Here is a 72,089-nt window from a genome sequence, read left to right as displayed (position 1 = left end):
TGCTGCATAGAGGTGACCGGAGCTGCAGAAGACACCGCCGCTCCGGTCACTTCCACGCAGCAAATGAGGTGAGTAGCGCGATCAGCTGAGCTGTCACTGAGGTTACCCGCCGTCACTGGATCCAGTGACAGCGGGTAACCTCAGTGACAGCTCAGCTGATCGCACGGCTGTCTTCATTAGCTGCGTGGAGGTGACCGGAGCGGCGGTGTCTTCTGCAGCTCCTGTCACTTCCATGCAGCAGAGCTGGACGCGACGCCGGAGTCCGTGGAGTACGCCGGACATGGAGGGTTTGTCGGGGTTAATAAATTGGTAATGAGGGACTTTGTTAGTGTTTTTTATTTCTAATAAAGGATTTTTCGGGTGTGTGTGTTTTTTAACTGTAATTTACAGATTAATCATGGAAGGAATCTCGGGGAGACGCCTGACATGATTAATCTAGGATTTAGTGGCAGCTATGGGCTGCCATTAACTCCTTATTACCCCGATTTGCCAACGCACCAGGGTAAATCGGGAAGAGCCGGGTACAGTCCCAGAACTGTCGCATATAATGTATGCGGCAATTCTGGGCAGCTGTTGGCTGATATTGTTAGGGTGGGGGGCTCCCCATAACGTGGAGCTCCCCATCCTGAGAATACCAGCCTTCAGCCGTATGGCTTTATCTGGCTGGTTTTAAAAATGGGGGGAACCGCACGCCGTTTTTTTTAATTATTTAATAAATAATTAAAATTAATAATTAAAATTAATAAATAATTAAAAAAAACGGCGTGCGGTTCCCCCCATTTTTAAAACCAGCCAGATAAAGCCATACGGCTGAAGGCTGGTATTCTCAGGATGGGGAGCTCCACGTTATGGGGAGCCCCCCACCCTAACAATATCAGCCAACAGCCGCCCAGAATTGCCGCATACATTATATGCGACAGTTCTGGGACTGTACCCGGCTCTTCCCGATTTGCCCTGGTGCGTTGGCAAATCGGGGTAATAAGGAGTTATTGGCAGCCCATAGCTGCCAATAAGTCCTAGATTAATCATGTCAGGCGTCTATGAGACACCCTCCATGATTAATCTGTAAGTTACAGTAAATAAACACACACACCAGAAAAAATCCTTTATTAGAAATAAAAACACACACATATACCCTGGTTCACCACTTTAATCAGCCCGAAAAAGCCCTCCATGTCCGGCGTAATCCAGGATGATCCAGCGTCGCATCCAGCGCTGCTGCATGGAGGTGACCGGAGCCGCAGCACACACAGCCGCTCCGGTCACCTCCACACAGCAAATGAACACAGCCGCGCGATAAGCTGCTGTCACTGAGGTTACCCGCGGCCACCGGTGGATGCAGCGGTGACAGCGGGTAACCTCAGTGACAGCAGCTGATCGCGCGGCTGTGTTCATTTGCTGTGTGGAGGTGACCGGAGCGGCGGTGTCTGCTGCGGCTCCGGTCACCTCCATGCAGCAGCGCTGGATGCGACGCTGGATCATCCTGGATTACGCCGGACAAGGAGGGCTTTTTCGGGCTGATTAAAGTGGTGAACCAGGGTATATGTGTGTGTTTTTTATTTCTAATAAAGGATTTTTTCTGGTGTGTGTGTTTATTTACTGTAACTTACAGATTAATCATGGAGGGTGTCTCATAGACGCATGACATGATTAATCTAGGACTTATTGGCAGCTATGGGCTTCCAATAACTCCTTATTACCCCGATTTGCCAACGCACCAGGGTAAATCGGGAAGAGCCGGGTACAGCCCCAGAATTGTCGCATATAATGTATGCGGCAATTCTGGCCAGCTGCTGACTGATATTGTTAGGGTGGGGGGCTCCCCATAACGTGGGGCTCCCCATCCTGAGAATACCAGCCTTCAGCTGTATGGCTTTATCTGGCTGGTATTAAAATTGGGGGGAACCGCACGCCGTTTTTTTAATTATTTATTTATTTATTTTACTGCACAGTATAGACACGCCCACCGGCTGCTGTGATTGGGTGCAGTGTGACACCTGTCACTCAGCGTGGGGGCGTGTCTCACTGCAACCAATCATAGGCGCCTGTGGGCGTGGAAAGCAGGGAATATGAGATGGCTGTGTACAGAGCACAGCGCGCCGGCCGGTATAAAGGCTCGGTCACGCTGTGCAGGCCGGCCAATCACTGCAATTCCACAACTAACAGGGCTGTGGCATTGCAGTGGTCTGCCAGCCAATCCCTGCATGAGGGCTGGCTCTCAAAAGAGCGCCAACATGCAGGGATGAAGACCACGAGTAAAGCACGAGTATTGCAAAATTACTCGGTACCCGCCGAGCAGCCCGAGTACAGTGATACTCGTGCGAGTACCGAGTAGTTACAAGCATGCTCGCTCATCACTAATAATTATATTTTACTCTGTAGCAGATGGACTAATAGTTCAATGACTGGCACTAAATGGAGATATCAATGTATCAGTTGGACAGAAATATGACCCTGGCAACTGAATTCATGGTTAATTGGAAAGGATGTAGTTTAGTAAGAGGGGCCCAGTTAGTAGAGTATTCCAGTAGTCCAGATGAGAATGAATCAGAACAACAGTAAGTTAGACAATTTTAAATGTAAGAAAAGGTTGGATTCTTGAGATGTTTGGAAGTTTGACAGTGAGTGATTGGATATAGGGAGTGAAGGAGAGATCTGAGTTAAAGGAAATTCCAAAACAGCAGGCATGCTAATTGGGGGTTATTGTTACACCACCCAGAGAAAGGGTAATTATGGTATTATGGTTAATAGAAGGAGCAGAGTGACGATAATTTAGTTTCAAATGAAGCAGAAATATATAAGAAATACAAAGAGAATAGTGACCATTAGATGGACAGTTTTTCTGGAATTTAAAGAGTGGAAAACAGATTGTAAAGCATCAAGAAGATAGTTATCTGAAAGATATTGCATTAGGTGAGAGTAGACCAAGTATCCCAGGAGTTTGGAGATGAAGGGAAGATAAGAGACAAGTCTATAGTTAGCAGAGCACTTCTAGTCGAAAGTATGACTTTTAATAGAGCGGTTATGACATTTGGAGGAGGTCATCTTCCAACAAGACAACGACCCAAAGCACACAGCCAAGAAAACCAAGGCCTGGTTCAAGAGGTAAAAAATCAAGGTGTTGCAGTGGCCTAGTCAGTCTCCTGACCTTAACCCAATTGAAAACTTGTGGAAGTAGCTCAAGATTAAAGTCCACATGAGACACCCAAAGAACCTAGATAACTTGGAGAAGATCTGCATGGAGGAGAGGGCCAAGATAATTCCAGAGACCTGTGCCGGCCTGATCAGGTCTTATAAAAGATGATTATTAGCTGTAATTGCAAACAAGGGTTTATTTCTCAAAATATTAAACCTAGGGGTTAAATAATAATTGACCCACACTTTTATGATGAAAATTTATTAAAATTTAACTGAGCAACTTAACTTGTTGGTTTGTAAGATTTATGCATCTGTTAATAAATCCAGCTCTTGTTTGAAGTTTGCAGGCTCTAACTTATTTGCATCTTATCAAACCTGCTAAATCTGCAGGGGGCTGAATACTACTTGTAGGCACTGTATAAGTAAAGAAAGTTAGGATAGATCTATCTGTGGCCAAACATTTTTGTAACCCAGACCACAGCATCATGGATATGAAATTGCTGGTATTGAAAGGGAATTTTAAGTCCCAGAGAGAGAATGGTTTGGGAATACAAACTTATAATGACCTTTGACACATTCAGATCAGGAATTAATGTGTCACATTTAATGTGTCTTTTTACATCAATTAAGAAATGTGCTCCTTAGAGCATAGAGCATCTGGGGGAATCACAACTCTGGACCAGACCTCAATCAGAGGACAATAAAACTTTCACACTGCTTATCTATGAACTGCTGCAATATTTATGGCCACAACAGTTTGTCCCCTTCCCATACTGATAGTTGTGCTTCACATAACTTGTCTTAATTACTGCCCCATTCTATGTCCTGTTGTGTATAAATATGTGAGTCTTCAGATTTTGTGTTATACAAAGCCTGATGAAGAGACCTGAGTAGTCTTGAAAGCTTGCTATATATTACCATCTTTTCAGTTAGCCATTAAAAGGTATTAACCACTGAGGACTTCAATTCTTTTAAACAATTTTTTTATCTCCACTGGCTAACACGGTACAAAGATATATTTTACTTGTATCAAGTGACAAAGAGAAATTTTGGTTGGTTGGGTAGTGAGATGATGAGGGTGGTGAAATACTCTCAAAAACTAATGACAAACAAAAAAAAAATACTACATTCCCACCATGGTTCCCACTGTACACTGAGCTGGTGTTGTACAGAATTATGTTTCGCACAAGATGTGCAATATGGTGACATCATTCACTGAGACTCGCTGCTCAGACACACAAGCAGAATGATGGCAATGTGAGCTAATGGCTCCATGTTTCATCATTTCCTTCACCCTAAGGATGCAGATAGCCATATAATCACAATGCACATCAGAAGGAGGGATTGTGCTACTCGGCACTAGGCTCCTTCCCAGCTCATGGATCCCATAGCTGCCACTATAGGCGGTACACCTCTGATTAAAATACATAATGGAACAACAAGCATCACATTTCTTAGGTTTGAAAACAAGTCAATAACATATATTTAGCATTCCTGTAGTTTGTGATCAATCACTGAAAAAAAACATTTTTTTTTCATTGATTTAGACACATAGACATTTGCGAATAAGAGTGTCTGCGACAACTTATCCAATGTCACTGAGGAGTTTGGAAATACAGTATTGATGGAGCAGGTGAGTCAAGCTTAAAGGATAGATCTTTAAGGTCATTGCTGGTTACTAAGCAACGCCGTTAACGTACAAGAGTGAAATGTGAATTTCAGTAACCTTCTCACACAGCTTTTGCATGACTTGCCTTGGCTGCATAGGAAAGCTATATTATGGGATGTAAAAAATATGCAGCTCTTTGAAAAGATAGCAAAGTTTGGTACTGTACCTTCAAAGAACAGGGTTAAAGATAGGAAATGTAGTAAAAAAATATTCAATATAAAGGAAAATTACAACTGGATATCCATAATGTTAATTTACATAAAAAAAAAAGTTTTGTTGACACGGAGCAGAATTACTCTAGGTCTTATGCCTCTATCACATGCACAAAGCTATGCCGTGGCACATGTGGCTCCTTACTACGTCCACTTGGCGGTGCTGTATTACAGGGTTATTCTCTCTAAAAACATTCATGCTTCACATTTTTTGTTATCAATTCATCTGGTGTAATATATTTTTCAACATACTGCGAAATAGATTTACACTTGCCGAAATGAGTGTCTCTAAAACATTTCTATTTTCCCTCTGATATGCCAAGTCTACAGAATCTAGAACAAGTCTGACAGTTTGGTCAGGTAGCATTAAGCAAAGTGTCGCCATATTGCTGCTGTTAAAGAGCTCTGGCAAGAATTTCCATTATCTTGGGCCATAATCATTTTACCAGTTGCTATAAGCCAACAGTTACGTTTAGAAAATGTGCTATTCTAAAGAAGAATGATATTACAGTTGCTAATGTAACCTCCATAACTGTTACTTAAGTTAAAGGAACATTACAAAATGTTATTTTAACGTAAACCAATTTATATTCTCCTCCAATATTATACCATGCTCCAACTCAGTTACTACAAGTATTTTATTATTTATCACTTATATTGCAGAGAAAACCACGTTGACTAAGTAAATTAAATTAAAAAAGAATCAACAATAGGTCTCAAAGGCAATAAAAAAATAATACACAAATAAATACTTCCATAGGGAAATGTTCTGCAGATCTCCTGCAGACAAGAGACACCACGGTTTGGAAGAGGCTTTTGGGGTGTGAGGCAGTGACAGGTGTCATGTATGAAGGTCACTATGTTTCCCCCAGAGTGTGTTTGGAGACCTTGTGAGACTAGCTGGAGTGTGTTGGAGTCACAGTCACTGTTGTGAGTGCAACACAAAATAATAGAGTGTGAACTTGGTTATGATATTTGGCAAAGTATTTTGTTTACATAAACCAAGAAGGGCTTTTATTTTTGGAGAGATCTGTAGGTTTTGGCAGTGGGACGGGTCTCTCCCTTCAGTCCGGGTCTTGCAACAGTCTAATGTCCGAAGAATTGCTTTTTTTTTTTTTAAACATATTTTATTTGATGTCAGCAAGCACATATCATCAACAAGAGAACATGTTATATTCCATAAAATGTCTCCGGATCGTACAATGCTTCTGTTACATCATTTTCTTTTTCATTGTCACAACAATTTCATCTCCATAGAATTATCTTAACAATAATTTACTTTAACTTAACAAACTAACATATTTGTTCCCTTCAGTTGGTCCTTTGGATGCTCCCCACCTTCAGTGTCCCTAGTGTCCCTGCAATGTCTTCCACACAATACCAAGACGTGTGTTCAAATGCTTTAATTAACTGGGTGATTTCCGTCTGTGTAAAGCTTTGCTCAATAAATGTTCTCCACTTTTTGAAGAATCTTTTAGTGGACTTCGCCTTATGTTTTTCCGAATCCAGTTTGTCGTACTTCATTATTGTTGTTAGGGTATCAACTATTTCTGTATTTCTCGGAGTCTGTCTTATCAGCCAATTCCTAAGTAAGCATTTCTTGACTACAAGCAATACTACGTGTATTACATCTGGAATGTGAGCTCTTGCTCTGTCAGTTTCTGTAGGGGCTTCTATACAGTGAAACAAACAGGCCTGAGGGGTGACGGGTATAACTACTTTCCAAATCCTCAATATGTACGCCGCCGCTTCCTCCCATACCCCCCCTCACCTGTGGGCATTCCCATATGCAGTGAAACAGTTTTGCTTTATGGAGTCCACATTTAGGGTAATGGTCCAAGAAATGCACTGGTGAGCTGCTATGTGATATATTAAAGGCGTATGTTGCGTTGTGTACTAGCTTAAATTGCATCTCCCTCCATTGTTCGTTTATCATTACTTTCTTAACAGATTCCAACCCCCTTAGAATTTTATCATAGATGTCCGGATCGCCCAGAGCAGTCTCCCAGGTTTTAAATATTTGCTCTTTCCAGGGGCCCTGTACTTGATCTCTCAATCGTTGGTATATGATCGAAAGGGATTCATGTCCAGCTTCCTGACCAATCAATACATCAAAACTCCCCTTCTTCTCAGCCTTCCCGACCTCTTTTACCACTGATGTGTAATGTGTTGTTATTTGTAAATATTGTAGGTAATGGTGATTTTCCATGTTAAATTTTTCCGATACCTCCGCCCAGCTCAGAACTCTCCCCTCCTCTGTTTTCAGTAAATCACCCAACCTCTGTATCCCCCTCTGCTTCCATCCTTGAAATAATTTGTTTTGGGACCCTTGAATAAAATTTGGATCCTCCCACAACAGGGTAAATTTTGAAAGACAATAAGGGAGTCTATACAGTTTTCTCAGTGCTCTCCAGGCCCCCACCGTGTCCTTTATTAAACAGCTCTGTTTCACGTACGTTGGTATTTTATCTAGCTTCATATGTAATACCGCTACCAAGTTAAAAGGGCTTGTTAGCTCCCTCTCCAGCTGAACGTTAGAAAAGAAGGTTGTCCCATTGATCCAGTCTTTTATATGTCTGGCAAGTGCCACTAAGTTGTACAATCTAATCATGGGCATTTGTACCCCTCCATCTTTTTTCTGTAGACACAGCTTTGAGTAGGATACTCTTGGTCTCTTTCCCTGCCATAAAAATTTTACAAACGCTTTTTGCAACTTGTTGATATCGGTGTGTTTCAGCAGTAAGGGAATAGTTTGTAGAGGATAGAGCAAGCAGGAGAAGCTGATCATCTTTATCAGATGTGCTCTGCCAAACAGGGACAGGGAAAGATTTTTCCACCTGTCTAGCTCTTTAGTTATTTTTTCAATTAGGTGTGGATAGTTAAGTCTATATAATGACATTGAGTCTCTGCCTATTTTAATTCCTAAATAAGTGATGTAGTGGGGGGCTATGGCTACTTCTATTCCCTCACCTTGCCTATTTCCCAGGGGTGTCAAATATAGAATCTGACTTTTACTGATATTTTTCCTGTAGCCTGAAAAGGAGCCAAAGTACGCCAGTTTGTCTATTACGTTCTTCAGATGGTTGTCTGGGTCTGACATAAATAAAAGCATATCGTGTGCAAAGCAGGTTAGTTTTATCTCACTATTCCCCACCTTGATTCCTGAGAAATCTTCTGATTTTATTAAGTATTGGGCTAGTGGTTCAAGGGCCAAGTCAAACAGAAGAGGGGACAGGGGGCACCCCTGCCTAGTCCCCTTCTGTAGCTGAAAAGATTTTGACAGAAAGCCCATTGTGGAAATTCTAGCTTCAGGCGTAGCGTAAAGTGCCTCCATATAGTTGCGAAAAGTTCCCATTATGCCAAATTTATCTAATACTAGCCCTAACCAATGCCAATTTACATTGTCAAAGGCCTTTTTCACGTCTAAGTCCAATAATGCAGGGTTCCCTTTTATCAGGCCCGGTCTTTTTGTTCCATCTAGTACCGCCAACACTGTGCGAATGTTGAATACTGCTGACCTATTTCTAACGAACCCCACTTGATGTGGTCCTACTATCGATGGGAGGATCAATGCTAGCCGGTCTGCCAGGATTTTAGAGATTATTTTAATGCCTTGATTTATCAGCGATATGGGCCTGTATGATGAAGGGTCCGAGTGGTCTTTTCCTTGTTTGTGTATTACCTTTATATACGCCATATGGCGAGACTGTAGTAGAATTTTATTTTGGAGAGTGTAGTTGAAAACTTTTACTAAAGGGGGCATAACATCTTCCTGTAGTATTTTATAAAATGTCCCCGTCATTCCATCGGGGCCTGGGGCCTTGTTATTTTTAAGGTTTTTCACAACTGTTCTCACTTCCTCCTCTTTTATTGGGGCATTTAACATTTCCCTGTCCGATTCCGTAATTGTGGGTAATGACAGATTGTTTAGGAAGATGCCTCCTTATGTGTCATTTGCTGGCCCTTGTTCATACAATTTTTTGTAGAATTCTCCAAATATGTCATTGACTTTCTTTGGGTCATTGTGGCTAGCCCCAGATGGGTCCCTCAAATGAGTTATGGATGTTAAAGGAGTTATTCCCTTTGCCATTCGTGCCAGAAGTGAACTTGCCTTGTTCCTGAATCTAAACTAATGTGATGCAATTCTCTGGCCCCTCATCCTCCCTGCCCTGTCTACCCACAAGTCAAATTCTGCTTTCTCTTTTATCCACTTGTTCCTATTACCAATAGATGGCTTATTAATGTAGTTTGTGTATGCTTCTCTGGTCCTTCTGCTGGCTTCAGTGTATGCTTTAGTTGTTTTGTTTCGCAATGCTTTCACATATCCCATTATTCTTCCCCTTAGTACTGCCTTAGCTGCGTCCCAGTATAAATGGGAGTTTTCCTCATGCGCCTTATTATCCCATGTATATTCCTGCCACCACATTTTCACCAGTTTTTGGAAGTTCTCGTCCTGGGCTAAGTGTGAAGGGAATCTCCACAGTATGTCTGTTCCCTTGGGGTAGGTTTCTTCTAGGTCTAGGAGTAATGGGGCGTGATCTGATATCACCAGATCTTGTATGTCGATCCTCCTCATTTTGTTGAGTAGACCCTGTGTTAGTAGAAAATAATCTATCCTGGACCATGTGCTATGGACGTGGAAGAAATGAGTGTACTCTCGGTCTGCCGGGTGTGAGTATCGCCAAGCATCTATTACGCTAGTATGTTCTGTGAATAGATTCAGCACCCTGTCATGTGTCCTGGCTACCATGCGTTTGTGTCCTGTGCCCGACCTATCTTCTCTGACGTTCATTACCGTATTAAGATCCCCTCCTATTATTATGTTCCTCTCAGGGTCCTCCAAAACCTGCCTCTCCAACTCCTCGAAGAAAATCTTATTACTCTCATTTGTAGCATATACATTTTAGATTTTGAGTCGTCCACATGGGGTATCAAACAAAGCTTTTTGTATTCTCCCATCTCTGTCATTTTCCTGTGTTATTACCTTACAATTTGCCTGCTTATGAAGTAGTATTAACACACCTGCTTTACTATTTTGGGCTGAGGATCCCATCACTTCTCCCACCCACATTTTGCACATTCTGGTGAAATCCTGATTTTTCAAATGGGTCTCCTGAAGTAGGGCAATGTCTACTTTAGAAATGGGGGGGAGAGCCAGCACTGCTTATGAGTGGCATGCAGCAATGAAAAAGTAAAAAGTGTAATATTCACAAATTCATTCCTACTGTAACAATTCAATGAGATTTTTGGCAAATAATTGATCAATGATTTGAGCCCCCCTGCCCCGTCACGGCAAATCTCTATAAGGGGGGTCCCTACACTACAGTTATAATATACAAATGTACCATAAGGTCTCGTATAATGCGCAGGACCATATAGGAACATCACCTACCTGAGAAGTGTCAGAACCGCTCCCATGCTGCAAGGGCTGACAACTGCGAGTAGATGGGCAGTCCAGGTGCCAGCGTGTGCGGCAGAACCACACACACCAGCACAATGTCAGGACTGGCCCCCACAGTGTCAGACCAGCAGGCATGGATGAAGGGCGGAACAGCCCCAGGCAGGTGGTGCTTAAATAATAATGCCTATGGAAAAGGAGGCGGTGGCTGTATGTGAACAGGCACCAACATAAATTTTGATGGTAACAGAAGGAATTTGCAAACCACACTGGGCGTGCACGGCATAGTGGCGGTCAACCACCTGACCAGTAAACACTACACTTTTTACTTTTTCATTGCTGCATGCCACTCATAAGCAGTGCTGGCTCTCCCCCCCCCATTTCTCGTTTACTGGTCAGGTGGTTGACTGCCACCGTGCCGTGCACACCCAGTGTGGTTTGCAAATTCCCTCTGTTGCCATCAAAATTTATGTTGGTGCCTGTTCACATACAGCCACCGCCTCCTGTCCCATAGGCATTATTACTTAAGCACCACCTGCCTGGGGCTGTTCCGCCCTTCATCCATGTCTGCTGGTCTGACACTGTGGGGGTTAGTTCTGACATTGTGCTGGTGTGTGTGGTTCTGCCGCACACGCTGGCACCTGGACTGCCCATCTACTCGCAGTTGTCAGCCCTTGCAGCATGGGAGCGGTTCTGACACTTCTCAGGTAGGTGATGTTCCTATATGGTCCTGCGCATTATACGAGACCTTATGGTACGTTTGTATATTATAACTGTAGTGTAGGGACCCCCCTTATAGAGATTTGCCGTGACGGGGCAGGGGGGCTCAAATCATTGATCAATTATTTGCCAAAAATCTCATTGAATTGTTACAGTAGGAATGAATTTGTGAATATTACACATTTTACTTTTTCATTGCTGCATGCCACTCATAAGCAGTGCTGGCTCTCCCCCCCCATTTCTCGTTTACTGGTCAGGTGGTTGACTGCCACCGTGCCGTGCACGCCCAGTGTGGTTTGCAAATTCCTTCTGTTGCCATCAAAATTTATGTTGGTGCCTGTTCACATACAGCCACCGCCTCCTGTTCCATAGGCATTATTACTTAAGCACCACCTGCCTGGGGCTGTTCCGCCCTTCATCCATGCCTGCTGGTCTGACACTGTGGGGGCTAGTTCTGACATTGTGCTGGTGTGTGTGGTTCTGCCGCGCACGCTGGCACCTGGACTGCCCTTCTACTCGCAGTTGTCAGCCCTTGCAGCATGGGAGCGGTTCTGACACTTCTCAGGTAGGTGATGTTCCTATATGGTCCTGCGCATTATACGAGACCTTATGGTACATTTGTATATTATAACTGTAGTGTAGGGACCCCCCTTATAGAGATTTGCCGTGACGGGGCAGGGGGGCTCAAATCATTGATCAATTATTTGCCAAAAATCTCATTGAATTGTTACAGTAGGAATGAATTTGTGAATATTACACTTTTTACTTTTTCATTGCTGCATGCCACTCATAAGCAGTGCTGGCTCTCCCCCCCCCCCCATTTAATGTCTACTTTAAGCTTCTTTATGTGCCTCAATATCATTTGTCTTTTGTGTGGCGACTGCAGGCCTTTAACGCTCCATGACACAATTCGCATCCTTATATATTACTTGAAATCTTACTTCTTATCCTATCTTAACTAAAACCTTCTTAAAACCTGTCCATCGCGTCTCTCTCTGGTGGTGCAAAAAAAAAAAAGAAAAGTCAATTAAACCAAGAAAATAACACCGCTATCCTATATCCTTTGTAGGAAAACACAGTTGCGGACTTCACTTTTTTCCCGCATGTATGTAGGGACTCCTACTGATCCCTCTTTCGCTCCTCAAAATATTTTCGCTTTCTTGAGCTTCCACACTTCACTTAAAGGCGTGCTAAACATAGCTTTAGAAATATATACAAGTATCCCCAAGCCCTGAGGAATGAAAGTAGGTTGAACCTCGACCCAATATATAGAGGCTCATTCCCAGGAGAGATGAAGGAAAAGAAAAGAAAGAAAAAGGAAACAAGAAGAAGAAAGGAGGGAAGAATGGAGGAGGGGTCCAGAGGATGGTTATGGGAAGGAAAATGGTTGTGAATGGGGGAGGTGTTAATGGGATGGGGGAGTTGATTGGGACAGATTGGGTGGGAAGTAGTTTGTGGGTAGGAGAAAGTGTGTAGTCGGGGGGGGGGCAGGAGAGGGTTTTTTTGTGGGTGGCAAAAGGGGGTGGAAAGTAGTTTGTGGGTGGGGGAGTGTAGTTGGAGGGAGTGGAAGGGGAGTGTGGCTATGGGGGTAGAGGGAGGCAGTTATGTGTGGGAGGGGGGTGTGTTTGGGTGATGGGATAATAAAGAGGTTGGGCAAGACAGGGAAAGAAGAAGGAAAGAGGAAGAAAAAATAAGAAGAAGAAAAAAAAAGGGAGAAGCGGGGGTATGGAGAGGGACTGGGGGTGTCTGGGTTATGGTAGAGTTAACGCTTTCAGGCCCACATCATGAACTCCAGACCCCCATACAAATCCCCCTCCCCCCATTGCTCCTTTACAAACAGCATCAATACTCCACATTGAACATTAGCAATTTTGCCCCTGTATGGGCTATTTTATGTCCTCACCCCCTCTGGGAGTAGCATCCCGACTCTTTGCCAGGGGTGACGATTTTGCAAAAGTCTTGTCCACATAGCGTCTTGCCTGATCAGGGGCTGTGAATGTCTCTGTACCTCCTCCTGGGGCAAAGATTTTAAGGATGGCCGGGAATTGCAAAGCACATTTTATCTTCTTTCTGAAAAGCTCTGTGCAGACATCGCTGAAGGCTCTTCTTTTCTTTGTGACCTCCGCCGAATAGTCACTGAATATCAGAATCTTATGTTCCCTTACCACCGTGGGGGATGTCTTCTTCCGAAATGCTTGTAAGATGTTAGTTTTATCCACAAAATTCAAATATCTGACAATCAGTGGCCTGGGTCTTGGAGGTGTGTTTGCACTTGCGTGCTGGGCTGGGGGTCCCACTCTGTGTGCCCTTTCAGCCTTGAGTGTATCAGCAATCCCCAGAGCGTGAGGTATGTTCTCCATGCATATCCCCATTAGCTGGTGAGGGGTGATAGTTTCTGGGAGCCCAATGATTCTTAAGTTGTTTCGTCTGGAGCGATTCTCGAGATCATCAATTTTATCTGCAAGTTGCTGGTTCAGCCTGGTGACTTTTTGCAGCTCGGCCTGCACCTCTCCCAACTCATCCTCTGCAGTGCTGAGTCTATTCTCCACTGTAGCCAGTCTTTCTGATTGCTGTGAGATGGCTTCCTGCATTTGCTTCAGGGCATCAGACACTGTCTGCTCCAGCATTTCCTGAAGCTTGGGGGTTAACATCTTTACCACCTCATCTGCTAGGGACTTGTAAGGGGTACTTCACACACAGTGAGATCGCTACCGAGATCGCTGCTGAGTCACGTTTTTTGTGACCTCATTAGCGATCTCGCTGTGTGTGACACTGAGCAGCGATCTGGCCCCTGCTGTGAGATCGCTGCTCGTTACACACAGCCCTGGTTCGTTTTTGTATTGTTGCTCCCCCGCTGATAAGCACACATTGCTGTGTGTGACAGCGAGAGAGCAACAATCCTGAATGTCCAGGGAGCAGGAGCCGGCGTCTGACAGCCTGCGGTAAGCTGTAACCAAGGTAAACATCGGGTAACCAAGGTGGTTACCCGATATTTACCTTCGTTACCAGCCTCCGCAGCTCTCACGCTGCCAGTGCCGGCTCCTGCTCCCTGCACACGCTAAGCGAAGCGGTGTGCGCTGGTAACTAAGGTAAACATCGGGTAACCATACCTGATGTTTACCTTAGTTACCAGTGTCCGCAGCTTCCAGACGCCGGCTCCGTGCAAGCGCAGCGTCGCTTGCACGTCGCTGCTGGCTGGGGGCTGGTCACTGGTTGCTGGTGAGATCTGCCTGTTTGACAGCTCACCAGCGACCATGTAGCGACGCAGCAGCGATCCTGACCAGGTCAGATCGCTGGTGGGATCGCTGCTGCATCACTAAAGTGTGACGGTACCCTAAGAAATGCTGAGACCTGCAGTGCTTATCTCCTGCTCACCCCCTCCCTCTTGCTGGGTAAGCTGATTACCAGGTTTATTGCTTTTCCTGGGCTTGGTCACCTCCGGAGCCATTTTAGCACAGCTATTCCTCTGGGTTAGGCTGCTTTCACACCTCCGTTTTCTGCAATGCGGCACACTCCGGCACTTTGCAGGAAAATCGCAACCGTTTTTTTTTGCTGCCGGTTGCGATTTTCCTGCATAGACTTTAATTAGTGCCGCATTGTGCCGCATGGCCTTGCGTTACATCCGGTTTTTGCCGCATGCGGCAGATTTAGCCGATGCGGCGGCCGGATGGTATGTTGCCTGGCACGTTTTTTCGTGCGGCAAAAAAAAACCGCATCGCGCCACATTCGGCCGATGCGGCGCATTTTTCAATGCATGCCTATGGCGGCCGGATGCGGCGCGATGCGGCAATAACCGCATCCGGCCGCCGCATGCGGTTTTTGCCACTGCGCATGCTCAGTAGCATGCCGCAAGCGGCAAAAACCGGACTGGCCGCAAAGGAAAAACTTATGCAAAGGATGCGGTGTTTTCACCGCATCCGTTGCATAGCTTGCACAGCCGGATTGAGCCGCAGAGCTCAAGCCGGATGTGTGAAAGCAGCCTAAAGGTCCAGTCACACTAAGCAACTTACCAGCGATCCCAACAACGATAGGGATCGCTGGTAAGTTGCTAGGAGGTTGCTGGTGAGATGTCACACTGCGACGCTCCAGCGATCCCACCAGCAACCTGACCTGGCAGGGATCGCTGGAGCGTCGCTACACAAGTTGCTGGTGAGCTCACCAGTAACCAGTGACCAGCCCCCAGCGCCGCGTGGAAGATGCTGCGCTTGGTAACTAAGGTAAATATCGGGTAACCAACCCGATATTTACCTTGGTTACCAGCGCACAGAGCTACACGTGCAGAGAGCAGGGAGCAGCGCACACCGCTTAGCGCTGGCTCCTTGCTCTCCTAGTTACAGCACACATCGGGTTAATTACCCGATGTGTACTGCAGCTAAATGTGCACAGAGCAGGGAGCAGCGCACAATGCTTAGCGCTGGCTCCCTGCTCTCCTAGCTACAGCACACATCGGGTTAATTAACCCGATGTGTCCTGCAGCTACATGTGCACAGAGCAGGGAGCAGCGCACACTGCTTAGCGCTGGCTCCCTGCTCTCCTAGCTACAGCACACATCGGGTTAATTAACCCGATGTGTCCTGCAGCTACATGTGCACAGAGCAGGAGCCGGCACTGACAGTGAGAGCGGCGGAGGCTGGTAACAAAGGTAAATATCGGGTAACCAAGGACACGGCTTCTTGGTTACCCGATGTTTACATTGGTTACCAGCCTCCGCAGAAGCCGGCTCCTGCTGCCTGCACATTTAGTTGTTGCTGTCTCGCTGTCACACACAGCGATCTGTGCTGCACAGCGGGACAACAACAACTAAAAAATGGCCCAGGACATTCAGCAACAACCAACGACCTCACAGCAGGGGCCAGGTTGTTGCTGGATGTCACACACACCAACATCGCTAGCAACGTCACAAAAGTTGTTCGTTAGTAGCGATGTTGCTTAGTGTGACGGGGCCTTTAGGGGGCTCTGTCTTGCAGTCCAGTTCTTGTGTACATCCCTCTCCATTATGTCTGAGGGGCATGCACACTATCTTATCTCCTCTTTCAGACCTCTTATCAGCTGGTTTGTGTGCTAGGACTGCAGGGGTCTTGATAAAGAAGCAGGAGCTCTCTTCACATGCTACCTGCCATGTGAGTGCAGGACCTGGAAGTCCAGGAATTGCTTTTAATCCTACAGGATGTGTCTCAGATGGGATCTAAGCTGCTGTACCAGGAGGTGCTGTGTGAGCTGGCTGTGTGGAGTAACACAGGCCCAAACTGAGAGACCTGGACAATGTATGCAAACCCCTGCACTCGAGATTCCTATAGCGGTGCAGGTGTGATGCCCTGGACTAGCCAGGTAGTCACAGATAGCGCCTCACACAACACCAGTCCCACACAAGGTAACAGCAGCCAAACCACATAAACCCTAGTCACCTCCCTCAGAGTTTAATGGACATAAAAGGGGGCGGAGCCAGGTGGTTGGCCACGCCCACCGAGGAGTTCAGAGGGCTTGAGGCAGGAAGTGCAGTCAGTTCTAGTTCAAGTTGGAGTTCAAGTGGAGTGAAGAGTAGAGGAGATTGACAGGTGCAAGGGTCGTAGCCCGCACACCTTGGCTAGGAGGCAGATGGTGGCCTAGCCTGCAGGAGCCGGGAAGATGGCTCGGTGGAACTGTGGTGGACCAGGACAGGGTAGTGGACCGCCGGTACCGACCCGGGAATCCGACTGGAAACCGGAGCACACGGGGGGGTACTCAGACCCTGAAACGAGGTCCAGAATCCACTGGACTTAGTTAATTTACTGATTGCGGTCTGGACTATAGGTCCTTTCCCACCCAAGTCCTGACTGAAGACAACAGCCCACCAAGGGGGATAGAAAGCCACCGCACAAGCAGAGAGATCCCATGGGCCAGCGTCTGCGGGCAAACGGGCTTTCCCGACATACATACAGCCGGGGAGTGGACTCCCGTTGCTGAAGCGCAGGCAGTCTACACATACACTACACGGTGCAGGAGAAAGGCAAAGACCACCGAACCAGGTGGGGGACCAGATGCAGCTGGCTGCGGGCACTGATCACCATCAACTTTGTTTACCTCAGACTTGAGTGTGTCAATAACAGTGAGTACCACAGTGCCATCCGGCCGCGCATTGCCATGCACCGCCCAGCTCTCCCCAACGGACCCCGGGGCCATCATTCCTTCCCACGGAGGGGTTAACATCTTGCTGCATAGCCATCTCCCCCGGGTGCCCCGTAACTGCAGCGGTGGTGTCTTCACCTTCACCACATCCTGTGGGTGGCGTCACAAACTCAAACACGGCTCCGGCCGTACACCTACCTACCACTCCCCTACGTAGTGCCAGCAATCTTTCAGAGCTAAGTGACCCCGGGTCCGGAGGCGCTCGAGCCACCCACCAACGATCCGAGCAAGCGCCGGGCGGTACACAGGAGGCAAGCCTGGGGACATTTGTAGGACAGCATTTATGTGAACCAGCTACGTTTCGGGTTTCCAGGTCTGTAACACTTGTTTGGTGTGAATAAAAGACTGTTGTTGTGAACAAGATCCTGGGTCACTGCCTCACTTGACTGGCTCTACGAAGCCACTGCCTCACAGGGGGCATAATTCATCCATTTTGGAAGAAGCAGAGATATAAATACAGTCCTTTGAGAATTTTCTTCAGAGCCAGGTACCCTTGATAATTTTTTTTTATGGTACGTAGTCTGCATGGTGGGAGATGTTCAAAGAAAGGGTGATGAAATTTGCATTATTTCGAACCTTTGGAGTCAGGACAGGTATTGCCTGTATGGGAATCTTAGGTGAAATTTAAATATCTTGTCTTCAATGGATGTAGCCGCAATGATATCTCCAAATTGAAATTTTTGTGTAAGAAGTGTTACTTTAGTTTTTGAGAAGGAGGTACAACTTGCACCCTCAGGCACTCTGCAGAAGTTAAATATTAGGTCTGCTTATTTTGACAATAGTGTTAAATATCTTGCAATGAGAATTTATTTGCCAACATCAACTAGAAGGTTCTGACCAAAGATAATGTTTAATCAATCAGTGTAATGTGCACCGCAGTTCAGCTCCAGGCTACAGTATGCTTGTTACTGTGTTTGGTGTCTCTGAAGCAGTAGAGTAAAGTAGAATGGGTCACTGGAATGGATTTGTGCAGTCTATAGACCTGATGAGTAGGGTTGATTGAACCCGAACTGTAAAGTTTGGAGTCCATGCCGGACACTTTCTGGACGTGCACAGATCCCGAACAAGGACTTTGCAGGAATGTCCGTGTTACTGTTCAGTTTCAGCCAATCGGATAATTATAGAATTTTTTTTAAAAAAGGAAAACTAAAGAAAATAAGGAATAAAGCAGGACAGTTATAGTTACAGACTTTCCCCATGGCTGTCACACTGTTTCTTTTGCAGCCCACTAGCTGTTACTACTACCATTTTATAACACATAAGTTCGGGTTTGGAGTCACATCCGGGGTTAAGTCCGGGGTCAAGTCCAGGCACCAAGCTGCATTTTATTTTAGTTTGTGCTGGTTCAGTGAACCCAAATATGCACTACTGATGAGTGCTTTTGATTAGTTTGACCATACTTGTGGTTTGTCCTTCTAAGGCACCGCCTGCCTTGAAGGTTTGTTGATTGTTTAAAAACTTCTACACAGGGGCAGAGTGTTTTCACCCTGTATATGGTTTTAGTTGTTGGTGTGGTGTCAGATAAGAGTTATCCCATGAGCTCACCATTTGTACGTATTTGTGATTAATGTCTTCTTTAAAAGGGTAGAGGGTGGATTGTTGGTTTGTGTCAAGATAGTCAGCTAACACAGAAAGCCACTCTGAAGGCCCCTTTACACACTGCAACATCTGTAGCGATATCGCTGTAACGTCACCGGTTTTGTGACGTAATAGCGACCTCCCCAGCGATATTGCAGTGTGTGACACGCATTAGCGACCTGGCCCCCGCTGTGAGGTCGCTGATCGCTACACATCTTTTAGGAACATTTTTTGGTCCTTTGTTTCCCGCTGCGCAGCAAGCATCGTTGTGTTTGACACCGTTACAATGACTTCGTTAGCGACTTCCCTTTCAAATAGCTGCTTTGACACGTCCTCAACGACCAGCTAGGTCGTTCTGCAGGTCCATATTGCTGCTGCGTCGTTGGCCAGGTTTGCTTGTTTGACAGCTCACCAGAGACTTTCCAGCGATCCCGGCCAGGTCGGGATCGCTGATGGGATCACTAGAAAGTCTCAGTGTGTAAAGGGGCTTTGAGAGTAGTAGCACAGCCATCATCTTTGTCTTGTGGTGAGAGACTGATTAGGTAGGTTATCGGTTGATTGTTTAAAAATGGTATTTGGATCCAAAGTCAACTAGGATAGATGTGAAAGTCTCTGACAGGGATAAGTGTTACGAGGGGGACCCGGGGAAGCGTGCCAAGATGGGAAATGGACTGCTTCCGCCGGTCAAGGTCCACTGTGCGGTGTAAGGGACCGCCGCTATGGTGGGTGAAGAGTGAGCGGGTTGCTGCTAGCGATCGTCTGGAATGTCACAGACGATCTATGTACACCGATCTGCCCTAACCCGTGAGGGTTGTATGGCACAGATCTCACGGCTCGGTGTACCTGTTGCACGGGGAAGGACAGAGGTGCCCACGCACGTGTGCCAGTGGAAGTCACAAGAATATGGCACGAGGGTAGCACAGAGGTGCCCACGCACGTGTGCTTTCAATAACCAGGTGAGTCCAATGGAGACTTGAGGAGCTCACCTGGGACAGGAACACGGCCGTTGACGGGGGTACTGCCGGAGCAGCAAGGCAGGAACACGGCCTGCAAACGAGGTACTGCCGGAGCAGCAAGGGCCAAGCCCACAAGAGACAGTAATGCCTGAGCAGTGGCGTGGCAGCACGCTGCCAGACATCCAAACATACAAGGACGGTCGCGCGCCGCCATGATGGCAGGGGGGAGCTTTTAAGGAGGTGCAGCTCCACCCGAGGGCGGGCGCGAGGCGGAGATGACGGACTTGACCCAATCAGGGTCCACGACGTCCCAGCCTGGCCAGTCAGGATTCACCACGTCACCAGCCTTGTCATCAAGCCGTGTGACGTCAGTGAGCGAATCAGGACCCACCACGCATTGCACATGCTCACCCTCCTGCCTCTGGGAAATAGAGGCGGGATCCTCGGTCTCACAATGTGGAGAGATAACGGGAATCTCACTGCTTCCCTGAGCAGTAAACCTCTGCACATTGCGCAGCCTCGCAGACCTTCGGGGCCGCTGAGCAGGAGAGTCTGCGGCAGGCCAGGAATGGGAGACCGCTTCAATCCTTGTAACAGGAGAACCACTAGGTGTCACCCTTCTGCTGCCTCTCTGAGAAGGTATCTCCTGCACACTGCGCAGTCTGGCAGACCTTTGGCGCTGCTGAGCAGGAGTGCTCGTGGCAGGCAAGGAATGGGAGACTGCCTCAGTCCTTGCCTCAGGAGAGCCACGAGATGTAACAGATAAGGAAATCCTGTTTTTGGTTTTCTGAACTAACAAAGCCTTTAGACTTTGCAAAAAAAAAAAAATTGAAATCAAATGTAGCCTGGAGGACAACCTATTGCAAATTGGGAAAGCACTCTTAGGGGTACTTTGCACACTACAACATCGCAGCTGCTATGTCGGTGGGATCAAATCAAAAGTGACGCACATCCGGCGTCGTTGTCGACATCGGAGTATGTGAATCGTTTTTATTACGATTAACGAGCGCAAAAGTGTTGAAATTATATAATCGGTGTAGTGTCGGCCATTTCCAGCCAATCCTGGATCCGTGAAAGGTCAAGTCCGGTGTGTGTGTCAGCCTCTGAGCTCTCCTTTTTTGCACTAAGTATCGGACCCCCGTGGTGGCGTGAAGCACTTGAAGGTTCCGGTGTCAGCAAAGTATGTCCTGTTCTGTATGCTGATAGCGTGGTTCTATTATGGGGCCAGTCCTCAACCCCGGATCATATGACTCATTGGACGGGTCTGGTGACTTTCGGTAGCCATTCCCCATGACCCTTCCAGAGTTGGCAGACAACTTGGAGTATGCCTGTCCTAGGAATCTGTATCCCGACAGTGCCAGTCCTGTGGAAGCAACTGCCCTGCTTCTCCCCAGCGACTGAGTGGTGAATGCCTTGGCACACAGAGTTGCACGCGGCACGTCCGCTCTGCTCTGTGTATGAAGCTGAACTCCCCTGTTCTGGTGTGTTGTGTGTTCTGAGCTGTTGCCCCCAGTCGCTGCCACCGACTGGTTCACTACTCTCACTAGGTCAACCTGCTCTTCCCACTGTGCTCCTACGTCCTCCTGGTGGTTGCTTCTTCCTGACCCTGAGTCCCCAGTCCAGTGGATCTGGGGAGCCCCTGGTGCGGTGGCGTCCTGTAAACTCACCGCTGTAGTGGCCCCTTACTGGGATCTGACCATGGCCCAGTCCCCATTGGGGAGGGTAACCCTTTGACTGTATGTTTGTGCATGTGGAAACCGACCTCAACCTTCCTCGGACCTAGGATAAGTACTACACCCTAATGGGGGTGCAGTACCCTGTGGCGCCTGAAGCTGCAGGGGCGCTACACTTCCATGTGAATCTCCTCAGTGCATTACAAAATTATTCACTCCCCTAGGTGTTTTTTATGTTTTGCTACCTCACAATCTGGAATTTCACAAGTTTTTTTTGAGGATTTGCATCAGTTCATCTAAAGAACATGCCTACAACCATGAACATTTGGTTTCCTTTTTATTGTGAACAATGATAGCAAATTTCAGAATAGCAGCTCTCTTTGTGCACAAAAAAATTCTTTTAAAAATTAACCTTTAATAACTCCACTAAAAATGGTCAAATAACCACAGACAAACAACACTGAAAGGTAGGTTTAGCCCCTCCTGTCACTTAGGGGATATGCATAAACCAGAACTATAGTTGAATTTCAACCACAATACTAGATTGGACCCATCTCATCAAATCATGGGTGCCATTGAAGTCTACTAGTAAAAATAATAAATTGGATTTATCTCACCAAATTTATACAGGTGCCACTCTTCAAAAAGGATGTTGGGGTCCAATTTATTCCACAATGGAGCCCTTAAAAAATATTATCTCCCGCCGCGTTTCATTCAAAATTTACTCTTCAGGGGAGTCAAAAATCCATCCCAGGTCTCATTCAATATGTACCTGTTACCTGCATAACATGCCAGAATAAATATGTGAATAACAATAAATAGCGGCAAGTCAGCAAACCCAGGTTTAAATTCATATCCAAAGAAAACACTCACCAGTCAGCCTAGACTCATCAAGGAGTCATAGATACGGCGGACACAATCCTAGTCCCATAATACATGGACCAATTACCCAAATGACACGCTGAGAAAAAAATCACAGTATAACAAAGCATCAGCAATTCAGCGGTCATCATAGATCTCAGACACATGTATATAGGTAGAAGGGGAACTTACCATGTGGCAGGAGCGGCCGTGACTCTCGCTCTCTCAAGGAGCCGCCGCATAATGCCAGATTTTAAAGGTCCCCCCTCACCCGGACATGTGACGCTGTTTCCGCCCATTCAGTCACATGACAACGGCCGGATGTGCCGCGTCATGTTGTTTACACGATTGCTAAGGCAACAAGTGCCGTCCTCTCACTGCCGGGTCATGTGAGCACCACGTCACACAAGCCAAGCATAGAGATTCATTATCTCAAACCGGAGGCAGTATTCTGTTTATCAGCGCAAACAGCACAAGGTAGTCACTCTCTCGATATACAGATGTGACAACCATACTAGACAGGAGGAGATTTCATAAGTAACAGCTAAAGAAGTAAAAGTATTATAATTAGATTGTTTGTAGCATGGAATATTCACACCGCTGTAAAAGACGGTTCAACCAACGATTACTACACACAATTTTTAGGTGACTGCATACTGTATTACAGATTATAGCCATGTCACCAAATTTCTAAGACACACTTCTGAGGAACAATTCAGAAGTGTATCACCCATACATATGGCAGTGTCATTATCATCCCAAAGATTAATACTTACACTCACAGAATCCAATCAAAGCAAAAGCATCATCAGAAAAAATGTTACAGAAAAAATACTAAATTAAAATCAAGCAAGGAATCTTCAAAAGAAGATTTAGATATCAAGGGTCCCATATATGATGACAAATGCATGGGGGACTGAACAATAGATGAAGTGATCATAGATCTATATAGGTGAAAAGGAAAAAAGGGAAAAAGAAAAACCAATGGATATTTCTATCCATTGGTTTTTCTTTTTCCCTTTTTTCCTTTTCACCTATATAGATCTATGATCACTTCATCTATTGTTCAGTCCCCCATGGATTTGTCATCATATATGGGATATATGGATATGGGATATATGGATATTTCTATCCATTGGTTTTTCTTTTTCCCTTTTTTCCTTTTCACCTATATAGATCTATGATCACTTCATCTATTGTTCAGTCCCCCATGCATTTTTCATCATATATGGGACCCTTGATATCTAAATCTTCTTTTGAAGATTCCTTGCTTGATTTTAATTTAGTATTTTTTCTGTAACATTTTTTCTGATGATGCTTTTGCTTTGATTGGATTCTGTGAGTGTAAGTATTAATCTTTGGGATGATAATGACACTGCCATATGTATGGGTGATACACTTCTGAATTGTTCCTCAGAAGTGTGTCTTAGAAATTTGGTGACATGGCTATAATCTGTAATACAGTATGCAGTCACCTAAAAATTGTGTGTAGTAATCGTTGGTTGAACCGTCTTTTACAGCGGTGTGAATATTCCATGCTACAAACAATCCAATTATAATACTTTTACTTCTTTAGCTGTTACTTATGAAATCTCCTCCTGTCTAGTATGGTTGTCACATCTGTATATCGAGAGAGTGACTACCTTGTGCTGTTTGCGCTGATAAACAGAATACTGCCTCCGGTTTGAGATAATGAATCTCTATGCTTGGCTTGTGTGACGTGGTGCTCACATGACCCGGCAGTGAGAGGACGGCACTTGTTGCCTTAGCAATCGTGTAAACAACATAACGCGGCACATCCGGCCGTTGTCATGTGACCGAATGGGCGGAAATAGCGTCACATGTCCGGGTGAGGGGGAACCTTTAAAATCTGGCATTATGCGGCGGCTCCTTGAGAGAGCGAGAGTCACGGCCGCTCCTGCCACATGGTAAGTTCCCCTTCTACCTATATACATGTGTCTGAGATCTATGATGACCGCTGAATTGCTGATGCTTTGTTATACTGTGATTTTTTTCTCAGCATGTCATTTGGGTAATTGGTCCATGTATTATGGGACTAGGATTGTGTCCGCCGTATCTATGACTCCTTGATGAGTCTAGGCTGACTGGTGAGTGTTTTCTTTGGATATGAATTTAAACCTGGGTTTGCTGACTTGCCGCTATTTATTGTTATTCACATATTTATTCTGGCATGTTATGCAGGTAACAGGTACATATTGAATGAGACCTGGGATGGATTTTTGACTCCCCTGAAGAGTAAATTTTGAATGAAACGCGGCGGGAGATAATATTTTTTAAGGGCTCCATTGTGGAATAAATTGGACCCCAACATCCTTTTTGAAGAGTGGCACCTGTATAAATTTGGTGAGATAAATCCAATTTATTATTATTACTAGTAGACTTCAATGGCACCCATGATTTGATGAGATTGGTCCAATCTAGTATTGTGGTTGAAATTCAACTATAGTTCTGGTTTATGCATATCCCCTAAGTGACAGGAGGGGCTAAACCTACCTTTCAGTGTTGTTTGTCTGTGGTTATTTGACCATTTTTAGTGGAATTATTAAAGGTTAATTTTTAAAAGAATTTTTTTGTGCACAAAGAGAGCTGCTATTCTGAAATTTGCTATCATTGTTTGAAATTTTTGAAACTTACTCATTGGCTATTTGCGTCCTTTTTATTGTGAAGCAAATAACAAATAGGACAAAATAACTAAAAACTTCAGTGTGTATAACTATTTACCTCCTCTAAATTCAGTACTTTGTGGAGACTCATTTTGCTGCAATTTTAGCTGAAAGTAACTTTAGATAAGTTCACATTTTGCCATTGGAATTTTTGACCATTCCTCAAGGCAAAACTGCTTCAACTCCCTCAAGTTAGATAATTTACTTTAGTGAACAGCAATCTTTAAATCTTACCACATAGTCTCAATTGGATTAAGATCTGGGTTTTGACTATGCCACGCTAATACATTTGCGCATTTCCCCGTAAAACCACTCGAGTGTTGCTTTAGTCATTGTCTTATTGGAAGGTGAACCTCTATCCAAGTCAAATCACTGACAGACTGAAATAGGGTTTTCTAATAATAACCCTGTATTTCGTACCATCCATTTTCCCTTCGACCAGGACCACTTTTCCTTTTCCTGCCACCACCATTTTTCACTGTAGGGATGGTGTTCTGGGGATGATGAGTTGATTTGGCGCCAGACATAGTGTTTACTTTGGTGGCCAAAAAGATAGATTTTGGTCTCATCTGACCACAGTACTTTTGTCCATGCATTTTGGGTGTGTCCCACAAGTCTTTTGGCAAAATCAAAATGAGCATTCCAGTTTTGCAGAAAATAAAGTTTTTTTTTCTCGACACTATTCTATAAAGGCCAGCTCTATGGAGTGTACGGCATATTGTGGTTGTATGGCCAGATACTCCTCCCTTTTTGTAGGCGGACACATGAACGAAGTCTGGTATGTCTGGGCATCCGCCTGCAGAAAGCGTATAGACCCGAAAATGGTGCAAGACAGAGCATACGCTTGTTTTGTCCTTTCCATTATACTCAATGGCCCTGTCGGCGCATACGTCCGAAACACGTTTTGTGGGGGGAGGGGCAGGATTTCGGACGTATCCCCCGACGGAGCCACTGAAACGCTATCTGAATGGGGTCTTATACTTCTCAGCAACTTTTGTCTCTGACTTGTTTGGAAATCTCGTTGCTCCTCATGATGTTGTTTGGTTAGTTGTGCCTCTTTCATAATGAAGTTGCAGCCTCTGTGCCCTTTCAGAAAAGGTGTGTACATACTGACAGATAATGTGACACTTAGATTGCACCCAAATGGACGTCTTTTTACTGAGCATGTGATTTATGAAGGTACTTGCAAAAGTAATGAAAACCTTTGCACATGGCAATTTTTATTTATTTTAGCCGATAAATGTAATTTTTGCCTATATTTTTCTCATATCACTTCCTCATCTTTGACTATTTAGTGCTGATGCATCACAAGAAAATTGGATTCCGAAAATATTTAAACACTGATTGTAATTTAGCAAAATAAGTAAAAAGTCAAGGGGGTGAATACATTAGCAAGGCACTGTATGCAAGGGGCAACTAAATGTACAAAAGGGATTTTATCTATGAGTATTGTAGCAAACTGCTGGAAAGCATGGAGCACTTTCTGCTTCATTGTCCCATTAATACAGAGGTGTACACCAGGGTGGATGCCTCCATTGACTGGCCTAGATTGGCTGGTTTCTCATATGTGGAATGGGCTTATGGAGCATTCTGAAACCTCTATGCACAAAATTAGAAGTTATTTTTAGTGAGTTTAGTAATTTGGTGCTTATTATTGAACGAATGGAAAATTCTCCTAGAGGGTGAGGTGGTTAGGAACATACTTCATGACTTGATGAATGCATGTTCATTTTGGAAAGCAAGAGGCTAGGTACAAGTAGGAGCTCTCTTTCTTATGTAGGCCTACTGCATTGTATTCTTTAATGTAGTTCCCCCTTTTCCTGATTGGGGGTGCTAATGTGACGCCCTGGGCAAGCCAGGGGTCACAGGTAATGACATCACCACACCCTACACCCCGGATAGGTACACCGAAGCTACACCAAAAATCCTTGTTGCCTTCCTCCAGGGGCTGATGTCCACACCAGGGGGTGGGCCAGGCGGTTGGCTCCGCCCTCCGAGGAGTTCACAGTCCTGGAGGCAGGAAAACCAGGCAGTTCAGTTTGGAGAGTTCAAAGTGAGAGGAATGAGAAGGAGGACAGTGAGAGTAGTGACAGAGAAAGTGACAGTTGAGAAAGCCTGAAGTTGGTCCGGGTGTGCGCCCCGGACTGAGACAGCAAGGTCAGCAGACGGCGGTGACCGTCTGCAGGAGAGGCTGATCGGAGGTTGCCGAAAGGACCGTGGACGGGTGGTGGCCCGGCGGTACCGGAACGGTATACGAAGAGAAGCCAGCACCATTGGCAGGGGCCTTTCGGATCCCGGCAAGGCTAGGAGTCGCCGTGAATTTGCCAAATCCGTCAGTGAAGGGGACCTCCAGGGTCTCCAAACAACTAAGTCCCGATTGAAGGCAACAGTCCAACCGTATGCGAGAGACACCGCCACCGCCAAGGCACCAGTTTCTCAGGGCCAGCGCCTGCGGGCAAAGAGGGGCTCCTCCGGCCCATATCCAAGCCGGGGAGCGGGTTACCGGTGGGAACCCATCGCTACCAACATTTCACTAGGTGCAGGGACAGAGACTGTCACCATCAACTACCGGGGAAAAGCAACAGCAGCCGTCCGTGGGAACCGTCTTTCCAGCCGTGTGTTTTACCGAGAACTGTGTCACCGTCAGCGGTGGTGTCCACACAATCACCACAACCGTGGGTGGCGTCACGGACAATAAATTCCCAAAATCAATCCCCTTTTCACTCACGGACAAGGAGCGCCGCTCGAGTCCCCGGGATCCGGCCCATCGCTCGAGCCACCGAGCAGCAGAGGCCGCAGCAGCAGCGGCAGCCGGACCCGAGCAGTGGGAGAGCGCGGCATCCCCTCCTCCGCCCGCGACAACTTGGCGTCACGAACAGGATCTTACCGCTCTGCCGTTGGGTAGAGGTGCGCCTTGTTACCGCCGGAGGTATCCGGCCAGAAAATTTCAGAAGCCGCCATCTTTGGCGCGAAAAGTTCCCGCTTGAGCGTCTTCTCAAGTAGTGGAGGCGCGAAGGCCAAAACCCTGCCCCGATAGAGGAGGGGCCGGAAAGAGGCTAAGGGGGACGGAACAAGATGTCTGCGCCCGACGGAGCCGCTGGAGGAGCGGTGGCCGCAGCCGCAGTGACACCCGTGGATGGAAATGGGCCTGCCCAGGTCCCGGCCGTGCTGGCAGGAGGTGCCGTGGCCCCCGCTCTCGCTCAGGTGATGCCGTTCTCCTTGCCCTATGTGCCCGGAGCTACCTGGCTACCGCAGTATGATGGGAAACCTGATGCTTTACAGGTCTTCCGGAAAAAGCTTAATCCGCTTCTGGAATTGTACCCCCTGACTGATAAGCAACGTGCAGCGGTAGTGCTGGGCCAGCTAACCGGCGCGGCTGAGCAGGAGGCGGAGACCTGGGCCGAGGGGGACCGGTTCTCTGTAGCCACCATCTTTGAGAAGCTACAGACTGCCTTTGAGACCCGTACCGAAGCTGAGCTGAGGATGCAATTTTACCAGTGCCAGCAACGGTCTGTGGATAGCTTTCGGGACTACGCTTTACGTCTGCAAACCGCCCTCCGCACACTAAAGCGGGTGGACACTATCAATGAGGCGGACAGCAACAATATGTTACTAGAGCAATTTGTGCAGGGGATGAGGTCCTCTGAAGATCGCAAACAACTCCGGCTGTGGGCCCTGGAACACCCTGATGTGGACTTTGCTGTGTTAAAGGAACGGGCCATTAAAGCACTGCAACCCCCAGCTTCAGAAATCTTGGAGTCAGCCCCGTGGCCAGATGAGACGGCCCCCGTCGTGGTGGCCCCTGCCCTACCAGCCTCTCCAATATCTACAGCTCCAAGCAGCACGATGGAAGAACTGACAGCCCAGGTCCGCCGCATGGACGGAGACCTCGCCAAGATTCTCGCTGCACTCCAACCTTTGACCAGATCCCAGCCTCCAACCAAGACACAGCTCCCCGACAGCCCTGAGGATGTTCCCTGGATGCAGCGGAGAAGTGCTAACAACTTGCGGAACAGACCTCCAACCTGCTACAGGTGCAGCAAGCCTGGCCATTACTTCCAACAGTGCCCGTTAAACGAGCAACCCCTGGGGCCACGGGCCAATCCTCAGGAGTAGAACCCCGTGGCCCCCCAGACTGGCGGGACCGGTATATCAGGGCCCGGCCCATCATCCCCGTGGCTGTGGATGGCATACCGGTGATGGCTCTCTTGGACACTGGATCACAGGTAACCACCATACCATACACATTATATCAACGGTATTGTATTGGGGGACGGACGAGCTGGCTCCCCCAGATACTAGTATAACACTGATTGCTGCTGATGTACTCCCATTGATCCAAGTGGGGTATAAACAAGTGGCTATGACAGTGGGGCGAGCTGAACTGCAACACCAGGGTATGATAGTGATCATGAATGAACCCAGTGATAATAACCCAAAGATAGTGCTAGGAACCAATGTGATGGAGCACTGTATGAGTGATGTGTTGGCCCTACTGCAGCAGCTGGCCGCCACGGCGGCGGGGAGCCGACAGAGAGCTGTGCAGCGTGAGATCCGAGCCTTGATGTATCGCCAGCATGTAAACTCAACAGGAGGAGAGATTGGTGGAGTGAGAGTGATGGATGCTGCTCCGTTGATTGTGCCCCCTAGGAGTGAGATGATGATTTGGTGTAGGGCAGCAGTAGGGCCTCAGGGGCGTGACTACCCTGCCATGATAGAGCCCATACCCTCCAAGCACTGGCCCACCGTAATGGCCGCCCGAGGGGTGGTAGATGTAAGGAAAGGGAGTGTGCCCGTGAGGGTGCTGAACTGTGGGGAGGAAGAAGTCAGGCTTCCCCGGTATGCCACCCTTGCCAAGTTGCTCACCCTGGATCCCCACACCATCCATGAGGCAGCTCCTCCAGTTTCCCCACCTACTACCAGCACTCACCCGCCACAAGGGGAGTTAAATGAGTGTCACCAACAGCTACACGTGGGCACTGACGATACTCCTACACATCACAAAGAAGGGGTATACAGGGTGGTGCGGGAGTATGAGCAAGTTTTCATCAAACATCCACTAGACTTTGGGCAGATCAAAGGGGTCCAACACCACATCCCCACCGGTGAGCACCCCCCTATCAAAGAGAGGTACAGGCCTATTCCCCCTGCGCATTACCAATGTGCCAAAGATATGTTGAGGAACATGAAAGAGGCAGGGGTTATTCGGGACAGCTGTAGTCCCTGGGCCGCCCCGTTGGTACTGGTCAAGAAGAAGGATGGCACCATGTGGATGTGTGTGGACTACCGGAAGATTAACCAGATAACGCATAAAGATTCTTACCCACTGCCCCGTATTGAAGAGTCTTTGGCCGCACTGAGAACTGCGAATTACTTCTCTACCCTTGACCTCACCAGCGGGTATTGGCAAGTGGCAGTGGCACCGGAGGACCGGGAGAAAACCACCTTCACCACCCCAATGGGGCTCTGTGAATTCAATAGTATGCCGTTTGGGCTGTGCAACGCCCCTGGAACCTTCCAACGGCTGATGGAGTGCTGTCTGGGGCATCTAAACTTCGAGACCGTCCTGTTATACCTGGATGATGTGATTGTGTACTCTCAGACGTATGAAGCCCATCTGGTGCACCTGGCCGAGGTGTTCGCGTCCCTTGCCAAATACGGGATGAAGTTGAAGCCCTCTAAGTGTCACCTACTGAAACCCAGAGTGCAGTACCTGGGGCATGTAGTGAGTGCGGAAGGTGTCGCCCCCGACCCCGAAAAGATTACTGCTATCCAAGACTGGCCTACACAGAACGGCGCGGTGATTCTTCCAGTGATACTGTTCCCACAACCCGTGGATGAAGAAGTGATGGAGGCAGTGCCAGTGCCCAGGGATGAACCTGTACCCAGCTCCCCTATACCTCTGCCTGCCCCACACGATAGCAGGGAGGAGGAACTGATTGTTCCCTCTGCCCCACTGCCTAGCCCCACTTACACCGGACCCCGGAGGTCCACCCGTTCCAACCTAGGTAGGCCCCCACCTAGGTACAGGGAAACCGTCCTTTAAAAGGGGGGAGGAAGTGTGTGTGTGTGTGTGTTTTTAAAGTTTGAAAGATAAAAATGAAAATGATCAACCGATGAGCAAGTCATCTGATTGTCTGCACCTGATTGAAACCGGCCGTTGCCGGAATTGTTGTCCCCATGGGGACCATCCACAGAGTTTTGCATAGGGAACTGTCTATGAACAGGCCCGAGAACTTGCAGGGCAACCACAAACGTTAAGTGGCATGTAAATAAATATGTTTGTTGCAGCTACCGTTACCGCCTCCGGAGAGGCAGATTGGAGGGAGGGCCCGCAGTGGAGCAGGCTGGAGCCCAGCCCCCACCGGAACCGGTGGCTACCCTCTGGAGGGGTAGGACAGATCCCGCTCGGGTAACTTGGTTCAGGACTGGGGTCAAGGGGTGCTGCCTGTTTCTTAGAGGCAGCATCAGGGCCAGGTTACTTGGGTGGGAGAGAGCGGCAGCAGCAACCGTTTAAATGTTACCGTAACGTTTAAGAAAAGTGCCTCCCGTTGTGGGATGATGTTATTATATTTGTATTTTGTTTTTATCTCTTTTTTCAGAAAAATAACACCGGTGTTGGACGGGCAGCCCGCGGACGGTCTGCATTTTGCTAAGGGGGAATGTAACGCCCTGGGCAAGCCAGGGGTCACAGGTAATGACATCACCACACCCTACACCCCGGATAGGTACACCGAAGCTACACCAAAAATCCTTGTTGCCTTCCTCCAGGGGCTGATGTCCACACCAGGGGGTGGGCCAGGCGGTTGGCTCCGCCCTCCGAGGAGTTCACAGTCCTGGAGGCGGGAAAACCAGGCAGTTCAGTTTGGAGAGTTCAAAGTGAGAGGAAGGAGAAGGAGGACAGGGAGAGTAGTGACAGAGAAAGTGACAGTTGAGAAAGCCTGAAGTTGGTCCGGGTGTGTGCCCCGGACTGAGACAGCAAGGTCAGCAGACGGCAGTGACCGTCTGCAGGAGAGGCTGATCGGAGGTTGCCGAAAGGACCGTGGACGGGTGGTGGCCCGGCGGTACCGGAATGGTATACGAAGAGAAGCCAGCACCATTGGCAGGGGCCTTTCGGATCCCGGCAAGGCTAGGAGTCACCGTGAATTTGCCAAATCCGTCAGTGAAGGGGACCTCCAGGGTCTCCAAACAACTAAGTCCCGATTGAAGGCAACAGTCCAACCGTATGCGAGAGACACCGCCACCGCCGAGGCACCAGTTCCTCAGGGCCAGCACCTGCGGGCAAAGAGGGGCTCCTCCGGCCCATATCCAAGCCGGGGAGCGGGTTACCGGTGGGAACCCATCGCTACCAACATTTCACTAGGTGCAGGGACAGAGACCGTCACCATCAACTACCGGGGAAAAGCAACAGCAGCCGTCCGTGGGAACCGTCTTTCCAGCCGTGTGTTTTACCGAGAACTGTGTCACCGTCTCAGGCTGAGTGAGTACCACCGTGCCGTGAGGCACAGCGCTGACCCCGCGACCCTGCACCTCACCAGGCCCTGCACCGGCCCTGTCATCCCTTATCCCCCACCTCATCACTGGGCCCCGGGACAACCAACCCCTACCCACGGAGGGAGGAATAACAACAAAGCTGCTCCCTGTCACCGCTCCTGGGATCCCCATACAGAGCAGCGGTGGTGTCCACACAATCACCACAACCGTGGGTGGCGTCACGGACAATAAATTCCCAAAATCAATCCCCTTTTCACTCACGGGCAAGGAGCGCCGCTTGAGTCTCCGGGATCCGGCCCATCGCTCGAGCCACCGAGCAGCAGAGGCCGCAGCAGCAGCGACAGCCGGACCCGAGCAGTGGGAGAGCGCGGCGTCCCCTCCTCCGCCCGCGACACTAATGTTAACCACTGGCTTGCAGGTGCTGAGCTGGAGCACTGGTAGGTGAGTTTATACATTTTGTTATGTTAATGTCATGCTACTCTGGGTCTATTTTAAGTTTTATCCAGGTTTAGTTTAGGCTTTTGGTGTTGTTAGTAGTAACTGTTAGTAAATGTAATATTATGTCCTATGTCAGGTATGTGTGTATTGAGTTGATTCATAAACTGAACCCCATTCATACACAGTGGATTCTGGACGTATTATATAGCTGGATCCCGTCTAAAAGCAGCAACAATCTCTGACATTACCATTTAAATGGTTTCAATCCATTTGCAGAGAAAAATTAACTGGGATGGAAAGAAACTAATGTTCTCACTTCAAATACATTTTCTGTTTCAGTAGGGCAAGTCTCTGTATGCAAAATTTGAATTACAGACACCTGCTAAAAAGTAACAAGAGGCGAGTTGTCACAGTGAAGTTTTAACAGCGCACCTCTTATGTAAAATAAAGTAAGTAGACTGTTGAAAAGCTCAGCTTCAATGCCCTGTCCAATAGCGGCAGACCACTTGACTGCTATGAGGCCCGTGGGCAGAGGTATCCCACCGACTGCAGCGCATGCTTCAGCTGGATGTGCGTCCGAGGGTGCGCATTCAGCTGAAATGTATTGCAGCACAGAGAACTGTCAGGTCCCTGCACTGTAATGTGCCCATAATCCCACTGACATCTTTGCACTGAAGCTGATGCTGAGAGGCGAGCTGGATTATAGGTGTGGCCAATAGTGAATATGAATTTTCTTTAATAGCGGCCCACGTGATCACCCAGAAGCTTGCTGCCTGCTGCTGCTAGGCGAGCACTGTCCGCTATTTAAAAGAATGAATATTCACTGCTCTCCATGCCCATGAGCCCGGCATAATATGCCAGCAGTTGATGTTGGTGTAAGTGGGCCCTCATGGCAATGACATCATGCGCTGGACCACTTACGTGCTGAAGTCAGTTGCTGGCTTCTGAAGAGGACATCGCGCACTAGGGAATCGGATGGAAGGGGAGTATAATCAGTTATTATTAAAAGTGTGCTGTCTAATGGGGCCATATATACTAGTATGGGCACAGAGTGTGGCCATATATACCAATATGGGCAGAGGATGGAGCCATATATAAATGTACCGCCCTGCGCTTGGCCGCAGCCGAGCCGCTCGGATCCGGGCTTGTCGGTAGGTGGCTCTAGCGCCTCCGGACCCGGGGTCACATCGCTCTGAAAGGAAGCTGGCGCTATGTAGGGGGTTGGTAGGTAGGTAGGTTTACGGCCGGGGCCGTGGTTTGAGTTAAGTTTGTGACGCCACCCACGAGTTGTGGTGAATGTAGACACCACCGCTGCTGTTTACTAGGCCCCCCGTGGATGGTGTTGCGCAGCCAGGTGTTGACCCCTCCGTGGGTAGGGGGTGATGGTCCCGGGGCCCAGTTGTGAGAGTGCGGACGGATTGGTGTGGTGCAGTGTGGTGCGCGGCCCGAGGGCACAGTTGTACTCACTCTGACAGATACACCGGAGTCTCTGGTAAACCAAAAAGATGGTGGTCGGTGCCCGCGGCCGGCTGCGTTTGGTTCCCCCACCCAGTTTGGTGGTCCCCGCCTTTCTCCTGCACCTTGTTTTGTAGCTGTGGACTGCCTACTCTTCAGCGACGGGAGTCCGCTCCCTGGCTGTGTGTGTGTGTCGGGAGAGCCCGTTTGCCCGCAGACACTGGCCCATGGGATCTCTCTGCCTGAGCGGTGGCTTTCTATCCCCCCTCGTTGGGCTGTTGTCTTCAGTCGGACCTTAGTTGGGAAAGGACCTAAAGTCCAGACCTCAAACAGTGAATTAACTTAGTCCGGTAGATTCGGGACCTCGTTTCAGGGTCTGAGTACCCCCCTTTGTGCTCCGGTTTCCAGTCGGTTCTCCGGTTCGGTACCGGTGGGCCACTACCCTGTCCTGGTCCCTTACGGTTCCACCAGGCCGTCTTCCCGACTACTGCAGGCGGCAACCACCATCTGCCTCTTGGCCAAAGGGTGTCCAGGCTACAACCCTCACCCCTGTCAGACGTTTACTCCTCTCTCTTTCACCTCCAAAACTCAACTCCTTTTGTCTTTCCTGCCTCAGGCTATCCGAACTCCTCGGTGGGCGTGGCCAACCGCCTGGCTCTGCCCCCTGGTGGGAATGTCAAGACCCGAGAGGGGTAACCAAGGTTTTTAGGTTGGCTGCTGTCACCTTTTTAGGGGGACGGGTGTTTGTGCAAGGGCCTGCCTGTGACTACCTGGCTAGTCCAGGGCGTCACCTATACCCGGATGGGCACAGGATGGGTCCCTACATAAACCATAATGGAACAATGATGGGGAACATATATACCAGAATGCAGGACATTAGTACAGAATTGGGGGACATTACCCCTATAACAGTGTGTCATGACCACAGTTTTTGCATCAATTCTTTTTATTCCTATTTTCCGCCTCTAAAACCTAGGTGCATCTAATGGTGCAGTGTATTTTATAGTCCGAAAAATACGCTATTTAACTTTTTTTGGACGGGGGCGACCCATTCAGACCTTTGCTATGGGGCCCCATGATTTCTACGCGTGCCCCTGTTACTATTGCTTACTGTCAGTTTAATGTTATGGAACTAGAAAAGGACATTTTTATGGAACCAGGGAGAAGAACAGACTTGTTAAAAAGTATTGGAATGCAGACAGGGGCCCATTACGCCTCAATAAGAATTGAAAAAATGGCCTTCAAAGCTATCATTAGAAGAATTGGCCCACTGTGCCTTCATGAGGGCTTGTGAAAGGAAAGAGCCAATCAGTATTTCTGATAAAAGAACTAAACCCCTTGTGTGTGTTTTTTCTTTTATTAATATGGAGGATATTCCACTACCATATACAGTGCCTACAAGTAGTATTCAACCCCCTGCAGATTTAGCAGGTTTGATAAGATGCAAATAAGTTAGAGCCTGCAAACTTCAAACAAGAGCAGGATTTATTAACAGATGGATAAATCTTACAAACCAACAAGTTATGTTGCTCAGTTAAATTTTACTAAATTTTCAACATAAAAGTGTGGGTCAATTATTATTCAACCCCTAGGTTTAATATTTTGTGGAATAACCCTTGTTTGCAATTACAGCTAATAATCGTCTTTTATAAGACCTGATCAGGCCGGCACAGGTCTCTGGAGTTATCTTGGCCCACTCCTCCATGCAGATCTTCTCCAAGTTATCTAGGTTCTTTGGCTGTCTCATGTGGACTTTAATCTTGAACTCCTTCCACAAGTTTTCAATTGGGTTAAGGTCAGGAGACTGACTAGGCCACTGCAACACCTTGATTTTTTCCCTCTTGAACCAGGCCTTGGTTTTCTTGGCTGTGTGCTTTGGGTCGTTGTCTTGTTGGAAGATGAAATGATGACCCATCTTAAGATCCTTGATGGAGGAGTGGAGGTTCTTGGCCAAAATCTCCAGGTAGGCCATGCTATCCATCTTCCCATGGATGCGGACCAGATGGCCAGGCCCCTTGGCTAAGAAACAGCCCCACAGCATGATGCTGCCACCACCATGCTTGACTGTAGGGATGGTATTCTTGGGGTCGTATGCAGTGCCATCCAGTCTCCAAACGTCACGTGTGTCGTTGGCACCAAAGATCTCGATCTTGGTCTCATCAGACCAGAGAACCTTGAACCAGTCTGTCTCAGAGTCCTCCAAGTGATCATGAGCAAACTGTAGACGAGCCTTGACATGATGCTTTGAAAGTAAAGGTACCTTTTGGGCTCGTCTGGAATGGAGACCATTGCGGTGGAGTACGTTACTTATGGTATTGACTGAAACCAATGTCCCCACTGCCATGAGATCTTCCTGGAGCTCCTTCCTTGTTGTCCTTGGGTTAGCCTTGACTCTTCGGACAAGCCTGGCCTCGGCACGGGTGGAAACTTTCAAAGGCTGTCCAGGCCGTGGAAGGCTAACAGTAGTTCCATAAGCCTTCCACTTCCGGATGATGCTCCCAACAGTGGAGACAGGTAGGCCCAACTCCTTGGAAAGGGTTTTGTACCCCTTGCCAGCCTTGTGACCCTCCACGATCTTGTCTCTGATGGCCTTGGAATGCTCCTTTGTCTTTCCCATGTTGACAAAGTATGAGTGCTGTTCACAAGTTTGGGGAGGGTCTTAATTAGTCAGAAAAGGCTGGAAAAAGAGATAATTAATCCAAACATGTGAAGCTCATTGTTCTTTGTGCCTGAAATACTTCTTAATACTTTAGGGGAACCAAACAGAATTCTGGTGGTTTGAGGGGTTGAATAATAAATGACCCTCTGAATAAACGTTTCACAATTTAAATAAAAAAAAAAAAGAAATAACATTATTTTTTGCTGCAGTGCATTTCACACTTCCAGGCTGATCTACAGTTCAAATGTCACAATGCCAAGAAGTTAATTCCGAATGTGTAAACCTGCTAAATCTGCAGGGGGTTGAATACTACTTGTAGGCACTGTAAATATACAGTATGACAATACGTTTGAATTATAAAAAATGATGAATGTACACTGTCTAATGCCCATGGCATTTAGTACAATAGTATATTAAATGGAACCTTTCACATAAAAAAATTGTTATAAACCTACAAATAAGGGGTTTATCTGCAGGTGAATAATATTCCAAACCTACCTGGCACCTGAACTTTGAACCCTGCTGTTGGGAGGAGGAAATTAACTTTATTCCCCCAGCAGTGTTCATGATTCAGTCATCAGAGTGGCGCCAGCCCATGCCAGTCACCACTCTGTGTATCGAGAGTGGCAGCAGTAACAGCCCCCACCCCCACCCCCCGCACTGACTGACAGCCTCCTGTAATACTGAGTATCTGGCAGTAAGTGCTGGGGTTGTGGTTACAGCCACTACTTTTACAGGGAACCTGTCTGGTGCAATATGCATCCAGAACCATGAGCAGTTCTGGGTGCATATTGCTAATCCTTGCCTCACTGTAGCATAGTAGCATAGATAAAGAGATATTTAGAAAAAGTATTTTTAAAGATTCCATATGACATGCTAATGAGACCAGGGACTAGTTGCAAGGGCATTAGTTCCCTTGGCTAGTTGGCCTCCTTATCATGTAAGCAAACACCTGTGGGCGTGCTAACATGCTAATGAATGTGCAGAGTCAGAGGGTGATCTCACTCACCTCTCTGCTGCCATCGAATCCGACTCCTGGATTTCGGCTCAGTGTGTATGATCCCGGACTTTCAGTCATGTGCACTATGAAGCCGGGTGTACCCATCCTGGCTTCAAACTCATGTATGTCACATGACCAGAATTATGCGCGCTGAGGTGAAGTCCAGCGTCGGGCAGCCTTGGCAGCAGAGAGATGAGAGCAACAATCCTCTGACACTGCACATTCATTAGCATGTTATCACACCCTTAGGGGTGTGCTAACATGCTAAGGGGGCTGACTAGCCAAGGGTACTAAGGTCCTTGCGACTAGTCCCTGCCCTTATTAGCATATCATATGGAATCTTTACAAACATTTTTTCTAGAGATCCCTTTATCTATACTACCAGATACAGGTACGGTTAGGCAAGGATTAGCAATATACACACAGAACGGCTCATGGTTCTAGGTAAATATTGCACCTGATAGGTTCACTTTAATACACCGAGCAATGATTTACCTGGGCCAGCACCTCCCTGATGACTGAAACCCAAAAGCTACTGGGAGGATTAAAGTTCATTTCCTCCCAGCTGCGGGATTCAAAGCGCAGGAGTCAGGCAGGCTGGGAACACTATTAACCTGCAGATCAACCTCAATTTTGTAGAATAATAGTGTTTTTGTCGCGTGACAAGTTTCCTTTAACATGCTAATATAAGAAGGTTTTGATAATATGCCAAGGCTGCTTTTTTATTCCTGACCAATACAAAATAAAATAGCAAGTAATTAGAGCTATTGACAATCAGCCCATAAAAGCTAACGACTTTAATGTCTCTACTATTTTAGGCAATAAAGTAAGATATATTCCGACATAGTTTTTATTTTTTTTTCTTTTGTCTAAACCTGGGTGTATTGTATAGTCAGAAATGTATGGTATGTGAAATATAGGAATAATGAAACATGGTTATCTTTGTGCTATTACGCTCTATCCCCGGCACTAACACTAGGCATTAATATTCAACAGATATTTTGATTAAACTGCCAATAATCATGTACATTTTACATGGCTTTCAAATGAAAATCTGTTTTTTTTGCAATTACATTCATAAATACACATAAAATAATAACACAAAGATGGAATTGGATTTTATTTTGCATTGTGTTTTAGTTATTGACTTTTAATTCTGGTGGTTTACGCTAGTGAAATACAGCGGAGCACCTCTTACAACCATAATACCCATCATTGAAGGTTGTTTGGCACTCTTGCGTGCTCCCAGTGCTTGATGAAAAAAACATATTGTCACTGCTGATCACGTCAATTACACGTGTTGAAGGAAGCATTGCTTAAGAGCTTTCTTACTTGATTTTCTTCATCTCAAAAGCAAAAATAGCATGAACGATTAAATCAATATCACTCTGCAGTCAACATATGCTTAAAGCGTTTCCATGGCAACTAGTGCAGACTTATTCATACCCTCTCCTTATTGCTCACATCCAGCCTTAATTAAAACATGTACAAGTGGTAATTAAAGTATTTTAAGCTATATAAATTGGAAGACTTTAAGGTAATAATTGAAGTTCTGGTTTCATTTAATCATATGTTATCATTTATACCCCCCCAATTCTAAAAATAGTCTTGAAGTCAGTTTTATCATGACTTGCCATGATCTGTTTTGCCAATACAGTCACAGTTAGTGAAATAATTGATATTAATAAGTGAAAGATGGCACTAGTAGATTAATTATCTAGTTATAATATATCAGAACATCTGCTTGTGCTAGGTACTGTCAACATATAAGATGATTCTGCCAGAATATATTCATATTGATATCTTATGGTTTAATTGAGAATTGATAGATTCTTGGCTGGCTACAAAAGGTGTTTACAAGCTGTGATACTTGCCACTGTGGGTGCTACTAAGTACTAAGCATCCAGGGTGCCCATTCTTTACGTCTCCAGATTGTCCTTTTTTTCTTAATTATATAATGTAAAAGATGAAATAATATATATATATATTTTCTTAAAATACAAACGAAACGTGCCATCTTTAACTTTATGCGTTTTAGAGATCATTTCATCTTCGACTTGCTTAACTGTTCACAATAGCAGTAATTTTGCCCAAGGGTGCCCAAACTTTTGCATGCCACTGCATACTTGCATCCAACGGAGCATCTAACTGCTGATTACGAGTACCGAGCACCCTAGCTTAGTAGTGCTCGCTCATCACTACTGCTAATACCTCCCCTTATATTGCCCCCTATAACTCAGCCCCCCTTTCTCCTACCCAATGAAATCACTGACTTGTCCACCAGCAAACATTCTAAGGCCGCGCTCACATCAGTGATATTTTGCCACAGGGCCGGATCCGGTACAAATGCGTTTCAGCTCCATTCATTTCCTATGGAATCGCGGCAAAATGCGGTCACATGCAATCACATGCGGTCACATACGTTGCATGTGACCACATCCCGCCGCGACTCCATTGGAGGTGAATTGAGCTGAAACGCATTTGTACTGGATCTGACCCTGCGGCAAAATACTGCTGATGTGAGAGGTGCCTAATCAAACCCCTTACCAACCCATTAACCATTTAACTCCCACCCTCTGCCTTGTCATGACGCCCGTACACCCTGTGTTAGTACATGCTTGCTGTATTTTTTTACACTACGTCCCAATTTATTAGAATTTGCATAAAAAAGCCCTTATGTTTAGTATAACATAACAATAATTATATTGACTTGAATAATATATTTTCATGTTATTTTTACCGCACAATAAACACCATAAAAATTAATGATGAAACAATGATGAAATAAAATTTTTCCACCATTTCTCCCAGTTGTAATTTGTTTCGCATTTTCAGAGAAAAACAAGCCTTCATATTGTGTTGTGAAAAGAAAAATAGAAAAAGTTATGGCCCTTTGAAAAAAGTAGAAAAAAAGTGAAGGTGAAAAATAAAAAATCCTACGGCTATGAAGTGGTCATTTAAAAAAAATAAAATAAAAAATAAATGCTGTTAAAAAAATGCTAGTTTTATTTCCTTCCTTTTGGTTTGAAATAATAGTATACATATAATTTATAATTAGTTTTTTATGTGTCACAGACTTGTAGTACAATCTGTTGTACATCAACATGTATGATTAGACCAGCACAGGCTGTTAGAGCACACTAAAGCATTGACTCTAGTGTCTGAGTGACAGTCATTGCAAGATGACGTAAATAGAAATCTAAGTTTGGAACGTGTAGGTGGGCTCAAGGAGATGTGACAAAGAGTAAAACGGATTTTTAAATTTTAATCAGAAGCGTAGGTGAAGACATACTTACACATTGTCAAAAATATAATAATATGTAATATATATATATAACAATATATAAATACATGATCTACCGCTCATGGAACCTAAATGTATTGCTCCTGTGAATAATGATGAGCAAATTTACTCTCCACTGCTCAATTAACTAGTGAACAGTGGGGGTGCTTGGGTACCCTTGGTACTCGGTGGAATATCGCAGGAGATCGGATGTGTCTTTCATGAAAAATCCAGCACAAAGAGCTGGCTCCTTTCAGTGAATATGTGACGCCCTGGACTAGCCAGGTAGTCACAGGTAGACCCCCGCATTACACCTGTCCCCCAATAAGGTAACATCAGCCAACCAATAAAACCTAGTCACCTCCCTCAGTGCTTGATGAACACACCAGGGGGCGGAGCCAGGTTTTTGGCCACGCCCACCGAGGAGTTCAGAGAGCTTGAGGCAGGAAACACAGAAGGAGATCAGTGAGTGGAGTGAAGGAGTGTGGAAGCAGGCCTGTGCCCAGGTCTGCAACAGTCTGACAGGTGCCAGGGTCGGAGCCCTGGTACCTTGGCTAGGAGGCAAACGGTGTCCTTAGCCTGCAGGAGCCAGGAAGATGTGGTGGAACCGTGGTGGACCGGGACAGGGTAGTGGCCCGCTGGTACCAACCCGGGGAACCAACTCGGAAACCGGAGCACACAGGGGGGTACTCAGACCCTGAAACGAGGTCCAGAATCCACTGGACTGAGTTAATTAACTGATTGCGGTCTGGACTATAGGTCCTTTCTCACCCAAGTCGCGATTGAAGACAACAGCCCACCGAGGGGGATAGAAAGCCACCGCACAGGCTGAGAGGTCACACGGGCCAGCGTCTGCGGGCAAAAGGGCTCTCCCGACATTCACAAAGCCGGGGAGCGGACTCCCATCGCTGAAGCGCAGGCAGCCCAAATACACAACACGGTGCAGGAGAAAGGCCAAGACCACCGAACCGGGTTGGGGACCAGACTCAGCCGGCTGCGGGCACCGACCACCATCAACTTGGTTTACCAGAGACTTGTGTGTGTCAATAACAGTGAGTACAAAAGTGCCATCCGGCCGCGCACTGCCCTGCATCGCCCAGCTATCCCCAACGGGCTCCGGGGCCACCATTCCTGCCCACGAAGGGGTTAACCTCTTGCTGCACTACTATCTCCCTAGGGTGCCTCGTAACTGCAGTGGTGGTGTCTACCTTCACCACATCCCGTGGTTAGTGTCACGAACTTAAGCGCGGCTCCGGCCGTGCGCCTACCTAACCCTCACCAAAAAGTGCTAGCATCCCCTTTCAGAGCGAAGTGACACTGGGTCCGGAGCCGCTCGAGCCACCCACCAAAGAGCCCGGATCCAAGCGGCTCGGCTGCAGCCGATCTCGGGGCGGTACAAATAATGAGAGCCGGTGCCCCATTCCAAGCCAATTGCAGTCTCTGAATGGCACTCACTCAGGCCCGAAATGAAAATCTGGCACAGCGGGCATTTGCTCCCTGAGTCGTGGTGTTTATATTTATAGTGAGCTGTCACCACCACGGTCATGGTCGCCGTCGCGATCATTGACGCTTTTCAGGCTATGGGCCCCTTTAAATGATTCTGCGAGCATAGGGGCATGCGCATGCAGTGTTTATCACCTGAACTGCTGCGCCGACGTGATGCACAGAGATGCAGTCAGTGTTGGCAATATCATATGTTGTCAGGATCAGCAGTCATGTTGTTTTTGGGTAGAGAGAGTGTACTCAGCTCTCCCACCCTTACAACAACAGTGGAGATTTATGCTCCTAAGGGCAGCGGATGGTGTGCAATTCCTGCTTCATTGTGCAGTGCAGTGCAGTGCTGCAGTTGGGTCTTGGTGAGTGAGTGTGACCTGTACAGCAGGCCTGGACTGGCAATCTGCCAAGTTTGGGCGGCTGCATTGAAAGACAAAGTGGGCCGCCGTCCCTCTAAGACTTCATCACAGAGACCGGTGTGCGCCGCAGCAACCCTTGTCTTTGTGCATGCACAACAGTCTTAAAGGGCCAGTGGCCCACTTTGCTGTTCAATGCTGCTGACCCGTTAAGTCTCTAGCATAGGGTCTTGTGCTCATGTGCTCTGACACCAGTGCCTCGGAGTGCCCAGGACTCTTTCTGACTGGTGCTGGCTAATGCCAGCATCAGAAAGTATTTTTGTGTGTGAAGTTTGCTCTCTCCTCACAAGTCCTGGGAATCCTACTCTTGTGAACATTTCATGCTTGTCGCCCCACACCAACCCATGTAACCTGGACCCTGCATCCTTCACACTCGACTCTGGCACAGCTGCAGTTCTCCATCCTCCCCCATGTCAGGGATCTGGATGAGTTACTTTCAATATGTAAACTTTTATTATGTATTTACAGCAGTCGCAACATTAGCTATATAATGCTTATAGATAGCTGTATGTACATTACATATGTGATACTGCAACTACTGTATATACAGTAGAGACCAAAAGTTTGGACACACGTTCTCATTCAAAGAGTTTTCTTTATTTTCATGACTCTGAAAATTGTAGATTCACATTGAAGGCATCAAAACTATGAATTAACACATGTGGAATGAAATACTTAACAAAAAAGTGTGAAACATCTGAAATTATGTCTTATATTCTAGGTTCTTCAAAGTAGCCACCTTTATTGATTACTGCTTTGCACACTCTTGGCTTTCTCTTGATGAGCTTTAAGAGGTAGTCACCGGAAATGGTTTTCACTTCACAGGAGTGCCCTGTCAGCTTTAATAAGTGGGATTTCTTGCCTTATAAATGGGGTTGGGACCATCAGTTGTGTTGTGCAGAAGTCTGGTGGACAGCTGATAGTCCTACTGAATAGAATGTTAGCTGCTTTTTTTCTTGCCATAAAACAAATTCTAAGTAAAGAAAAACGAATGGCCATCATTACTTTAAGAAATGAAGGTCAGTCAGTCCGAAAAATTGGGAAAACGTTGAAAGTGTCCCCAAGTGCAGTGGCAAAAACCATCAAATGCTACAAAGAAACTGGCTCACATGAGGACCGCTCCAGGAAAGGAAGACCAAGAGTCACTTCTGCTGCCGAGGATAAGTTTATCCGAGTCATCAGCCTCAGAAATCGCAGGTTAACAGCAGCTCAGATTAGAGACCAGGTCAATGCCACACAGAGTTCTAGAAGTAGACACATCTCTAGAACAACTGTTAAGTGGAGACTTTGTGCAGCAGGCCTTCATGGTAAAATAGCTGCTAGGAAACCACTGCTAAGGACAGGCAACAAGCAGAAGAGACTTCTTTGGGCTAAAGAACACAAGGAATGGACATTAGACCAGTGGAAATCTGTGCTTTGGTCTGATGAGGCCAAATTTGAGATCTTTGGATCCAACCACCGTGTCTTTGTGTGACGCAGAAAAGGTGAACGGATAGACTCTACATGCCTGGTTCCCACCGTGAAGCATGAAAAAGGAGGTGTGATGGTGTGCTGGTGCTTTTCTGGTGACACTGTTGTGGATTTATTCAAAATTGAAGGCATACAGAACCAGCATGGCTACCACAACATCTTGCAGCGGCATGCTATTCCATCCAGTTTGGGGTTAGTTAGACCATAATTTTTTTTTCAACAGGACACACCAAACACACCTCCAGGCTTTGTAAGGGCTATTTGACAAAGAAGGAGAGTGATGGGGTGCTACGCTAGTTGACCTGGCCGCCACAGTCACCAGACCTGAACCCAATCGAGATGGTTTGGGGTGAGCTGGACCGCAGAGTGAAGGCAAAGGGTCCAACAAGTGCTAAGCATCTCTGGGAACTCCTTCAAGACTGTTGGAAGACCATTTCCGGTGACTACCTCTTGAAGCTCATCAAGAGAATGCCAAGAGTGTGCAAAGCAGTAATCAAAGCAAAAGGTGGCTACTTTGAAGAGCCTAGAATATAAGACATATTTTCAGTTGTTTCACACTTTTTTGTTAAGTATTTCATTCCACATGTGTTAATTCATACTTTTGATGCCTTCAATTGAGTTCAAAGTGTGTTTTTGGTCATTTTTTGCCATGTGTTTTTAATTACAAAGACAATGAATAGAAGAGCTGAAAAACGCAGGCAAAATGCAAGAAGAATTGACATTTCTGCACCAAATCTGGAATGAAAAAATAAGCAACAAGCGCGTAACACTTCAGAATGCTAGCATAAGGATAGGCATGTAGATTTGCGGCAAATCTGTATATAAAAACGCATCAAAAATGCATCAAGAACGCAGTGTGTGCACAACGCCGTAACAGAAGAATTCAATTTTTAAAATAGCAGAATGAAAAATGTAAAAATGGGATGTTATTACAGTATAAATGTTCCCAGAAATAACACTGAAAGTGCACACAGATGAAAGAATTGTGTAGTCTGAACAGCCTTTATCTTACAACTTGGGAAATAATTTCATGGCAGCAGTCTCTTAATAACAATGCAATTTAATTTGTTCTTAGATTTTGCTCTACTGGGTATATAGTAAAAACTGGATGTGTGGAAATCAAGTTTGATAAAAGTAGTCTATAAGTTTTTGGGTATTCAATGCTTCATTAAAATGAAAGAAACATCAGTTTTATAATTGTAGTGTGACGTTGAAGGGAATCTGTCAGTAGGATCAACCCTCCAAATGAATCTAAATAGGCATGTAGGTCATAGGAAGCTGAATAAAAAGATATCTTGATATCTGCAATGTGATGTCTTATTCTGCCTCTAGTGCTTATTTTTAATAAAAGGGGCATTACCAATTTAAGGCATGTAACTAACAGAACAGGAGAATTGAAATATGACTTCTTGCACAGAGGCCTATCTAGGGGGGCTGGTGGGGCATGTGCCCTGGGCGCAACTGTCAGTGAGTGCCTTCAAGCCACCTTATGTGGCGCTCTGAAAGTCTCCTCGGCGCCCTATGGTGGCAGCTGGCTAGACACTGAGCCTGGCTGTTAAGCTGACAGCCAAGACTCAGAGAAAGTGCAGTGTGTGGCTCCCTGTGATCAATTGTCCTCATATCTTTCAGATGCAAGGACAATTGACGTGGTGACTGCCGGCGCTGACTTCCAGGTCTGAGCGATGTCTGTACTGTGATCAGATCAGCTGATCACACTGCTGATGTCACTTTTCAGTGCTGTATAGGCAGCAGATAACGCTGGTGATAAGTGCTCCAGTATAGCTGACGACACCAAAGAGGAACAGGATGGGGTGAGGGGGGCAGCATCAATGTATCAATTTACACAGTATGGGGAGATAGAGGGAGAGGAGGGGGCAGTTTCTATACACACAGTATGTGTAGCGAGGGTGGGGTGGAGGAAGTATCTTTGGACACAGTATGGGGAGAGAGGGTGAGGGGTGATCTATACAGACATACTATAGGGAGTGAGGGCGAGTGTGGAATGTTTACAGACATAGTATGTGGAGCAATTGGAGGAAAGTATCTGGACATAGTATGAGGAGCAAACAGGGGAAAGAAATTTTGAAGACACAGAGTAAAGAGCAAGGGGGCAAATTTAAGGACACAGTATAAGGAGCAAGTGGGCAGGATGGGTGCAGAATACTCACCCCAGCTATCAGCTGATTGGCAGCTGCTGCCACTCAAAAAGCTGCCCATTTTACAAACTTTACTTGCTCGTGTTTCAAAACCTATACATTCTAGCTGACAACTAAAGGTATGTATAGAATCAGCATGATAACACCAGTATCGCACTGGCTTTAGCTTAAATAAAAAAAATCCTGGTGATTGGTGCGCTTTAATATGCTGCTGCTGTCATTAGACAGAGCAGATCTAGAACTGATCATTTCTGGCCACTTGCCACTACCGGGACGGCACCTAAAACAGGCAATTGGTGGAGGTGCAAGGTGCCAAACCCAGGCCAATCAGCTATTGGTGACCTATCCTAAAGGGTACTTTACACGCTGCGACATTGCTAGCATTTGCTGGCGATGTCGAGCGCGATAGCACCCGCCCCCGTTGTATGGCCGATTTGTGGTGATCGCTGCCATAGCGAACATTATCGCTACGGCAGCGTCACACGCACATACCTGCTCTGCAACGTCGCTGTGACTGGCAAACCACCTCCTTTCTAAGGGGGCGGTTCTTTTGGCGTCACAGCGACGTCAGTAAGCGGCCACCCAATAGAAGCGGAGGGGCGGAGATGAGCGGGATGTAACATCCCTCCACCTCCTTCATTCCTCATTGCGGGCGGCCACAAGTAAGGTGAGGTTCCTCGTTCCTGCGGTGTCACACATAGCGATGTGTGCTGCCGCAGGAACAACGAACAACATTATACAGGCAGCAGCAACAATAATTGGGAATAGGGGGGCATGTCACCGATTAGCGAATTTGAACGTTTTTGCGACGATTCAAAATCGCTCATAGGTGTCACACGCAACGACAACGCTAACGCGGCCGGATGTGCGTCACAAATTCCATGACCCCAACGACATCGCTTTAGCGATTTCGTAGCGTGTAAAGCGGCCTTTCGGAAAGTCTATCAATGTTAAAGTTGTGGATAATCTCTTTAATAAAGTCTTGTGTTGTCTGACATGTTAAGGGTTACTATGTTTTCATTTATGTTGTTAGGAGCATTGAAGGGGTTGTTTAAGTTTGTGATGAGCCTGCAGTCACTCAATGTGACTGAAGACTTCTGAATTCTCACAGTGCACACACTGCACAGTCAGGATTCTCTGGTGCCGACAGTGAGAGTGGGAGGTTACGAAGCTGCAAGTATAAGATTTACATACAGTACAGACCAAAAGTTTGGACACACTTTCTCATTTCTAGAACAACTACTTCAGCCCCCAGCCTGTTTTCACCTTAAAGACCCGGCCATTTTTTGCAATTTTGACCAGTGTCACTTTGACAGGTTATAACTCTGGAACACTTCAACGGATCCTGGCGATTCTGACATTGTTTTTTCGTGACATATTGTACTTCATGTCAGTAGTAAATTTAGGCCGATATGTTTTGCGTTTATTTGTGAAAATTTCGGAAATTTGGCGAAAATTTTGAAAATTTCGCAATTTTCAAAATTTGAAATTTTATGCCCATAAGTTTGAGAGATATGTCACACAAAATAGTTACTAAATAACATTTCCCACTTGTCTGCTTAACACCAGTGCAATTTTTGAAAAAAAAAAAATTTCCGTTAGGAAGTTAGAAGGGTTCAAAGTTCATCAGCAATTTCTCATTTTTCCAACAAAATTTACAAAAAAAAATTTTTAGGTACCACATCACATTTGGAGTGATTTGAGAAACCTAGGCGACAGAAAATACCCAAAATTGACCCCATTTTAAAATCTGCACCCCTCACTCTGCTCAAAACCACATCCAAGAAGTTTATTAACCCTTTAGGAGCTTCACAGCAACCAAAACAATGTAGAAGAAAAAATGAAAATTTTACTTTTTTAACATAAAAATGTTACTTTAGCCATAAAAATTAGTATTTTCACAAGGGTATCAGGAAAAATGCATCATAAAATGTATCGTGCATTTTCTCCTAAGTACGCAGATACCTTATATGTGGTGGAAATCAAATGTTTGGGCACACGGCAGGACTCGGAAGGCAAGGAGCGCCATTTGAATTTTTGAGTGCAAAATTAGCTGCACTCATTAGCGGACGCCATGTCGGGTTTGAAGACTCCCTGAGGTGCCTAAACAATGGAGCTCCCCCATAAGTGACCCCATTTTGGAAACTAGAGCCCTCAAATATTTTTTCTAGATGTTTGATGTGCACTTTGAACACCTGGGGGCTTCACAGAAGTTTATAACGTTGAGCCGTGAAAAGAAAAACATTTTTTTTTACCACAAAACTGTTGCTTCAACCAGGTAGCTTTTTTATCACAAGGGTATCAGGAAAAAATGCACCATAAAATGAGTATGCAGATACCTCATATGTGGTGGAAATCAAATGTTTGGGCACACGGCAGGACTCGGAAGGCAAGGAGCGCCATTTCACAGCAAAATTGGTTGGAATTATTAGCGGACGCCATGTTGCGTTTGGAGACCCCCCTGAAGTGCCTAAACAATAGAGCTCCCCCACAATTAACCCCATTTTGGAAACTAGACCCCCTCATGGAATTTATCTAGCTGTTTAGTGAGCACTTTGAACCCCTAGAAGCTTCACAAACGTTTGTAATGTTCAGCCGTGAAAATATTTTATTCTTTTTTTTACCACAAAATTGTTTTTTCAAACAGGCAGCTTTTTTCACAATGGTATCAGGAAAAATGCACCATAAAATGTATTGGCATTTTCTCCTGAGTACACAGGTACCTCATATGTGGTGGAAATCAAATGTTTGGGCACACGGCAGGACTCGGAAAAGGAGCGCCATTTCACAGCAAAATTGGTTGGAATTATTAGCGGACGCCATGTTGCGTTTGGAGACCCCCCTGAAGTGCCTAAATAATGGAGCTCCCCCACAATTGACCCCATTTTGGAAACTAGACCCCCTCATGGAATTTATCTAGCTGTTTAGTGAGCACTTTGAACGCCTAGAAGCTTCACAAACGTTTGTAATGTTCAGCCGTGAAAATATTTTATTCTATTTTTTACCACAAAATTGTTTTTTCAAACAGGTAGCTTTTTTTCACAAGGGTATCAGGAAAAAATGCACCATAAAATGTATTGTGCGATTTCTCCTGAGTACACAGGTACCTCATATGTGGTGGAAATCAATTGTTTGGGCGTACGGTGGGGCTCAGAAGAGAAGGAGCGCCATTTCACAGTAAAATTGATTGGAATTATTAGCAGACGCCATGTTGCATTTGGAGACCCCTGAGGTGCCTAAACAATGGAGCTCCCCCACATGTGATCCCATTTTGGAAACTAGACCCCCCCCCCTCCCCATACAAAAAAAATTAGTTTGGCGAAATAAAAAATACAGACATCAGTAAAAAAAAATGAAGAAAAAAAAAAATATGAGCGCCTGCCACTAAGACCAGTGCCAAACGTGAGAGCAATGCACGAGTCTCACATCGCATCATCCACTCCAGTCTGGAAGCAAGCAACTGCGCTGGATAATGCGATGTGAGAGGGCGGGGCGGCAGATGAGAAAGGGCGCAGCGGATGGAAGATGGGAAAGGGCGCAGCGGATGGAGTAGCGGCGGAGGATGGGGGGGAGGGAGGTGAGATGGGGATACCTACCTTACAGGATGGATCTAGGCAGCAGGATCACAGCAGACAGAAGAGGCAGCAGATGAAGGAGGCAACAGATTGAGGAGTGTGAGAGGGGGCAGTAGATGAAGAGGATGGGAGAGAGCAGGCAGCAGATCGGGGAGGGGGGCAGAGTCTGATGGGAGAGAGAGATGGCACATGGAGAAGGGGGGGCTCCGGGGGGAGGGGGGCCCCCAGAACATGGAGGCCCCCAGAACATGGAGGGGGGAGGGTGGTTTGCAGCACATGTGGGGGGAGGGTGGCTTGCAGCATGTAAGGGGAGGGTGGCTTGCAGCACATGGGGGGGAGGAGGTGTAGTGGCGATGGAGAAGGGGCAGCCGATGAAGGAGGCGGCGGCGGCCGATCGGGAACAGTGGGGGCTGATTCGGGGGCAGCAGCGGCTGAAAAAGGTGGGTGCGACGGCGGCGGGGACAGTTGGGAGCATTGCGGCGGGTACAGTGGCGGGCGGGGCGATCGGGGATAGCGGTGGATCAGGAGCAGCGGCAGGGCGATCGGAGACAGCGGCGGGGCTGGCGGTGGCGATCGGAGCCGCGGTGGGGCTGGCGGTGGCGGGCGGGGCGATCGGAGACAGCGGCGGGGCTGGGGCTGGCGGAAAAGGCGATCGGAGACAGCAGCGGGGCTGGCGCTGGCGGGCGGGGTGATCGGAGACAGCGGCGGGGCTGGCGGAGGCGGGCGGGGCGATCAGAGACAGCGGCGGGGCTGGCGGTGGCGATCGGAGCCGCGGCGGGGCTGGCGGTGGCGGGCGGGGTGATCGGAGACAGCGGCGGGGCTGGAGCTGGCGGGTGGGGTGATCGGAGACAGCAGCGGGGCTGGCGCTGGCGGGCGGCGAGATCGGAGACAGCGGCGGGGCTGGCGGTGGTGGGCGGGGCGATCGGAGACAGCGGCGGGGCTGGCGGGGCGATCGGGGACAGGGGCGGGCGGTGGGGGCAACAACTTACCAATGGGCACCCGCAGAGACCGCTCTCCTCGGCTTTCAGGGATGGACACAGGTCACCGGCACCAGACCCACGGTGATTGGAGAGATCGGTCGCAAGACCGGTCTCTCCAATCAGAGCTGGGGGCGGGTGAAGCACCGATCACCCAGCTCCAGCCAATGGCCAGTGCTACAGCAGCACTGATCAGGGCTGGATTTCAATGATCCAGCCATTTTCAATGTCTGGAACATTACAGTGACTGTAATTGGCTGAGCGGCGTTCGTCAGCCAATCACAGCCTCTGTAGGTTCGGGGAGGAGGCACCACCCCTCCTGAGGTCAGGCAAAGGTCCCTTCCTTCCCGAATCTACTGTTTAATTAAACAAATTGGACTCCCCGGGGCTCCGGGACCGCGATTTCGCCATGACGTACTGGGTACGTCATGGGTCGTTTAGCACCATGTCACCATGACGTACCCAGTACGTCAAGGGTCGTTAAGGGGTTAAGAGGAGACTTTGTGCAGCAGGTCTTCATGGTAAAATAGCTGCTAGGAAACCACACAAGGAATGGACATTAGACCAGTGGAAATCTGTGCTTTGGTCTGATGAGTCCAAATTTGAGATCTTTGGATCCAACCACCGTGTCTTTGTATAAAAGGTGAACAGATGGACTCTACATGCCTGGTTCCCACCGTGAAGCATGGAGGAGGAGGTGTGATGGTGTGGGGGTGCTTTGCTGGTGACACTGTTGGCGATTTATTCAAAATTGAAGGCATACTGAACCAGCATGGCTACCACAGCATCTTGCAGCGGCATGCTATTCCATCCGGTTTGGGGTTAGTTGGACCATCATTTATTTTTCAACAGGACAATGATCCCAAACATACCTCCAGGCTTTGTAAGGGCTATTTGACAAAGAAGGAGAGTGATGGGGTGCTACGCCATTTGACCTGGCCTCCACAGTCACCAGACCTGAACCCAATCGAGATGGTTTGGGGTGAGCTGGACCGCAGAGTGAAGGCAAAGGGGCCAACAAGTGCTAAGCATCTCTGGGAACTCCTTCAAGACTGTTGGAAGACCATTTCCGGTGACTACCTCTTGAAGCTCATCAAGGAAATGCCAAGAGTGTGCAAATTAGTAATGAAAGCAAAAGGTGGCTACTTTGAAGAACCTAGAATATAAGACATATTTTCAGTTGTTTCACACTTCTTTAAGTATTTCATTCCACATGTTTTAATTCATAGTTTTGATGCCTTCAATGTGAATCTACAATTTTTAGAGTCATGAAAATAAAGAAAACTCTTTGAATGAGGAGGTGTGTCCAAACTTTTGGTCGGTACTGTACATTATATAGTTTGTGAACCCGGCCCCACCCACACCTATTTCCAGTCCACATTATACGCATATATAGCCTGGGTCTCAGCTTCCCATACACGGTAAGTTTTTTAACTGCATGAGAGGACACACACTAGCTAGGGACCGCAATGTAGAGAAATACTTTGGCGTAGTGTTGGGGCTCTGTTGCATTGATCAATTCAATAGCTAAATTTCTTTTTATTCATATGTTCATGGCAGTAATGCAGATTCCATTTTTCATACTTTCACTCTTACATATAGCTATTGGATTTTTCATGTCAGTATTCACACAGCAGTTCCTGCTTTTCATATATTCCCCTTACATAGTCACTGGTGTGCATACCTTCTCTCCATATATTGTACTGTACATGTGGTCACATGCTGAATAGACATGCATGGCCTCGCTCAATGAAAATGAATTGACTGAGGCCGGACACGTCAAATCAGAATGTGGCCAGAAATATACAGATTGCATACTTGTGCTGACATGATCGTCCACTCTCGTCACTCACATAGGAGAATCCTAAGGCTCTGTGTGCACTAGGAAAGTGATTTTTCTCAAGAAAATGTCTTGAGAAACTTCTGGGAGTTGAAGATTTCCGCACCTGCGGAAAAATCCGCGGGAAAAACGCATGCGGATTTGCCGCGGATTTGCCGTTGATTTACCGCAGGTTGGTCCCTGCGGTTTTGCAATAAATAATATAGATAATCGATAGACAGATAATGGATAGAGTGAAAGATGGATAGATGAATAGATAGATAGATAGATACATAGATGAGAAAGACCTATATAATGTCCCACCTCCCTGTATTTTCTAAGCTGGCACCCTTTAGTGACTTTCATGTGAATCTAAAGGGTGCTTAGCCTTGTACTTAGCCATAAAATAAATAAATAATTAAAAAAAAAACGACGTGAGGTCCCCCCATCTTTTGTAGCCAGCTAGGGTAAAGCAGACGGCTGCAGCCTGAAAACCACAGCTGGCAGCTTCACCTTGGCTGGTAATCAAAAATAGAGGGCACCCCATGCTGTTATTTTACATTAAATAAATAATTTAAAACAAAAAACGTGGGGTCCCCCCCCAAATTGGATCACCAGCCAAGGTAAAGCGGACAGCTGTGGTCTGGTATTCTCAGACTAGGGAGGTCCACTGTTATTGGACACTCCCCAGCCTAAAAATAGCAGGCCGCAGCTGCCCCAGAAGTGGCGCATCCATTAGACGTTCCAATCCTGGCACTTCGCCCCAACTCATCCCGTTGCCCTGGTGCGTTGGCAAACGAGGTAATATATGGGGTTGATGCCAGATGTGTAATGTCACCTGGCATCAAGCTTATACACAAAGGACATGATTAAAAAACAGATGAGGTGTAAAACGGAGGGTCTGTCCAAATAACCACTAGTCAATTTTATAATGTGAAACCATACAGCTCCATGAGGCGTACCATTAATCCTCAAGTATATTACACATAAGGTGATTTTTAATCAGCTGAACCCATTAAAGGTTAATCTCTGATGGTTTTCATAGATTTTTTAGAGAAGAGCATCAATCAAATATAACACACATATTAATACACATGGTATTACACATAAGGTGATATCAATCAGCTATACCCATCAGGGGTTAATATATGGTAGTTTTCATGGAGCTTTTAGGAAAAAGACACCAGACCAGTGTAGCATATAAGAGAATCGCATGGAAAGATACACTTGATTTAAACACTGTTAAATGCAATGCACATGTCTACAGTGCATCAATCCATATAAAGCTGAATATCAACAGATTGTTATGGTATAATACCTGATAAAGACAGACCCCCCACACCACTCCAACGATCGTTTCACGTAGCTTCGTCAGGAAGTGATGTGAGGGGATGTTAGGGCACTTAATATAGCTCCCACACAGCTGAAATATCCATTCAATTAAGCGCTCTGCTTACCGGGCGCTGCTAATACGCATACGATGGCATCCCTCCCCCACCACGAGACGCAGGCGAGTCAGGAGAGGCGACCTAGTTGCCTGTGATGACGTGCCGGCAGCCCGAGGCAGGGCTGAATGAGATATTGGATGAAGCTTTAGAGCATGGCATCTTATCAAAGAAAATATGGGAGAGTCTCAAAGTGAAAGGTCCTAGTGTGCCTACACTGTACCTTTTACCGAAGGTTCATAAAGATATAAAAAATCCCCCCGGAAGACCCATTGTCTCGGGGAATGGGAGTCTAGTGGAACCAATATCAAAACTACTTGACCACTTTCTGAAACCGATTGTGATGGAATTACCATCATTTGTGAGGGACTCTACAGAAGTCTTACAGAGACTAGATGGTATACACATGGATGAGGATATGTTCCTTATCACATGCGATGTAGAGTCCCTCTACACTAGCATTTCACACTCTCTTGGGCTGTCGGCTTTAAGGTTCTTCTTGACGAACCGTGATATGGAGACCGATCTTGTTGATTTTCTTTTAATTACCATGGAGTATGTCCTCTCCCACAATTATTTTGTTTTTAAAGATCGTTTTTTCCTACAGAAGAGGGGCGTGGCGATGGGGGTGGCATGTGCCCCATCCTACGCCAACCTCTTCATGGGAATGTGGGAGAGGGAATTTGTACAAAATAGTGAGGCGAAATTTTCTGGTTCAGTGGTACTCTGGCTGAGATTCATTGACGATGTCTTGTTTATCTGGCAGGGTACCAGGACACTACTGGAACATTTTCTACTGTATTTGAATGACAACACATGGAACATCAAGCTGACATATTCCATCAGCAAAACGAACATCAACTTCTTGGATCTTGATATCTCTGTTGACGATCGAGGATATCTGCATACTAATATACACCGTAAGGAAACAAGTGTTAATGCATTTTTGCATGCTAAATCAGCTCATCCATCACACATTATCCGTGCCATACCCACCGGCCAATTTATTCGAGCACGGCGTATTTGTGACAAGGAAGAAGATTTTGAAGGTCAAGCGGAAAATCTGCGTTTGCGATTTCTACAACGTGGATATAAAGCGGAGCATATTGATCGAGCTTATCAGCGATCTAAGAGTTTGGAAAGATCGGCACTCTTGACTCCACATCCAAAAAGACACTCTGAGGATAGACTGCGCTTTATCACCACTTATCACTCCAGATGGCCGGAATTGACCAATGCAATTTCTAAACATTGGTCAATCCTAAAGCAGGATCCAAATTTGCGTAATATTGTGACTAATGAACCTTTCTTTGTAGCAAGAAAAAGTAGGACGCTACGGGAGTTCTTGGTGCATAGCCATGATGTAGGCACACCGTCCCAATTTATTTTTGATTCTAGGGGACCGAAATGGGGGTCTTGGAAATGCGGTAACTGTTCTGCTTGCAAATATGTCGTGAAGACCCAAAATTTCTCGGATGCTTCTGGTAACAGAACATTCAAAATACTGCAACATATAAATTGTAAAACTACACATGTAATTTATTTGGCACAATGCCCATGCGAGAAATTATATGTAGGAATGACCACACGCGAACTTCGTGTTCGAATTCTTGAGCACATCAGGGACATAAGAGCCGCAGAATCAGTTACTGCAGACCAAGTAGAAAAGATTTCCAAACTAAAACCCATTGCTAAACATTTTCGAGAATGCCACCTGGGTCAGGGTCATCGTCTCCAATTTCGGGGTATTGATAAATTACATTTGGGTAATAGGAGAGGTGATGTAACCAAAAAGTTGGGACAGATGGAATGTAAATGGATTACCTTGTTGAGATGCATGAAACCAGTGGGTCTAAATGATCAATGGGGATTTTCCAACTTTTTGTAAGTTTGAGGGGATTGGTACCCTTATTGATCGGGTCCAAATTGCACATGAAGATACATCTTTTCTTTCATGCTCTTCACAGAGGGTTTGACATCTTTGATGCCATCCTCTCTGGAGCATTTCGTTGAAAGTGCTTGTTTTTTGACCCTACAAATACTATGTCATCTGACCCCTTGAATAGCGGACCCACAGTGTGACTATGTATTGTCCTATGATATCTTTCCTTTATATTTCCTATGCCATACACAGAGGGCGATGGCACCGTGTGTGCCACCCCTCTCTGTAGTATTGCTATAATAGGGTCCGTGAGACCATATGGATGGGATCCCTGCCAGGTGTTCTTGCTTTTTGAAATAATGATATTGCAGAATCTCTCCATTTACGACTGGTGAGAGTAGCCGGTTTGTGATTTGTATTTTCTATGCCATGTACAGAGGGCGAGGACACCTTTGTGCCGTCTCTCTCTGTGACATTGCTATAGAAGGGTCCTTTGGCCAATGTGGGCATTGTATTGAGTGTATGTTCTACTCTCAACATCACTATGGTGATTTCTTAAACTTACGATCCATGAGAATAATAAGTCCTTTTGATTGAATGGTCTGATTTGTATGTATATACCATATTACCTCCTGGATGTTCCAATTACTTTTTTACAGTTTCTATGCCATACACAGCGGGCGACGGCACCCTTGTGTGCCGCCCCTCTCTGTAGTATTGTTATAGTAGGGTCAATTTGACCAAGGGGACGGGTGCCTGGGTTGGTATCCTTTCCCTCTGAAATAATGACATTGTAGAATTTCTCCAATTTTGAGATCGACTGGTCTTTCGAGTTTGTTTTTTCTATGCCATGTACAGGGGGCAACGGCACTTTTATGCCGTTCCTCTCTGTGACATTGTTATAGAAGGGTCCTTTGGACCACGGGGATATTATGCTGATTGGATGTTTTTCCATATCTTCCATATTTTGATGTTACTGCAGGGATCCTCTAGCCTATGATCTATGAAAAGAAGAAAATAATAAGATCTCTTTGATTGTATGGACGGATTTCTATGTATATATTGTACTATCTTCTGAATGCTCCGGCTGCATCGCTATATTATCTCCTTTATTTTAAATTGGGGGGATTTGGAGCACTTATTATTATTTTTGTGAATATTTGTGAATAAAGAAAAGAAAATACAAGGTGCAATGCACTTACATATAAACATAGATGCACTTTTTCTAAATATAATGCGTATTGTGTTCTTTACCATTCTTTCTTTCTACACACAACCAGGCATATCATGGCTTTATGAATTTTCTTATAATTGAGATAATCAATACTTATTTATTAAAGTCTGTATGGCTTGTGTAATGGTTGCCATTTTTGGGAAGACTCCCTGAAGGTATACAACAAAATGGCGCTTACTCCCTCTGTACACAGCGTCATGAGTGCTGACGCTGCTGTGCGCGTGCGTGGTTTCTCCTCCCCCTGCCTCGGGCTGCCGGCGCGTCATCACAGGCGACTAGGTCGCCTCTCCTGACGCGCCTGCGTCTCGTGGTGGGGGAGGGATGCCATCGTATGCGTATTAGCAGCGCCCGGTAAGCAGAGCGCTTAATTGAATGGATATTTCAGCTGTGTGGGAGCTATATTAAGTGCCCTAACATCCCCTCACATCACTCCCTGACGAAGCTACGTGAAACGATCGTTGGAGTGGTGTGGGGGGTCTGTCTTTATCAGGTATTATACCATAACAATCTGTTGATATTCAGCTTTATATGGATTGATGCACTGTAGACATGTGCATTGCATTTAACAGTGTTTAAATCAAGTGTATCTTTCCATGCGATTCTCTTATATGCTACACTGGTCTGGTGTCTTTTTCCTAAAAGCTCCATGAAAACTACCATATATTAACCCCTGATGGGTATAGCTGATTGATATCACCTTATGTGTAATACCATGTGTATTAATATGTGTGTTATATTTGATGGATGCTCTTCTCTAAAAAATCTATGAAAACCATCAGAGATTAACCTTTAATGGGCTCAGCTGATTAAAAATCACCTTATGTGTAATATACTTGAGGATTAATGGTACGCCTCATGGAGCTGTATGGTTTCACATTATAAAATTGACTAGTGGTTATTTGGACAGACCCTCCGTTTTACACCTCATCTGTTTTTTAATCATGTCCTTTGTGTATATGTTTTTTTTTTTTTTTTTAATCATGATAATAAAGATTAATTGTATATTTTGAAATGGTCACTGTAGTGATTTATTGGATTACTGATTGAAATGCACTCGGGGACCACATGATTGTTTTTGATAATGATTATCTCCTTGTGAGTAAAACACCTGGCATCAAGCCCTGGGGTTGGTGAGGTCAGGCGTCTATCAGATACCCGACATCACCAACCCAATCAGTAAGAAATAAAAAATAGACAACAAAAAAAGTTTTATTTGAAAAAACACTCCCCAAAACATTCCCTCTTTAACCAATTTATTGAAAAGAACAATCAATTCCACGTCCCGCGTAATCCAATAAGGGGGGGGGGTACGGCGATCCATACCATAGTCGCTGTCCCAGTCAATGAAGAACAGAATGTTCCCCATTGGCTGGGAGAGCAATGCAGTGACCTGAGCCAACATCAATAGCCCAGGTCACTGGAGGGGATGCCGAGCGCTGCCATCAGGAGCATAGATGAGATCATTACCTGCTGTGATCATCTCCTGTACTGCTGACGTCAGCGCTGTCACTGACTTCTATGCCCGCCGCGTTGTCAGAAGTATCGCGAGAGCCCGTGACGTCACCGCTAGTGACAGTCTCGGGCTGCCCGTGAGACGGGCATAGACAGTAGTGACAGCGGTGACGTCAGGAGGCAGGAGATTGTCACAGCAGGTAATGATTTCACCTCCTGACAGCAGCGATCGTCATCCCCGCGGCTGCCAGCACTGCAGGGTGTCAGTGTCTGCCTGCGCTGACGCGTGACAAGCTGCTGACACTGCGGGCAGACACTGATACCCTGCAGTGCAGTGTCAGTGTCTGCCTGTGTCAGTGTCTGCCTGCGCTGCCGCGTGACAGGCTGCTGACACTGCGGTCAGACACTGACACCCTGCAGTGCAGTGCAGTGTCAGTGTCTGCCTGTGTCAGTGTCTGCCTGCGCTGCAGCGTGACAAGCTGCTGACACTGCGGGCACACACTGACACCTTGCAGTGCAGGCAGCTGCGGGGCCGGAGCGGGACACAGATTGCACAGGCACCTGGAGGTCGCACGGAAGTGCTTCTTTGCGGCGTCCAGGGAGTGTGACGTCTGTGTTTACTCTGCTCCGCTTCCTCTTCCTGGCATAATGACATCGCTTCCTGCAAAACCGCAAGGCACCGATGAGCATTACCGCAGGTAAATCGCGGCTATACCGGGGGTATACCGCACATCATTTGCTACCTGCGGTATACCCCCGGAATTTCGCGATTACATTACAGTGAATGGAGTGAAATTCCGGGGGTATTCCGCAGGTACCTGCGGAAAATAATGGACATGCTCATTTTCTCAAGAAAGTTTCTCGAGAAAATTTTCTCAAGGAAATTTCTTGAGAAAAATCCGCAGCGTGCGCACAGCTATTTTTTATTCTCATAGGATTTGCTGGGAAATGTCTACACAAAGATTGCAGACATTTCTCAAGAAATTTCCGCAGCAAATCCGCGGGTAAATCCGCGGGCAAAACGGCCTAGTGCGCACAGAGCCTAAAAGAGTGCAGTGCACACTGTGAGAATTCAGAAGCCTTCAATCAAATAGACTCACTGCAGACTTTCATCTCAAACCTGGACAAGCCCTTTAATTATAATATTAAGCCGTGTAGCATCCCCAGTTCTAACAGCGTGTAATATATCACTGTAAGAATTCAGCTCTGCTTCTGGTTCCAGTAGTCATCATATGACCACTGCACTCATATGTGATTTTCATACTTGCATGTGACAGCTGGCTTTTCTTCCTATGTTTCTCATTGAACATTAAGAGAATTATTAAGAGAAGCTCGTCATCACGTGACTGTGAGTGTGCAAATCACATATGAATGATTGGTCACAGGACAACAACCCAAACCGCTTGGAGGGGGTCCCAAACTGAATTCTTCCCCTGGGTGCTGTAACGCTTAGATAAATCTCTGTCTTGCAAACACATTTTTTGCAACAGAGAGATGTATCTGTCAATCGTGGCAATGGTAATCAAGTGGTTAAATGGGATTAAAGGGCCCCCTATGGCAGGATTTCCCCCCAGAAATTAAAGTTGCAGGTGCCAATCGTTGCCATGGTAACTTGAGGTCATCTTATGACCCCAAGGTATGGTGGCCTGCAAGATCCAGCTCGTATAAGCTGGGTCTTACAGGTTGTGTCAGTAAGACAGGTCATCTGCACTGCTGTACACAAGAACAGCAGCACATGAGATCAGTGATCAAAGTAAATGTATTCATGTCCAACAGTGGAACATATCCAAATCACGAAAACCCGTTTTACCACTAAAAATGCAGCTTTTGTGTTAATATAAAAATAAACAAAGAAACAAACACATAATTGGTATTGCCAAGTCCGTAAAAATGGATCTATAAAAATGTCATGTTACTTATTCTGTATAGTGAATGACGTAGAAAAAAAAGACAAAAACACACACCAAAAATGGTATTTTTTCATCATACTGCCACAATAATACTGCACAGTAAACAGTGCAAAAATAAAAATAAGAACTCTTCTTGTACTGTTGTCTATTTCTTCATTCTACCTCCCAAACACTGGAATAAGACTCAGCTGATATTTATCCTGCATTCTCCGCTGAGTACTTACAGCGGGGTTTCCGTGTAAATCTCAAAGACCACAATACAGACAAAACCCCTGATGGAACCACTCAATATAATGAAGCAGACGCAATCACTTTTGCAGTCTCTGTTTTGGCAGTGACCCATCATTTGAGACATCTTTTTAGCACACAAATATGGACAATCAAAGTTCTGTGCACGCCTTAAAAAATGGACACTAGTGAAACAGTTGCCAAACAGAGTCAAAAATGCCTCCATCTGCTTCATTTGAGCGAGTGGCTCCATCGGGTATTTCATCTAAATCAAATTTTGGGGGGGCTTTATATGTAAACCCCAACGTAAGTGCTCAGCACAGAACACGAGAATGTGATCCCAGCCTAATAGGGAAAGTGATCAAAAAATGTTCTGTACCCTAAAATATTAAAACCCCCTAATTTATCCTGCAAAAACGCAACCACTCTTCTGGGCCATCATCTGTCACTGAAAATATAGGAGGGTCTCACGTTACTGGTAGAACAAAGAATCTGGAAAAAAAATTACTCCAAATCCTCAAATAAAATCCAGTGACATCTGCTTTCCCAAATCTACAGTGGAGAATAAAAAGTATTTAGTCAGCCACCAATTGTGCAAGTTTTCCCACTTAAAAAGATGAGAGAGGCCTATAATTGACATCGTAGGTAAAGCACAACTATGAGAAACAAAATGAGAAAACAAATCCAGAAAATCACCTTTTCTGATTTGGCAAGATGTTTTTTGAAAATTATGGTGGAAAATAAGTATTTGTCCAATGAGAAATGTTCATTTCAATATTTTGTTATATATCCTTTGTTGGAAATAACAGAGATCAAACGTTTTCTGTAAGTCTTCATAAGGTTGGCACACACTGTTGGTGGCATGTTGGCCCATTCCTCCATTCAGATCTCCTCTAGAGCAGTGATGTTTTGGGCCTGTCGCTGGGCAACATTTCAACAACCTCCAAAGGTTTTCTATGGGGTTGAGATCTGGACACTGGCTAGGCCACTCCATGACCTTCATATGCATCTTACGAAGCCACTCCATTGCCCTGGTGGTGTGTTTGGGATCATTATTATGCTGAAAGACCCAACCATGTTTCATCTTCAATGCCCTTGCTGATGGAAAGAGGTTTGCACTCAAAATCTCACGATACATGGCCCCATTCATTCTTCATGTACACCAATCAGTCATCCTAGTCCCCTTGCAGAGAAACAATCCCAAAGGATGATGTTGCCACCCTCATGCTTCACAGTAGGTATGATGTTCTTTGGATGCAACTCAGCATTCTGTCTCCTCCAAACACGACGAGTTGTGTTTCTACCAAACAGTTCTACTTTGGTTTCATCAGACCATATGACATTCTCCCAATAGTTTTCTGGATAATTCAAGTGCTCTCTAGAAAACTTCAGATAGGCCCGGACATGTACTGGCTTAAGCAGGGGAACATGTTTCGCACTGCAGTATCTGAGTCCCTGACAGCATAGTGTTTTACTGATGGTAGCCTTTGTTACAGTGGTCCCAGCTCTATGCAGGTCATTCACTAGGTAACGCCATGTGGTTCTGGGATTTTTGCTCACCGTTCTTGTGATCATTTTGTCACCACGGGGTGAGATCTTGCATGGAGCCCCAGATTGAGGGAATTTATCAGTGGTGTTGTAGGTCTTCCATTTTCTTATTATTGCTCCCACAGTTGATTTAATCACACCAAGCTGCTTGCCTATTGCAGATTCAGTCTTCCCAGCCTCGTGCAGGGCTACAATTTTGTTTCTTGTGTCCTTCAACAGCTCTTTGGTCTTCACTATAGTGGAGTTTGGAGTGTGACTGTTTGAGGTTGTGGAATAGAGATAGTTCTGGCACACTGAAATAATTGATAACATAGAGCAAACTTCTTTGAATGCTGAATATATTTATGTGTACATAGAATAACAGTTCATTTTTTCTCTTTTTCATATACATCAGGGACATGAGTGTATAACTATATCTATACCTTATGCACTTGAGAAAAATAATGGGAAAGGTAGCCGAGGTCTTTATCCAGTACTGGAAATAATATATACTTGTGGTTGATCCTAAATAGAGATCAGCACAGATGTTTACATCATTATAATGTATGGACTATCTCATGATAGGAAATGTGAATAAAAGGCAAAAATGCAAAATGAAAAATAAAAAATGAAAAATAAAAGTAAAAATGAAGATATAAATTGAAAGACATATATAAGAAGAGCAAGCTACCTGAATTACCGTGTTGTGGTCAAAGGTAGATTTTATAGGGAGATAGAAAGGAATAGTGTGGTCCCCTAACTGAATGGTTCTCAGTTGCCTCCAAGAGACATAGAGGCTATAAAAAAGGAATAGGGATAGAAGAGATCCATACATGAGTAGATAACACCAGTATAAGGTACATATGTCCTAGGATATTATATTCTAGGACATATGTACCTTATACTGGTGTTATCTACTCATGTATGGATCTCTTCTATCCCTATTCATTTTTTATAGCATCTATGTCTCTTGGAGGCAACTGAGAACCATTCAGTGAGGGGACCACACTATTCCTTTCTGTCTCCCTATAAAATCTACCTTTGACCACAACACGGTAATTTAGGTAGCTTGCTCTTCTTATATATGTCTTTCAATTTATATCTTCATTTTTACTTTTATTTTTCATTTTTTATTTTTCATTTTGCATTTTTGCCTTTTATTCACATTTCCTATCATGAGATAGTCCATACATTATAATGATGTAAACATCTGTGCTGATCTCTATTTAGGATCAACCACAAGTATATATTATTTCCAGTTCTGGATAAAGACCTCGGCTACCTTTCCCATTATTTTTTTCAAGTGCATAAGGTATAGATATAGTTATACACTCATGTCCCTGATGTATATGAAAAAGAGAAAAAATGAACTGTTATTCTATGTCTATATTCTTGCGATGTGTCATGTGACACTTATTCATTCTGTTTCCTACATAGGATCTCATATTTGTTGTTTCATTACCTATTGGCGATGCCCATATGCAATAGAACATATACCTTCTCACTGTTCATATAGGTGGGTGTGTGTTGCTGTACTTATCTCTTGTTTTGATACAAACATGCACTTTTTCCTTTTAGATAAAATGGGGGGGAAGCCAGCACTGCTTATGAGTGGGATGCAATTATGAGGAGATAAAAAGTGTAACATTCACAAATTCATTCCTACTGTATCAATTCAATGAGATTTTTAGCAAATAATTGATCAATGATTTGAGCCCCCCTGCCCCGTCACGGCAAATCTCTATAAGGGGGGTCCCTACACTACAGTATATAATATACATGTGTACCATGTGGTCTCGTGTGATGTGCAGGACCATATAGGAACACCACCTACCTGAGAAGTGTCAGAACCGCTCCCATGCTGCAAGGGCTGACAACTGCGAGTAGAGAGGCAGTCCAGGTGCCTGCCACTAGCACAATGTCTGAACTAGCCCCCACAGTGTCAGACCTGCAGACATGGATGAAGGGCGGAACAGCCCCAGGCAGGTGGTGCTTAAGTATTAATGCCTATGGAACAGGAGGCGGTGGCTGTGTGTGAACAGGCACCAACATGCATTTTGATGGCGACAGAAGGAATTTGCAAACCACACTGGGCGTGCACGGCATAGTGGTGGTCAACCACTTGACCAGTATACGAGAAAATGGGGGGGAAGCCAGCACTGCTTATGAGTGGGATGCAATTATGAGGAGATAAAAAGTGTAACATTCACAAATTCATTCCTACTGTATCAATTCAATGAGATTTTTAGCAAATAATTGATCAATGATTTGAGCCCCCCTGCCCCGTCACGGCAAATCTCTATAAGGGGGGTCCCTACACTACAGTATATAATATACATGTGTACCATGTGGTCTCGTGTGATGTGCAGGACCATATAGGAACATCATATACTGTAGTGTAGGGACCCCCCTTATAGAGATTTGCCGTGACGGGGCAGGGGGGCTCAAATCATTGATCAATTATTTGCTAAAAATCTCATTGAATTGATACAGTAGGAATGAATTTGTGAATGTTACACTTTTTATCTCCTCATAATTGCATCCCACTCATAATCAGTGCTGGCTTCCCCCCCATTTTCTCGTTTACTGGTCAAGTGGTTGACCACCACTATGCCGTGCACGCCCAGTGTGGTTTGCAAATTCCTTCTGTCGCCATCAAAATGCATGTTGGTGCCTGTTCACACACAGCCACCGCCTCCTGTTCCATAGGCATTAATACTTAAGCACCACCTGCCTGGGGCTGTTCCGCCCTTCATCCATGTCTGCAGGTCTGACACTGTGGGGGCTAGTTCAGACATTGTGCTAGTGGCAGGCACCTGGACTGCCTCTCTACTCGCAGTTATCAGCCCTTGCGGCATGGGAGCGGTTCTGACACTTCTCAGGTAGGTGGTGTTCCTATATGGTCCTGCACATCACACGAGACCACATGGTACACATGTATATTATATACTGTAGTGTAGGGACCCCCCTTATAAAGATTTGCCATGACGGGGCAGGGGGGCTCAAATCATTGATCAATTATTTGCTAAAAATCTCATTGAATTGATACAGTAGGAATGAATTTGTGAATGTTACACTTTTTATCTCGTCATAATTGCATCCCACTCATAAGCAGTGCTGGCTTCCCCCCCATTTTCTCGTTTACTGGTCAAGTGGTTGACCACCACTATGCCGTGCACGCCCAGTGTGGTTTGCAAATTCCTTCTGTCGCCATCAAAATGCATGTTGGTGCCTGTTCACACACAGCCACCGCCTCCTGTTCCATAGGCATTAATACTTAAGCACCACCTGCCTGGGGCTGTTCCGCCCTTCATCCATGTCTGCAGGTCTGACACTGTGGGGGCTAGTTCAGACATTGTGCTAGTGGCAGGCACCTGGACTGCCTCTCTACTCGCAGTTATCAGCCCTTGCGGCATGGGAGCGGTTCTGACACTTCTCAGGTAGGTGGTGTTCCTATATGGTCCTGCACATCACACGAGACCACATGGTACACATGTATATTATATACTGTAGTGTAGGGACCCCCCTTATAGAGATTTGCCATGACGGGGCAGGGGGGCTCAAATCATTGATCAATTATTTGCTAAAAATCTCATTGAATTGATACAGTAGGAATGAAATTGTGAATGTTACACTTTTTATCTCGTCATAATTGCATCCCACTCATAAGCAGTGCTGGCTTCCCCCCCATTTTCTCGTTTTCCTTTTAGATAGGTTACCGGTATAATTAATTCCGTTTTGCATACATTTCTACAACACAGATGCGTTTATTATGTGCAATGCAAGATGGTCCATTGATCTACTGTAACAGCCAGTTGTGATACGTTTTGTATGTGATACCGTATTGTCAATACCATACTATGTACTAATTTTTGTATTTTGTATTTTTCACATTTCTTTTGATCTTAGATAAACTTTGTCCGTGATAAAGACCTAAGTTATATGGTCGAAACGTCAGACGTTCATTGTTTATCCTTTGCACAAATAAATATATTCAGCATTCAAAGAATTTTGCTCTATGTTATCAATTATTTTAGTGTGCCAGAACTATCTCTATTCGATTGACTTTTATTTTTTCTGGGCACCTACTGCATACACAGTGAGTCAGACATATTCACTCTTGTTTGAGGTTGTGGACAGGTGTCTTTTATAATGATAACAAGTTCAAACATTACTATAGGTAATGAGTGGAGGACAGAGGAGCTTCTTAAAGAAGAAGTTACAGGTCTGTGAGAGCCAAAAATCTTGCATGTTTTTAGATGACTAATTACTTATTTTACACCATAATTTGCAAAAAAAAATATTGCTAAATCAGACACAGTGATTTTCTAGATTTGTTTTCTCATTTTGTCTCTCATAGTTGTGGTCTACCTATGATGTCAATTACAGGCCTCTCTCATCTTTTTAAGTGGGAGAACTTGCACAATTGGTGGCTGACTAAATACCTTTTTTACCCACTCTAAATGCCTCTCTCCATTATTGTAGTGGGAAGAGCACACATAATAATATATGGGGTGCGTGTCTCCAGATGTACCAAGTAGGCACAATGTATGGTGCGCTACAATATATGGGGGCACAATGTGTGTTGTTCATTAAACTGGCATATTTGTAATTCTCCAGAAAATGTGTGGAGTGGATGCTACAAAATAGTCAGTGCAGCTACACAGAAATTTTTAAGAGGTGAAATTTCTACAATGGGGTCACTTTTGGGGGTTTTCTGCTGTTCTGGCACCTTAAGGGCTCTTTAATTGATGACCACAAATTATTCTAGCAAAATTTGCACTCTAAAAGCCAAATTCTAAAATTCTGTGAGACAACTTTGGGATCAAAATATTCACAACACCCTTAGATCAATTCTTTATGCAGTTCCATTTCCATTATGGGGTCTCTTGTGGGTGTTTGTGCTGCTCTGGCACCTAGGTGGCTCGGCTATTGAAGACAACAATGTATCCAAATGGAATCTGCAGTCCAAATACCAAGTCGCGCGCCTTCCTTTGTTATCCCCATCGTGTATTCAAATAGTAATGTACAATCACATATGGGGTACTGCCTTGCTCAGTAAAAATTGCATAGCAATTTGTCCTCTTCATTTTCTCCTGTTACCTTTTGTGTGAATTAAAATCTTCAGGATAAAGTAACATTTTATCAGAAAAAAACTTACAGTTTTCATTTTCATGTCCAAATCTAATAAATTTCTGTGTAGTTTGTGGATTAAAAATACTCAGCAAACCAAAATATAATTCATTATAGGGATTAGTTTGCTAAATGAGGTCACATATGAATGTTTCTGCATTTTTGGCACCTCAGGGGCTCTGGAGATGCAATACATTTTCTAAATTTACGTTCCAAAAATCAAATAGCAATCTTTGCTTTCTAAGCCCTGCCACATGCCCAAAGATTGGTTTTTGATCATGTATGGGATATCACTATATTTTGGGAGAAATTACGTAACAAATTCTGGGGTTCATTTTCTCCTATTATCCATTGTCAAAATTAAATTTGGGCTAAAATAACATTTTAGTGGATTAAAATGTAACCATGAGTTTCATATCCACATTTTAAAAAGTGCTGTGAAGAACCTATGGGTTCAAAATGCTAAACACCCCCCCACATAAATTCCTTGATGGGTCTTGTTTCCAAAATGGTGTCACCTGTGGGGGATTTCTTTTGTTTAGGTACCTCAGGAGTTCTGCAAATGCGATATGGTGTGAAAGCAACAATTTTCTGAAAAAAGTGTAAATTTTCAATATGACGACCTAATGTTATCAAATTCTTTTAAGTACCTGTATGTTCAAAATGCTCAATATACCCATGGATAAAATCAGTGAGGCGACTAGTTGCCAAAATGGGGTGACTTGTGGGGTTTCTTATGTTTAGGTACCTTAAGGGTGCTTTACACGCTGCGACATCGCTAGCGATAGCTAGCGATGTCGTGCGCTATAGCACGCGCCCCCGTCGCTCGTGCGACGTTTGGTGATCGCTGCCGTAGCGAACATTATCGCTACGGCAGCGTCACACGCACATACCTTGACAGCTGTGTCCGCTAAACAATCCCTCCTTCAAGGGGGAGGGGCGTCCGGCGTCATAGCGACGTCACTGCGACGTCACTAAGCGGCCAGCCAATAGAAGCGGAGGGGCGGAGATGAGCGGGACGTAACATCCTACCCATCTCCTTCCTTCCGCATTGCCGGTGGATTCAGGTAAGGAGATGTTCGTCGTTCCTGCGGTGTCACACATAGCGATGTGTGCTGCCGCAGGAACGATGAACAACATCGTACCTGCAGCAGCAACGATATTATCAACGACGTTGATCCTCGCTCATTGGTGTCACACGCTGCGATGTCGCTAACGGCGCCGGATGTGCGTCACTAACAACGTGACCCCGACGATATATCGTTAGCGATGTCGCAGCGTGCAAAGCACCCTTTAGGGGCCCTGCAAATGCAACATGGCGCCTGCAATCTATTTCAGCCAAATTTGCTTTTCAAAATTAAAATATTTCTCCTCTTCTGAGCCCTAATTGTTTGTCCAAACAGAACTTTTTGACTACATGCGGGGTATCACCGCGTAAGTGGGTAACAAACTGTGGGGTCCACTTTTTGGTGTTACCTGTTATAAAAGTGTGAAATTAATCAACATTTTTATGGAAAAAATGAACATTTTGAATTTGACAACCTAATGTTATCAAATTCTGTGAAGTACCAGCGAGTTCAAAATGCTCACTGTACATGTGAATAAAATCCTTGAAGGGTGAAGTTTTTAAAATTGGGTCATTTGCTGGGAATTTCTGCTGTTTAAGTACCTTACAAAATAAAAAATTGGGGCTAAAGCATCATTTTTAGGTAGCATGTCATTTTTTTTTTTCATTTCACTTTGCATTCATTCTTGTGAAGCACCTGAAGGGTTAATAAACGTCTTGGATGTGGTTTTCAGTACTTGGAGGGGTGCAGTTTTTAGAATGGTGTCACTTTTGTATATTATCTGTTACATAGGCCCCTCAAAGTCACTTCAAATGTTATGTGGTCCTTAAAAAAACGGTTTTGTAAATTTTATTGGAAAAATGAGAAAATCCTGATAAACATTTAATCCTTCTAACCTTTCTAACAAATAAATATATTTAAAAATTTGTGCTGATGTAAAGTGGTCCAGTGGGAAAGGTTATTTATTAACTAATTTGTGTGACCTAATATGTAAAAATTCAGTTTCAAAAATTGCAAAATTTTCACAATTTTTACCAAATTTCTCATTTTTTTCCTCAAACAAACACAAAAAATATCGTCGTAAATTTACAACTAACATGAAGTACAATATGTCATGAAAAAAACAATTTCAGAATCACTGCTATCTGTTGAGACATTCCAGAGTTATTACCCCATAAAGTGACAGTGGTCAGATTTTTAAAATTTTGCCTGGGCATTAAGGTCAAATTTGGATCCATCACAAAGGGGATAAAAACGTATTTGCTTGCCTTTTTATGGCTATTGATAGTATTTTGCAGCTTGTTTGTTCAAGTATATTTAAAGTATAATAATTGTAGCAACTCTATATATTGAATCTGGCCAAGTAGAAATTGTTTTTGTGGCTTTAGTATGCACTTTAAAGTATGTAGATATTCCCATTGTGTATTACTTTACTCTCAATAAGTGTTTTTTTTTCTTACTATAGAAACCAATGTAAAAGATAATTTTTAAAATTTTTAAAACTATAAATAATGCGATATGTAATATGTTATGTTCATGATTTGTAGCAAATATACATTGCCTTGCAAAAGTATTCGCCCCCCCCTTGAATTTTTCAACCTTTTCCCACATTTCAGGCTTCAAACATAAAGATAAAAAATGTTAAATTTTATGGTGAAGAATCAACAAGTGAGACATAATTGTGAAGATGAACGAAATTTATTGCTTATTTTAAATTTTTGTAAAAAATAGAAAACTGAAAATTGGGGCGTGCAATATTATTCGTCCCCTTTACTTTCAGTGCAGCAAACTCACTCCAGAAGTTCATTGAGGATCTCTGAATGATCCAATGTTGTCCTAAATGACTGATGATGATAAATATAATCCAGCTGTGTGTAATGAAGTTTCCATATAAACGCACCTGCTCTGTGATAGTCTCAGTGTTCTGTGTAAAGCACAGATAGCATCATGAAGACCAAGGAACACAACAGGCAGGTCCGTGATACTGTTGTGGAGAAGTTTAAAGCCGGATTTGGTTGCAAAAAGATTTCCAAAACTTTAAACATCCCAAGAAGCACTGTGCAAGCGATCATATTGAAATGAAAGGAGTATCATACCAATGTGGGAAAAGGTTGAAAAATTCAAGGGGGACGAATACTTTCGCAAGGCACTGTATATAATCCATATATATCCATAAGTTGCCATACAGTTATACAAATGGCTTTATCAATACCAGATATTTATCATATGGATCATTCACATAATAATTCTAACTTTTTTAGTTAGCTGTAGTATTATGTATTCTATTGCTCAGAAGAACAGAAAAAAGTATTACATTATGAACTGTGCAACATGCAGTGATTTTTAATAGTAAATCAGCATGAAAGAATAAATGCTAATTTTCTTGCAGCTTGCCTAATGCTATATATTATTCCTTATTCCTTTCCTTGTCTGTGTCTATAAATGATTTTACACTTTAATTTTTTGTAGACTGATTATTTATCTTAATTGATCTACCTGGACAAAATAATATTTAAATATTACAGTATCAGGACTTTGCCATTGTAATTATTGAGATTTATTAGTACAAAAAAATTGTATTAGATGATAATTATGTGGTCTGTCACTGTCATCAGATCAATTCTTTTTAAATTTCGATTCTACAAAAAATGAGTTTATGAGCCATAATTACTTTTATACCAGCTAAGCTTAATTGTGACGTCCAAGGAATTTATTAATTCTTAACAACTTTCAAAAATAGGGGGAGAATTTTATGGTTAGATTCTTAGGTAGCCAGAGAAGTCACGATTGGCGGCAGGTGGAGATGAGCGGATCAGGCAAAGTTCGAATTCACCTTCTTGCTCAAATTTTCTTGGGAGAATAGATTCACAGACAAAATATTCTCCATGAACTGAATGTCCCTAGTTGTGTGCAAGGGTCTC

The sequence above is a fragment of the Anomaloglossus baeobatrachus genome, chromosome 3, assembly GCF_048569485.1.
Source record: "Anomaloglossus baeobatrachus isolate aAnoBae1 chromosome 3, aAnoBae1.hap1, whole genome shotgun sequence".
In the NCBI taxonomy this organism is placed as follows: Eukaryota; Metazoa; Chordata; class Amphibia; order Anura; family Aromobatidae; genus Anomaloglossus; species Anomaloglossus baeobatrachus.
This window is presented reverse-complemented; position numbering follows the sequence as displayed.